The sequence below is a fragment of the Salvelinus namaycush genome, chromosome 28 (genome assembly GCF_016432855.1).
Source record: "Salvelinus namaycush isolate Seneca chromosome 28, SaNama_1.0, whole genome shotgun sequence".
In the NCBI taxonomy this organism is placed as follows: Eukaryota; Metazoa; Chordata; class Actinopteri; order Salmoniformes; family Salmonidae; genus Salvelinus; species Salvelinus namaycush.
In genome coordinates this window covers 1350440-1422528 of record NC_052334.1, presented here as the reverse complement: position 1 = coordinate 1422528, position 72089 = coordinate 1350440, and positions in this window count along the sequence as shown.

Below are 72089 nucleotides of genomic sequence, written 5' to 3'. Positions count from 1 at the left end.
CACAGGTACCAGTCTGAGTATGATAACTAGGTATATAACCAGGGCACGCAGTACTGAGTCATGATAACTAGTGTATATACACAGGGCCATACACATGATACGTTGACAGGTTCAGTAGATCAGAAACTGAGGTTATGTACACAGGGTAACCAGTACTGGTCATGATAACTAGGTTTATATTACACGAGGGTACCAGTACTGAGTAATGATAACTAGGTTATATACACGGGGTACCGTACTGAGTAATGATAAGCTAGGTTATATACACGGCGTACCATCTGTAGTACTGGTTATTACGTACCATTGATTGATAACTAGGTTATATACACATTGCCCAGGTAATCATATTCACTTACATATGAGTAATGATAACTAGTTATATACACAGGGCACAGTACTGAGTCATGATAACTAGGTTATATACACAGGGCACCATGTACTGATATGATAACTGGTTTATATACACAGGGTACCGTACTGTAATCAAACTAGATAACACTACCATGTAATATAACAGTTTATCACTGGGTACCAGTATGAGTTATATAGTTTATACACATCGGAGTAATGATACAGCTAACGCGTCCATACTGAGTAAATCACAGGTACAGTACTGGAGTCACATAGAGTATGATAACTAGTGTTATATACACCAGGGCACACAGTACTGTTACATGAAACTATGCTATATGCACAAGGGTCCAGTCTAGTAATGATCTATGTATTACAGGTACAGTATGACAATTATACTAGGGTTATATACACGAGGGTACCAGTACTGAGTCATGGATGAAACTAGGTTATGTACACAGGGTACCAGTACTGATCATGAGTAAACCTAGTTATAAGGGAGTCTGAGTTGTAACTAGCTAACCAGGTCCCAGTGAACTGGTAATAACTAGTTTGAAGGCTAACCATATGAGTCATGATATAACAGGTACACGTACAGTATCATGTCAGTATTCGAGGTACCGTGAGTCTGATAACTAGTATATCGCGATATTGAGTCTATCTATTTATATACACAGGTACCAGTACTGAGTCAGATACGTATGTAACGGGTCTACTGGTTAATATAACGGTATTCCAGGGAGTATCTGTACCCGGTATACCTACCCATTAATCTATGGTACCCCTGTGTATAATAACCTAGTTTATCATTACTCAGTACTGTACCCTGTGTAATACTAGTACTACTCAGTACTGTCATTGATAACTATCATACTAGTAACTGTCCCTGTTCATATACGCAGTTATCATGACTCGTACTGGTACCCTGTGTATTAACCTGTTCTCATGACTCAGTACTGTGCCTAACCATTACTGCTCGGTAGTACCGTAATACTATCATGATCTATTACATGGTAAAACCTGTATCTACTCGATGACTCAGTACTGTACCCTGTTTACATAACTAGTTATCATTACTCAGTACTGGTACCCTGTGTATATAGCCTAGTTATCATTACTCAGTACTTGTGCCCTGTGTATATAACCTAGTTATCATTACTCATTTGCTCAGTACTGGTACCCTGTGTACATATACCTAGTTATTATTACATTGACTCAGTACTGGTACCCCGTGTATATAACCTAGTTATCATGACTCAGTACTGGTACCCCCTGTGTTATAACCTAGTTATCATGATCAGTACTGTGCCCTGTGTATATAACCTAGTTATCATGACTCAGTACTGGTACCCTGTGTATTAACCTAGTTATCATTACTCAGTACTGGTACCCTGTGTATATACCGAGTTATCATTACTCAGTACTGGTACCCCGTGTATATAATCCTATTTATCATTACTCAGTACTGGTACCCCGTGTATATACCTATTTCGCATTACTCAGTACTGTACCCGTGTATATACCTAGTTATCCATTACTCATGTACTGGTACCCTAGTTGTATATAACCTAGTTATCATGACTCATACTGGTGCCCTGTGTATATAACCTAGTTATCATGACTCCAGTACTGGTGCCCTGTATATAACCTATTATCATTACTCAGTACTGGTACCCTGTGTATGATAACCTAGTTATCATTCGACATACTGGTGCACTGTGTATATAACCTAGTTATCCATTACTCATTACGGTACCCTGTGTATATAACGCTAGTTATCATTACTCAGTACTGGTACCCTGTGTATATAAACCGTAGTTATCTATTATCAGTACTGGTACCCTGTGTATATACCTAGTTTTATCATTACTCAGTACTGGTACCCTGTGTATATAACCTAGTTATCATGACTCAGTACTGGTACCCTGTGTATATAGACCTAGTTATCATGACTCAGTACTGGTACCCTGTGTATATAACCTAGTTATCATGACTCAGTACTGGTACCCTGTGTATATAACCTATTATCATGACTCATACTGTGCCCTGTGATAACCTGTTATCATGACTCATACTGGTACCCTGTGGTATATAACCTAGTTATCATTACTCAGTACTGGTACCCTGTGTCTATACCTAGTTATCATTACTCTTGACTCAGTACTGGTACCCTGTGTTACATAACCTAGTTATCATTACTCAGTACTGGTACCCTGTGTATATAGCCTAGTTATCATTACTCAGTACTGTGCCCTGTGTATATAACCTAGTTAATTACTCATTGACTCAGTACTGTACCCTGTGTACATACACTATTTATCATTACTCAGGACTCGTACTGTACCCTGTGTAGTAACCTAGTTATCATTACTCAGTACTGGTACCCTGTGTATATAACCTAGTTATATCATTACTCAGTACTGGTACCGCCGTGTATATAGCCTATTATCATCTACTCAGTACTGTTGCCCTGTGTATATAGCCTAGTATCATTACTCAGTACTGGTACCCTGTGTAATACCAGTTATCATTACTCAGTACTGGTGCCCTGTGTATATAACCTAGTTATCATTACTCAGTACTGGTACCCTCGTGTATATAGCCTAGTTATCATTACTGTCTGTGACCTGTGTATACCTAGTTTATCATTACTCAGTATTGGTGGCCCTGTGTATATAACCTAGTTATCATTGACTCAGTACTGGTACCTATGTATATAGCCAAGTATCATTACTCATTGACTCAGTACTGGTACCCTGTGTATATAGCCTATATCATTACTCAGTACTTGTGCCCTGTTATATAACCTAGTTATCATTACTCATTGCTCTACTGGTACCCTGTGACATAGACCTATTTCATTACTCATTGCCTCAGTACTGGTACCGCTGTGTAATATACCTAGTTATCATGAACTCAGTACTGGTACCCTGTGTATATAACCTAGTTTCATGACTCAGTACTGGTACCCTGTGTATAAACCTAGTTATCATGACTCAGTACTGGTACCACTGTGTATATAACCTAGTTATCATGACTCAGTACTGTACCCTGTGTATATAGCCTATTATCATGACCTCAGTACTGTAGCCCTGTGTATTATACCTAGTTTACATGATACTCAGTACTGGTGCCCTGTGTATATAACCTAGTTATCATGTCACTCCAGTACTGGTGCCCCGTGTATATAACCTAGTTATCATTACTCAGTACTGTACCACCTGTGTATATACCTAGTTATCATTACTCAGTACTGGTACCCCGTGTATATAACCTAGTTATGCATTACTCATACTGTACCCCGTGTATATAACCTATTTTATCATTACTCAGTACTGGTACCCCGTGTATATAGCCTAGTTATCATGACTCAGTACTGGTACCCTGTGTATATACCTAGTTATTCATGAACGCAGTACTGGTACCCTGTGTATATAACCTAGTTATCATGACTAGTACTGGTACCCTGTGTAATATACCTAGTTATCATTACTCAGTACTGGTACCCTGTGTAATATACCTAGTTATCATTACTCAGTACTGGTACCCTGTGTATATAACCTAGTTATCATTACTCAGATACTGTGCCATGTGTATAACCTAGTTATCATTACTCAGTACTGTACCCTGTGTATATAACTAGTTATCATTACTCAGTACTGGTACCCTGTGTAATATAACCTATTATCATTACTCAGTACTGGTACCCTGTGTATATAACCTAGTTATCATGACTCGTACTGGTACCCTGTGTATATAACCTAGTTATCATGACTCATACTGGTACCCTGTGTTATAACCTAGTTTATCATGACTCAGTACTGGTACCCTGTGTATATAACCTAGTTATCAGACTCAGTACTGGTACCTGTGTATATACCTAGTTATCATGACTCTACTGTACCCTTGTATATACCTATTTTATCATGACTCATTACTGGTACCCTGTGTATATAACCTAGTTATCATTACTCAGTACTGTACCCTGTGTATAACCTAGTTATCATTTACTCGTACTGGTGCCTGTGTATATAACCTAGTTATCATTACTCAGTAACTGTACCCTGTGTATATACCCTAGTTATCATGACTCAGTACTGGTACCCTGTGTATATAACCTAGTTTATCATTACTCTTGACTCAGTACTGGTACCCTGTGTACATAACCTATTATCATTACTCAGTACTGGTACCCTGTGTATATAGCCAGTTATCATACTCAGTACTTGCCCTGTGGTATTATAACCTAGTTTATCATTACTCATTGCTCAGTACTGTACCCTGTGTACATACCTATTATCATTACTCATTGACTCAGTACTGGTACCCTTTGTATATAACCTAGTTCTCATTACTCAGTACTGTGCCCTGTGTATATAACCTAGTTATCATTACTCAGTACTGGTACCCTGTGTATATAACCTAGTTATCATTACCAGTACTGGTACCCTGTGTATATAACCTATTATCATTACTCAGTACTGGTAACCCTGTGTATATAACCTAGTTATCATTACTCAGTTACTGGTACCCTGTGTATATAACCTAGTTATCATGACTCAGTACTGGTACCCTGTGTATTACCTAGTTTATCATGACTCAGTACTGGTACCCTGTGTATCAACCTAGTTATCATGATCATTACTGGTACCACTGTGTATATACCCTAGTTATCATGACTCAGTACTGGTACCCTGTTGTATATAACCTAGTTATCATTACTCTACTGGTACCCTGTGTAATAACCTAGTTATCATTACTCAGTACTGGTACCCCGTGTATATAGCCTAGTTATCATTACTCAGTATCTGGTGCCCTGTGTATATGCCTAGTTATCATTAACTCAGTACTGGTACCCTTGTATATAGCCAAGTATCATTACTCAGTATGGTGCCCTGTGATTATATAACCTAGTATCATTACTCAGTACTGGTACCACCGTTGTATATACCTAGTTTATCATTACTCAGTAGGTGCCCTGTGATATATACCTAGTTATCATTACTCAGTATTGGCCCTGTGTATATAACCTAGTTATCATTGACTCAGTACTGGTACCCTATGTATATAGCCCAGTATCATTACTCATGGCTCAGTACTGGTACCCTTGTGTATATGCCTAGTTATCATTACTCGTACTTGTGCCCTGTGTATATAACCTAGTTATCTTACCATGTACTCAGTACTGGTACCCTGTGTACATAACCTAGTTATCATCTATGACTCAGTACTGTACCCTGTGTATATAACCTAGTTATCATGACTCATACTGTACCCTGTGATATAACCTATTACATACTCAGTACTGGTACCCTTATGTCTATAACCTAGTTTATCATGACTCAGTACTGTACCCTGTGTATATAACTAGTTATCATGACTCAGTACTGTACCCTGTGTATATAACCTAGTTAATCATGACTCAGTACTGTACCCTGTGTATATACCTAGTTATCATGACTCAGACTGTACCCTTTGTATATAACCTAGTTATCATGACTCAGTACTGTGCCCTGTGTAATAACCTAGTTATCATGACTCAGTACTGGTGCCCTGTGTATATAACCTAGTTATCATTACTCAGTACTGGTACCTAATAAATAAAAAATATAAAAAACAGAGCCCGTGTATATACCTAGTATCATTACGTCAGTACTGGTCCCGTTACTATATACCTAGTTATCACTCTCTACGGTACCCCGTGTATTAACCTAGTTATCATTACTCATGTACTGGTACCCGTGGTATATAACCTAGTTATCATGTACTCAGTACTGGTACCCTGTGTATATAACCTAGTTATCATGACTCAGTACGGTACCCTGTGTATAACCTATTATCATTACTCAGTACTGGTACCCTGTATATAACCTAGTTATCATTTACTCAGTACTGGTACCCTGTGTATATAACCTAGTATCATTACTCAGTAACTGGTACCCTGTGTATATAACCTAGTTATCATTACTCAGTACTGGTCCTCTGTGTATATACCTAGTTATCATTACTCAGTACTGGTACCCTGTGTATATAACCTGTTATCATTCTCGTACTGGTACCCTTGTATATAACCTAGTTATCATGACTCAGTACTGGTACCCTGTGTATATAACCTAGTTATCATGACTCAGTACTGGTACCCTGTGTATATAACCTAGTTATCATGACTCAGTACTGGTACCCTGTGTATATAACCTAGTTCTCATGACTCAGTACTGGTACCTGGTAATTAACCTAGTTATCATACTCAGTACTGTACCCTGTGTATATACCCTAGTTATCATTATCAGTACTGACCCTGTGATATAACCTAGTATCATTACTCAGTACTGGTGCCCTGGGTATATAACCTAGTTATCATTACTCAGTACTGGTGCCCTGTGTATATACCTAGTTATCATTCTCAGTACTGGTACCCTTGTATATAACCTAGTTATCATGACTCAGTAACTGTACCCTGTGTATATAAACCTAGTTATCATTATCATTGACTCAGTACTGGTACCCTGTGTACATAACCTAGTTATCATTACTCAGTACTGGTACCCTGTGTATATAGCCTATTTATCATTACTCAGTACTGTGTGCCCTTGTATATAACCTAGTTATATTACTCATTGACTCAGTACTGGTACCCTGTGTACATAACCTAGTTTATCATTACTCTCATTGACTCATACTGGTACACTGTGTAATATACCTAGTTTATCATTACTCAGTACTGGTGCCCTGTGTAATAACCTAGTTATCATTAACTCAGTACTGGTACCCTTGGTATATAACCTAGTTTATCATTACTCAGTACTGGTACCCTGTGATATAACCTAGTTATCATACTCGTATACTGGTCCCTGTGTATATAACCTAGTTATCATGACTCAGTACTGGTACCCTGTGTTATTAACCTACGTTTTATCATGAACTCAGTTACTGGTACCCTGTGTATATAACCTAGTTATCATGACTCAGTACTGGTACCTGTGTATATACCTAGTTATCATGACTCAGTACTGGTAACACTGTGTATATAACCTAGTTACATGACTCAGTACTGGTACCCTGTGTATATAACCTAGTTTATCATTACTCAGTACTGGTAACCCCGTGTATATATCCTAGTTATCATTACTCAGTACTGGTGCCCTGTGTATATAGCCTAGTGTATCATTACTCGAGTATTGGTGCCTGTGTAATAACCTAGTTATCATTACTCAGTACTGGTACCCCGTGTATATAGCCTAGTTATCATTACTCAGTACTGGTGCCCTGTGTATATAGCGCTAGTTATCATTACTCATTGACCAGTACTGGTACCCTGTGTACATAACCTAGTTATCATTGACTCAGTACCTGGTACCCTATGTTTAAAGCCAAGTTATCATTACTCATTGACTCAGTACTGGTACCCTTGTATAAGCCTAGTTATCATTACTCAGTACTTGTGCCCTGTGTATATACCTAGTTATCATTACTCATTGACTCAGTACTGGTACCCGTGTATTATAACCTAGTTATCATTACTCAGTACTGGTACCCTGTGTATATAACCTAGTTTATTAATGACTCATACTGGTACCCTGTGTATATAACCTAGTTATCTGACTCAGTACTGTACCCTGTGTATATAGCTAGTTTATCATTACTCAGTACTGTGTACCCTGTGTACATAACCTAGTTATCATTACTCATTGACGACTCATTACTGGTACCCTGTTATATAACCTAGTTATCATTACTCAGTTACTGGTACCCGTGTATTAACCTAGTTATCATTACTCAGTAACTGGTACCCCGTGTACATCTAGTTATCATGACTCAGTACTGTACCCTTGTAATAACTAGTATCATTACTCAGTACTGGTACCCTGTGTATAACCTAGTTATCATTACTCATGACTCAGTACTGGTACCCTGTGTAATATCCCCCCTAGTTATCATTACTCAGTACGGGTACCCTGGTGTATAGCCTAGTTATCATTACTCTACTGGTACCCTGTGTATATAACCTAGTATCATTACTCAGTACTGGTACCCTGTGTATATAGCCTAGTTATCATTACTCAGTACTGGTACCCTGTGTATATAACCTAGTTATCATTACTCAGTACTGGTACCCTGTGTATATAACCTAGTTATCATTACTCAGTACTGGTGCCCTTGTATATAGCCCTAGTTATCATTACTCAGTACTGGTGGCCCTGTGTATATAGCCTAGTTATCATTACTCAGTACTGGTACCCTGTGTAATAGCCAAGTTTATCATTACTCAGTACTGGTGCCCTGTGTAATAACCTAGTTATCATTACTCAGTACTGTTACCCCGTGTATATAACCTAGTTATCATATACTCAGTACTGTACCCGCGTGTATATAGCCTAGTTTCATTACTCATACTGGTGCCACTGTGTATATAGCCTAGTTTATCATTTACTCAGTAGTGGTGCCCTGTGTATATAACCTAGTTATCATTACTCAGTACTGGTACCCCGTGTATTATACCTAGTTAATCATTACTCAGTACTGGTACCGCTGTGATATAGCCTAGTTCATTTACTCATTGACTCAGTACTGGTACCCTGTGTACATAACCTAGTTATCATTGACTCAGTACTGGTACCCCTGTGTATATAACCTAGTTATCATTACTCAGTACTGGTACCGGCTGTTATAAACCTAGTTTATCATTACTCATGACCTCAGTACTGTACCTATTTATATAGCCAAGTATCATACCATTGACTCAGTACTGGTACCACTGTGTCTATAGCCTAGTTATCATTGACTCAGTACTGGTACCCTGCGTACATAACCTAGTTTATCATTACTCAGTACTGGTACCCTGTGTATATAACCTAGTTTTCATTACTCATTGACTCAGTACTGGTACCCTGTGGACATAACCTAGTTTATCATTACTCAGTACTGGTACCGCTGTGTTATAGCCTAGTATCATTACTCGTACTGGTACACCTGTGTATATAACCTAGTTATCATTACTCATACTGGTACCCTGTGTATATAGCCTAGTTATCATTATTCAGTACTGGTACCCTGTGTATATAACCTAGTTATCATCATACTCAGTACTGGTACACCTGTGTAGATAACCTAGTTATCATTACTCAGTACTGTACCCCGTGTATATAGCCTAGTTATCATTACTCAGTACTGGTCCCTGTGTATATAGCCTAGTTATCATTACTCAGTACTGGTACCCTGTGTAATACCAAGTTATCATTACTCAGTCTGGTCCCTGGGTATATCCTATTATCTTCTCAGTATGCTGTACCCGTGATATAGCCTAGTTATCATTACTCATAACTGTACGTGAGCCACCGTGTATAATGCCTAGTTATCATTACTCAGTACTTGGTGCCCTGTGTATCTAGCCTAGATTTTCATTACTCAGTAGTGGTGCCCTGTGTATATAACCTAGTTATCATTACTCAGTACTGGTACCGCCTGTGTTATAGCCTAGTTATCATTACTCAGTACTGGTACCCTGTCGTATATAGCTAGTTATCATTACTCAGTTGACTCAGTACTGTACCCTGTGTACATAACCTATTATCATTGACTCAGTACTGGTACCCTGTGTATATAACCTAGTTATCATTACTCAGTACTGGTAACCCGTGGATATAACCTAGTTTCCTCATTACTCATTGACTCAGTACTGGTACCTATGTATTTAGCAAGTTATCATTACTCATTGACTCAGTACTGGTACCCTGTGTATATAGCCAAGTTTCATTACTCATTGCTCAGTTACTGGTACCCTGTGTATATAGCCAGTTATAATACTCATTGACTCAGTACTGGTACCTGTGTATATAGCCTAGTTATCTTACTCATTTGACTCAGTACTGGTACCCTGTGTATATAGCCAAGTAATCATTCTCGTACGTGCTACCTGTTCCAGACCTGGTGTTTTCACTCTCTAGAGACAGCAGGACGGTAGAGATACTCTCAATGATTGGCTATGAAAAGCCAACTGACATTTACTCCTGAGGTGCTGACTTGCTGCACCCTTCGCAACTACTGTGATATTTATTATTTGACATGCTGGTCATTTATGAACATTTGAAGATCTTGGCCATGTCTGTTATAATCTCCACCCGCACAGCCAGAAGCAGGACTGGCCAACCCTCATAGCCTGGTTCCTCTCTAGGTTTCTTCTCCAGTTTTGGCCTTTCTAGGGGTTTTTCCTAGCCACATGTGCTTCCACTCCTGCATTGCTTGCTGTTTGGGGTTTAGGCTGGGTTTTCCGTACAGCACTTTGAGATACAGCTGATCTAAGCAGGGCTATATAAATACATTTGATTTGATTATTACTCATTGACTCAGTACTGGTACCCTGAGTATATAGCCAGTTATCATTACTCATTGTGTCAACAAATCAATCATATTTGTCACATACACATGGTTAGCAGATGTTAATGCGAGTGTAGCGAAATGCTTGTGCTTCTATTTCAACCAATGCAGTAATATCTAACAATTAATCTAAACCTAACAAAATATATGAATGAGCGATGGCCGAACGGCATAGGCAAGATGCATTAGATGGTATAGAATACCAGTATATACATATGAGTATGTAGTAAGTGGGTGGTAAATATTATATAAAGTAGCATGTTTAAAGTGGCTAGTGATACATGTATTACATAAAGATGCGAAGTGCAGTAGATGTATAGAATACAATTATACATATGAGATGAGTAATGTAGGGTATGTAAACAATTATATAGAGTGGCATTGTTTAAAGTGCTAGTGATACATTTATTACATACATTTTTTCATTATTAAGTGGCTCAGATGAGTCAGTATGTTGGCAGCAGTCACTCGATGTTATGTGGTGCTGTTTAACAGTGTGATGGCTTTGAGATAGAGACTGAAAACAGCTTCTCGACCCCTGCTTTGATGCACCTGTACTGACCTCGCCTCCTGGATGATACTGGGGTGTAACAGGCAGTGGCTCGAGTGTTTTTGTCCTTGATGATCTTTTTGGCCTTCCTGTGACATCGGTGGTGTGAGGTGTCCTGGAGGGCAGGTAGTTTGCCCCAGTGATGCGTTGTGCAGACCTCACTACCCTCGGGAGAGCCTTACAGTTATGGCCGGAGCAGTTGCCGTACCAGGCGGTGATACAGCCCGACCAGGATGCTCTCGATTTGCAGTCTGTAAAGTTTGAGTGTTTTTTGGTGACAAGCCAAATTTCCTCAGCCTCCTAAGATTGAAGAGGCTCTGTTGGCCTTCTTCACCAAGCTGTCCTGTGTGGGTGACCAATTCAGTTTGTCCGTGATGTGTACGCCGAGGAACTTAAACTTTCCACCTTCTCCACTACTGTCCCGTCGATGTGGAATAGGGGGGTGCTCCCTCTGCTGTTTCTTGAAGTCCACGATCATCTCCTTTTTTTGTGACGTGGATTGCGAGGATATTTTTCCTGACACCAACTCCGAGGCCCTCACCTCCTCCTGTAGGCCGCCTCGTCACTGTTTGGTAATCAAGCCTACTACTGTAGTGTCATCTGCAAACTTGATGATTGAGTTGAGGCGTGCATGGCCACGCAGTCATGGGTGAACAGGAGTACCGGAGGAGGGCTAGAACGCACCCTTGTGGGGTCCCCAGTGTGAGGATCAGCGGGGTGGAGATGTTGTTACTACCCTCACCCACCTGGAGGCAGCCCATCTGGAGTCCAGACCCAGTTGCAACAGGGCGGTGTCGAGACCCAGGGTCTCGAAGTTAATGAGTGAGTTTGGAGGTACATGGTGTTAAATGCGGAGCTGTAGTCGATGAACAGCATTCTTCACTAGGTTTCCTCTGTCCAGATGGGTTAGGCTGTGGCAGTGTGATTACGATTGCGTCGTCCTGTGGACCTGTTGGGCAGTAAGCAGAGTGGAGTGGGTCTAGGTGTCAGGTAGGGTGGAGGTGAAATGGTCCTTGACTAGTCTCTCAAAGCACTTCATGACGATGGAAGTGGAAGTGATGATATGATAGTCATATAGCTCAGTTTACCTTCGCTTTCTTGGAACAGGAACAATGGTGCCCTCTTGAAGCATGTGGGAACAGCAGACTGGATAAGGATTGATTGAATTGTCGTAAACCAACCAGTCAGCTGTCTGCGCACTGTGTTTTACTCACGTTGGCTGCTTGAAGGAGAACCCGCAGGTTTTGGTAGGCGGGCCGTGTCAAGTGGCACTACTGTATTGTCCTCAAGCGAGCAAAGAAGTGTTTATTTTGTCTGGGAGCAGGACATCGTGGTCCGCGACGGCTGGTTTTCTTTTTGTAATCCGTGATTGACTGAAGACCCTGCCAATCATACCTTCTCGTGTCTGAGCTGTTGAATTGCGACATCCACTTGGTCTCTCTACTGACCTTAGCTTGTTTGATTGCCTTGCGGCGGAGGGAATAGCTACACTATTTGTATTTGGTCATGTGTCCGGTCACCTTGCCCTATAAAAGCAGTGGTTCGCACTCTCAGTTTGCGCGGCGAATGCTGCCATCATCCTCGGTTTCTGGTTGGGGAAGGTTTTAATAGACGCTCGTGGGTACCATCACGATGCCCTTGCTAATAAACTCGCTCACGAATCAGGAATATTCATCAATGTTATGTCCGCCGCTATGCGGAACATCCCTATCCACGTGATCGAAGTCATCTTGAAGCGTGGAATCCGATTGGTCGGACCAGCGTTGAACAGACCTGAGCGACTGGGCGCTTCCTGGGAGCAAGAAAATGGAGTCGTGTCCAGATTTTCCAAAGGAGGCGGGGGAGGGCTTTATATGTCGCGGAAGTTAGAATAACATGATGATCCGGTTTTGCCAGCCCAGGATTGCGCAATCGATATGCTGATAAAATTTAGGGAGCCTTGTTATCAGATTAGCCTTGTTAAAAATCCCCAGCTACAATAAATGCATCCTCAGGATATGGTGGTTTCCAGTTTCATAGAGTCAATTAAGTTCTTTCAGGGCCTTCGATGGTCTGGTTTGGGGGGGATATACAGACTTGATTATATCGAAGAGATTCTCTTGGTAGATAATGCGTCAGCATTTGATTGTAAGGAATTCTAGGTCAGGTGAACAAAAGACTTAGTTCCTGTATATTGTTATGATCACACCACGACTCGTTAATCATAAGGGCTACACCCCTGCCCTTCTTCTACAGAGAGATGTTTGTTTCTGTCGGCGCGATGCGTGAAGAAGCCAGGTGGCTGTACCGACTCTGATAACGTATCCCGAGTGAGCCCACGTTTCCGTGGACAACGAACGTTACAATCTCTGATGTCTCTCTGGAAGGCAACCCTTGCTCGATTTCGTCTACCTTTGTTGTCAAGAGACTGGACATATGGCGAGTAGTATCTCTCGGGAGCGGTGGGCGATGTGTCCGTTACGGCCTGATCAGAAAGACCGCTCCGTCTGCCCCTTCTGTGCGTCGCTGTTTTTGGATCGCGCCGGCGGAATCCGTCATTTGTCTTGGGTGGTGGGCAAAACAGAGGATCCGCTTCGGGAAAGTTGTATTCCTGTCCGTAATGTTGTGAAGTTGACGTTGCTCTATACCAGTAGTTCCTCCCGACCTTCCGGCTGTATGTAATTAACCTAATATTACCTCGGGGTAACAATGTAAGAAATAACACATAAAAGACTAAATACTGCATAGTTTTCCTAGGAACGCGAAGCGAGCGGCCATCTTTGTCTGCGCCGGAAGTACTATACAATTTATTATTAAGTTTATTATTCCTCTATTTTCTGATTGGTTAAGGGTCCCAGCATTTAACTGTTAGTGACGAAGCATGTGAGGAATCAATTTGATCTTGGTTCCATGAAATGTGGAGACACCCACTGACTACAATCCAAAAAGAGGTTTAACCCCCTGCATTTAATATACCAGAAATAATGTTTTCTGTTGTGTGGGGGTCTGTAGTTCTCTGAGGTTTGTGGTCTTCAATGAGTAGGCTGCTACCTATGACATTGAGTCCATGAAATGAGTCAAGGCTGGTACTTGAATTACACTACATACAAAAGTATGTGGAACACCTGCTCATCAAACATCTCATTCTAAAATCATGGGTTATTAATATGGATCGTTGTCGCCCCTTTGCTGATATAATGCCTCCACTCTTCTGGTAAGGCTTTCCACTACATGTTGGAACATTGTTTGCAGGGACTTGCTTCCATTCAACCACAAAGCATTAGTGAGGTCGGCACTGATGTTGGGCAATTAGACCTGGCTCGTAGTCTGCGTTCCAATTTAACCCAAGGTGTTCGATGGGATAAGGTCAGGGCTCTGTGGCAGGCCAGTAAAATTCTTCCAACATCGCTCTCGCAAACCATTTTCTTATGGACCACTCACTTTGTGCACGTGGTATGTACCTGCTGAACCAGGAAAGGACGTTCCCAAACTGTTGCCACAAAGCACAGAATACCACGAATGTCATTGTATGGCTGTAGCGTTAAGATTCCCTTCACATCGACCATGGTCCAAATCATAAAACAGCACAGGTAGCTTTCTCCTGGAATCCGCCAAACCCAGATTCGTCTGTCAGACTACCAGATGGTGAAGCGTGATTCATCACTACAGAGAACGCATTCCACTGCTCCAGATTCCAATGGGTGGCGAGCTGCACACCACTCCAGCGACGCTTGCATTGCACATGGTGATCTTAGGCTTGTGTTGCGGCTTCCGGCCTGGATGCCCATTTCATGAAGCTCCAGCGAACAGCTCGGCTGACGTTGCTTCCAAGTAGGCATACACTATAATGTGCCCAGTGACACATGCCACCAGACTCGTAGAGTAATCACTTCTATGCTCGAGTTCGAGGCAAGCAACACTGAGGCATGCATTGAAGCATCAGCTGTTCCGGACGACTGTGTGATCACGCTCTCCGTAGACCGACGTGAGTAGACCTTATAAACAGGTCAACATACACACTGTCCAGACGATTACCAGACGTGTGCTCCAGGCATGTGCTGACCAACTGGCAGGTGTCTTCACTGAACATTTCAACATGTCCCTGATTGAGTCTGTAATACCAACATGTTTCAAGCAGACCACATAGTCCCTGTGCCCAAGAACACAAAGGCAACCTGCCTAAATGACTACAGACCTGTTCACTCACGTCCGTAGCCATGAGTGCTTTGAAAGGCTGGTAATGGCTCACATTCAACACCATTATCCCAGAAACCCTAGACCACTCCAATTTGCATACCGCCTAAACAGATCCACAGATATGCCATCTCTATTGCACTCACACTCCCTTTCCCACCTGGACAAAGGAAACACCTATGTGAGAATGCTATTCATTGACTACAGGTCAGCGTTCAACCCCATAGCGCCCTCAAAGCTCATCACTAAACTAAAGATCCTGGGACTAACACCTCCCTCTACAACTGATCCTGGACTTCCTGACGGCCGCCCCCAGTGGTGAGGGTAGGTAGCAACACATCTCCACGCTGATCCTCTCCTGTACTCCCCTGTTCACCCACGACTGCATGGCCAGGCACGCACTCCAACACCATCATTAAGATTGCAGACGACACAACAGTGGTAGGCCTGATCACCGACAACGACGAGACAGCCTATAGGGAGGGAGGGTAGAGTCTAGTTAACATTGTAATGTAGAAGTCTAGTTAACATTGTATGTAGAGTCTAGTTAACATTGTAATGTAGAGTCTAGTTAACATTGTAATGTAGAGTCTAGTTAACATTGTAATGTAGAGTCTAGTTAACATTGTAATGTAGAGTCTAGTTAACATTGTAATGTAGAGTCTAGTTAACATTGTAATGTAGAGTCTAGTTAACATTGTAATGTAGAGTTAACATTGTAATGTAGAGTCTGTTAACATTGTAATGTAGAGTCTAGTCAACATTGTAATGTAGAGTCTAGTTAACATTGTAATGTAGAGTCTAGTTAACATTGTAATGTAGAGTCTAGTTAACATTGTAATGTAGAGTCTAGTTAACATTGTAATGTAGAGTCTAGTTAACATTGTAATGTAGAGTCTAGTTAACATTGTAATGTAGAGTCTAGAACATTGTAATGTAGAGTCTAGTTAACATTGTAATGTAGAGTCTAGTTAACATTGTAATGTAGAGTCTAGTCAACATTGTAATGTAGAGTCTAGTTAACATTGTAATGTAGAGTCTAGTTAACATTGTAATGTAGAGTCTAGTTAACATTGTAATGTAGGGTCTAGTTAACATTGTAATGTAGAGTCTAGTTAACATTGTAATGTAGAGTCTAGTTCAACATTGTAATGTAGAGTCTAGTTAACATTGTAATGTAGAGTCTAGTTAACATTGTAATGTAGAGTCTAGTTAACATTGTAATGTAGAGTCTAGTTAACATTGTAATGTAGAGTCTAGTTAACATTGTAATGTAGAGTCTAGTTAACATTGTAATGTAGAGTCTAGTTAACATTGTAATGTAGAGTCTAGTTAACATTGTAATGTAGAGTCTAGTTAACATTGTAATGTAGAGTCTAGTTAACATTGTAATGTAGAGTCTAGTCAACATTGTAATGTTAGAGTCTAGTTAACATTGTAATGTAGAGTCTAGTTAACATTGTAATGTAGAGTCTAGTTAACATTGTAATGTAGAGTCTAGTTAACATTGTAATGTAGAGTCTAGTTAACATTGTAGAGTAGGAGTCTAGTCAACATTGTAATGTAGAGTCTAGTTAACATTGTAATGTAGAGTCTAGTTAACATTGTAAAGTAGAGTCTAGTTAACATTGTAAGGTAGAGTCTAGTTAACATTGTAAGTAGAGTCTAGTTAACATCTGTGTAATGTAGAGTCTAGTTAACATTGTAATGTAAGTTAGTTAACATTGTAAAGTAGAGTCTAGTTAACATTGTAAATGTAGAGTCTAGTTAACATTGTAATGTAGAGTCTGTTAACATTGTAATGTAGAGTCTAGTTAACATTGTAAGTAGAGTCTAGTTAACATTGTAATGTAGGGTCTAGTTAACATTGTAATGTAGAGTCTAGTTAACATTGTAATGTAGAGTCTCGTTAACATTGTAATGTAGAGTCTAGTTAACATTGTAATGTAGAGTCTAGTTAACATTGTAATGTAGAGATCTAGTTAAATTGTTAATGTAGAGGTCTAGTTAACATTGTACTGTAGAGTCTAGTTAACATTGTAATGTAGAGTCTAGTAAACATTGTAATGTAGAGTCTAGTTAACATTGTAATGTAGAGTCTAGTTAACATTGTAATGTAGAGTCTAGTTAACATTGTAATGTAGAGTTCTAGTTAACATTGTAATGTAGAGTCTAGTTAACAATTGTAATGTAGAGTCTAGTAACATTGTAAAGTAGAGTCTAGTTAACATTGTAATGTAGAGTCTAGTTAACATTGTAATGTAGAGTCTAGTTAACATTGTAATGTAGAGTCTAGTTAACATTGTAGAGTCTAGTTAACATTGTAATGTAGAGTCTAGTTAACATTGTAATGTAGAGTCTAGTTAACATTGTAATGTAGAGTCTAGTTAACATTGTAATGTAGAGTCTAGTTAACATTGTAAAGTAGAGTCTAGTCAACATTGTAATGTAGAGTCTAGTCAACATTGTAAAGTAGAGTCTAGTTAACATTGTAATGTAGAGTCTAGTTAACATTGTAATGTAGAGTCTAGTTAACATTGTAATGTAGAGTCTAGTTAACATTGTAAAGTAGAGTCTAGTTAACATTGTAATGTAGAGTCTAGTTAACATTGTAATGTAGAGTCTAGTTAACATTGTAATGTAGAGTCTAGTTAACATTGTAAAGTAGAGTCTAGTTAACATTGTAATGTAGAGTCTAGTTAACATTGTAAAGTAGAGTCTAGTTAACATTGTAATGTAGAGTCTAGTTAACATTGTAATGTAGAGTCTAGTTAACATTGTAATGTAGAGTCTAGTTAACATTGTAATGTAGAGTCTAGTTAACATTGTAAAGTAGAGTCTAGTTAACATTGTAATGTAGAGTCTAGTTAACATTGTAATGTAGAGTCTAGTTAACATTGTAAAGTAGAGTCTAGTCAACATTGTAATGTAGAGTCTAGTCAACATTGTAATGTAGAGTCTAGTTAACATTGTAATGTAGAGTCTAGTCAACATTGTAATGTAGAGTCTAGTCAACATTGTAATGTAGAGTTAACATTGTAAAGTAGAGTCTAGTTAACATTGTAATGTAGAGTCTAGTTAACATTGTAAAGTAGAGTCTAGTTAACATTGTAATGTAGAGTCTAGTTAACATTGTAATGTAGAGTCTAGTTAACATTGTAATGTAGAGTCTAGTCAACATTGTAATGTAGAGTTAACATTGTAATGTAGAGTCTAGTCAACATTGTAATGTAGAGTCTAGTTAACATTGTAATGTAGAGTCTAGTCAACATTGTAATGTAGAGTCTAGTTAACATTGTAAAGTAGAGTCTAGTTAACATTGTAATGTAGAGTCTAGTTAACATTGTAATGTAGAGTCTAGTTAACATTGTAATGTAGAGTCTAGTTAACATTGTAAAGTAGAGTCTAGTCAACATTGTAATGTAGAGTCTAGTTAACATTGTAATGTAGAGTCTAGTCAACATTGTAATGTAGAGTCTAGTTAACATTGTAATGTAGAGTCTAGTTAACATTGTAATGTAGAGTCTAGTTAACATTGTAATGTAGAGTCTAGTTAACATTGTAATGTAGAGTCTAGTTAACATTGTAAAGTAGAGTCTAGTTAACATTGTAATGTAGAGTCTAGTCAACATTGTAATGTAGAGTCTAGTCAACATTGTAATGTAGAGTCTAGTTAACATTGTAATGTAGAGTCTAGTTAACATTGTAATGTAGAGTCTAGTTAACATTGTAAAGTAGAGTCTAGTTAACATTGTAATGTAGAGTCTAGTTAACATTGTAATGTAGAGTCTAGTTAACATTGTAATGTAGAGTCTAGTTAACATTGTAATGTAGAGTCTAGTTAACATTGTAATGTAGAGTCTAGTCAACATTGTAAAGTAGAGTCTAGTTAACATTGTAATGTAGAGTCTAGTTAACATTGTAATGTAGAGTCTAGTTAACATTGTAATGTAGAGTCTAGTTAACATTGTAATGTAGAGTCTAGTTAACATTGTAATGTAGAGTCTAGTTAACATTGTAATGTAGAGTCTAGTTAACATTGTAATGTAGAGTCTAGTTAACATTGTAATGTAGAGTCTAGTCAACATTGTAATGTAGAGTCTAGTCAACATTGTAATGTAGAGTCTAGTTAACATTGTAATGTAGAGTCTAGTTAACATTGTAATGTAGAGTCTAGTTAACATTGTAATGTAGAGTCTAGTTAACATTGTAATGTAGAGTCTAGTCAACATTGTAATGTAGAGTCTAGTTAACATTGTAAAGTAGAGTCTAGTTAACATTGTAATGTAGAGTTAACATTGTAATGTAGAGTCTAGTTAACATTGTAATGTAGAGTTAACATTGTAATGTAGAGTCTAGTTAACATTGTAATGTAGAGTCTAGTTAACATTGTAATGTAGAGTCTAGTTAACATTGTAATGTAGAGTTAACATTGTAATGTAGAGTCTAGTCAACATTGTAATGTAGAGTCTAGTTAACATTGTAATGTAGGGTCTAGTCAAATCAGTGTACGGTACTGTCTTTCCAAGCTAGTCAGTTTGGTGTGGCGCCATTTGCATTCCAATTTTCTGGAAGCTTTCTTCAGAGCTCGGATTTTTTCTGTATACCAGGGAGCTAGTTTCTTATGACCAATTGTTTTTGTTTTTAGGAGTGCGACTGCATCTAGGGTTTTACGCAAGGTTAAATTTAGTTCCTCAGTTAGGTGGTTAACTGATTTTTGTCCTCTGACGTCCTTGGGTAGGCAGAGGGAGTCTGGAAGGGCATCTAGGAATCTTTGTGTTGTCTGAGAATTTATAGCACGGCTTTTGATGCTCCTTGGTTGAGGTCTGAGCAGATTATTTGTTTGCGATTGCAAACGTAATAAAATGGTGGTCCGATTACATTTTTGCTATTTCAGATTCTCCTTGGCCGTCAATTTCTTTTATTTGGTGATTGTTAGTTCTCAAAGATGATCTTATTTATAATTATAAAATATAATAAATACAATAAAATATAATAAATATATAAAATATATATAAACATATAGCTCCGTCTTCGACTTCATATCTGGTTTGAGTCGATAAAGTTGACGCTGAAAACATTTTACCATCCCACTTTTTTTTCAACAAAAACATTTCATATTATCATATTTGTGGGTAAATGAATGAATGAACACGTTTTCCTTTTCAATTCCCAGACTAAATGTTCAAATCAGCGTCTCAATGGGTCCAACTGCACTACACAACTGGTCAAATCCGTTACAAAATGCTCCTTTGCCTCCACTGTACTGATGGAGCTAGGGAATAACTGGCAATTTGATGTCTGTTTGTGGTGAAGCATACTGGGTGTGTGTGTGTGTGTGTGTGTGTGTGTGTGTGTGTGTGTGTGTGTGTGTGTGTGTGTGTGTGTGTGTGTGTGTGTGTGTGTGTACAAATTAAGATCACACACACACACACACACACACACACACACACACACACACACACACACACACACACACACACACACACACACACACACACACACACACACACACACACACACACACACACACACACACACACACACACACACACACACACACACACACACACACACCCTGGAGACCCCTTCCATCTTATTGGATAATTAGGATGTTGGAAGGTTCCGGTAGGTTCTTAAATCCCTAACAATGGCCCGCTCTCCTTATCAATGTCAGCTAATACACTGGCCAATTAACACACGGTATTATCAACACGGGTAAAGCCTGGCTCAGTCTTACAACTAAAATAACTATTGTATTTCTCCTCCTTTCCCTTGTTCTCTCACCCTCTGTTTCTCTTCCTTCTAATCAACGTCAGGTAGTACATTAATCACCTGTAAAGATAGACCTCCCTATACAGACCCTATCAGAGAAACCTTTCACTTCACTATACACCAGGGAAACTAGAGAGATTAACCTTCACTATGGACCAGGGAGTCCAAGGGAATGAGGGGGGAGGGATAGAGAGGAGTGAAAGGTAGAGATGAGAGAGAGAGAAAGAGAGAGAAGGGAAAGGGAGAGAGGAGTGAGAGAGGAGAGGACGAGAGAGAGAAGAGAGAGGGAGAGAAGGTAGAGAGAAGAGATAGAGGATGAGAAGAGAGAGGGAGAGATTAGAGAGAGGAGAGAAGGGAAAGGGAGAGAGAAGAGAGAGAGGAGAGGACGAGAGAGAGGAGAGAGAAGGAGAGAAGGTAGAGAGAAGAGATAGAGAAGGGAAAGAGAGAGAGGAGAGGACGAGAGAGAGAGAGGAGAGAGAGGGGGAGAAGGTAGAGAGAAGAGATAGAGGATGAGAAGGGAAAGGGAGAGAGGAGAGAGAGAGGAGAGGAAGAGAGAGAGGAGAGAAGGTAGAGAGAATGGAAAGGGAGAGAGGAGAGAGAAGGAGAGAAGGTAGAGAGAAGAGATAGAGAAGGGAGAGAGAGAGGAGATGACGAGAGAGAGGAGAGAGAAGGTAAAGAGAAGAGATTGTCACGTTCGTCATAATGATGAGACCAAGGCGCAGCGTGAGTAGAGTTCCACATAATTTTAATCAACTGAAACTCACCAAACAAGACAACAAACAACCAAACGAAACGTGAAGCTACTGATGTGCACTAAGGCAACTATACATAGACAAGATCCCACAACACAAATGAGGAAAATGGCTACCTAAATATGATCCCCAATCAGAGACAACGATAAACAGCTGTCTCTGATTGGGAACCATATCAGGCCAACATAGACATACAAAAACCCCTAGACCTACAAAAACTAGAGTACCCACCCTATTCACACCCTGACCTCACCAAAATATATAGAAAAACAGAGATATCTAAGGTCAGGGCGTGACAGAGATAGAGAAGGGAAAGGGAGAGATGAGAGAGAAAAGGTAGGGAGAAGAGATAGAGGATGAGAGAGAGAAGTGAAAAGGGAGGAGCGACCCGGTGATGGAGAAAGGATCAAGTAGAGAAGGGAAAGGGAGAGAGAGGAGAGAGATCCCTTTTCTCTTTATTTTTACACTTGTCCTCTTCTGCAGTGTCTTTCACTGGCTTGTTCAGGATGCCACTATTGGGAGGACTGTCACTCCATCTCAATCAACTTAAAACTTCTTGTCAATAGGGGGGTGCTGTTTTCACTTTGGAAAAAATCGTGCCCAATTTAAACGGCCTCGTACTCTATTCTAGATCATACAATATGCATATTATTATTACTATTGGATAGAAAACACTCTCAAGTTTCTAAAACTGTTTGAATTATATATGTGAGTAAAACAGAACTCATTTTGCAGCAAACTTCCTGACAGGAAGTGAAAAATCTGAAAACGAGGCTCTGTTTCAGGGCCTGCCTATTCAATTGCCTTATATTTATCGATATGCATGCACTTCATACGCCTTCCACTAGATGTCAACAGGCAGTGGAAGGTGGAATGGGGTGTCTAGCTTGATCTGAGGTCGAACAAGAGCTTTTGGAGTGACAGGTCAGTCATTTTGTCAGTTTTCCAAGGCGCACGAAGGAGCTCCACATTGTCTTCTGAAAAGCGGTCGGTATACACGGCGAATATCTCCGGCTCTGATTTTATTTGATACATTTGATAATAACATCATAAAGTAGGTTTTTTCAACCGAGTTTTATCAGTTTATTCAACGTTTATTGGGACTTTGAGTTTTCCGTTCTTTGCGCCAAGAGAGGATGGGAATGTTAGTAACCTTGGCTAGCATTGTGGCGCGAATTCGACAGAAGAAATGGACATTCTAAAACCAAACAACGATTTATTCTGGACCAAGGACTCCTTGTACAAGATTCTGATGTAAGCTCAGCAAAAGTAAGAAAACATTTATGATGTTATTTCGTATTTCTGTGTAAAATGTTGAGTCCTATTCTCCGCCGTGTTGGTGAGTGCTGTCTCACAATAACGCAAGCTGTTTGTTATGGTAAAGTTATTTTTAAAAATCTAACACAGCGGTTTCATTAAGAACCAGTGTATCTTTCATTTGCCATACCACAAGTATTTTTATGTAAAGTTTATGATGAGTTCTTTGGTCAGATTAGGTGAGTGTCCAAAATATCTCCGGACATTCTGGGAAAATGTTGCTACATATTCACAATGTATAACCACGATTGCAGCGCTAAATATGCACATTTTCGAACAAAACATAAGTGTATCGTATAACATGATGTTATAAGACTGTCATCTGATGAAGTTGTCCAAAGGTTAGTGATTAATTTTATATCTTTTGCTGGTTTTTGCGAAAGCTACCTTTGCGGTGAATAAATGCGTTTGTGTCGGAAATATTGGCTGGATTCACAAGATGTTTATCTTTCATTTGCTGTATTGGACTTGTGATTTCATGAAAATTATATTATATGATATCCCTGTCGCGCTAGGCTATGCTAGTCAGCTTTTTTGATGAGGAGGATCCCGGATCCGGGATGGGTATATTCAATTCAGTTCAATTCGATGGGTTTTATTGGCATGGGAAACATATGTTAACATTGCCAAAGCAAGTGAAATAATTAATTGTAAATATTGCACTCCCAAAAGTTTCAAAATAATAATTTCTCAATCTCTCTCTCACTCTAAAGCTTTATCTCTCTCTGTTTACTATCTTCACCCTATTTCTCATCTCTCCATCTATTTACCATCTTCACCCTTTCTCTCATCTCTCATCTCTCCATCTATTTACCATCTTCACCCCATCTCTCCATCTCTCCATCTATTTACCATCTTCACCCTTTCTCTCCATCTCTCCTTCTATTTACCATCTTCACCCTTTCTCTCATCTCTCCATCTCTCCATCTATTTACCATCTTCACCCTTTCTCTCATCTCTCCATCTCTCCATCTATTTACCATCTTCACCCTTTCTCTCCATCTCTCCATCTCTCCATCTATTTACCATCTTCACCCCATCTCTCCATCTCTCCATCTATTTACCATCTTCACCCTTTCTCTCATCTCTCCATCTCTCCATCTCTCCATCTCTCCATCTCTCCCATCTATTTACCATCTATTTACCATCTTCACCCTTTCTCTCATCTCTCCATCTCTCCATCTATTTACCATCTTCACCCTTTCTCTCATCTCTCCATCTCTCCATCTATTTACCATTTTCACCCTTTCTCTCCATCTCTCCATCTCTCCCATATATTTACCATCTTCACCCTTTCTCTCATCTCTCCATCTCTCTCCCTCTATTTACCATCTTCACCCTTTCTCTCATCTCTCCATCTCTCCATCTATTTACCATCTTCACCCTTTCTCTCATCTCTCCATCTATTTACCATCTTCACCCTTTCTCTCATCTCTCCATCTATTTACCATCTTCACCCTTTCTCTCATCTCTCCATCTCTCCATCAATTTACCATCTTCACCCCATCTCTCCATCTCTCCATCTATTTACCATCTTCACCCCATCTCTCCATCTCTCTCCCTCTATTTACCATCTTCACCCTTTCTCTCATCTCTCCATCTCTCCATCTATTTACCATCTTCACCCTTTCTCTCCATCTCTCCTTCTATTTACCATCTTCACCCCATCTCTCCATCTCTCCATCTATTTACCATCTTCACCCCATCTCTCCATCTGTCACGATCGTCTTGATATGAGAGATTGGACCAAGGCGCAGCATGATATGAATACATCTTCTTTTTTTATTATACGAAGACGTAACACGAAACACTTATACAAACTAACAAAAACAACAAACGACCGTGAAGCTACAAACGCAAGTGTACACACAAACTACTTACGTTCAACATAGACTAGACATAGACAATTACCCACAAAACAGCTAAAGCCTATGGCTGCCTTAAATATGGCTCCCAATCAGAGACAACAATAACCAGCTGTCTCTAATTGAGACCCAATTCAGGCAACCATAGACTTTCCTAGACACCTACACTGAACACTAAACCATCTACTCTACTAAACCCCCTAAACCATACAACACCCTAGACAATACAAAAACACACAAACTTCCCCATGTCACACCCTGACCTAACTAAAATAATAATGAAAACAAAGATAACTAAGGCCAGGGTGTGACACCATCTCTCTCCCTCTATTTACCATCTTCACCCTTTCTCTCATCTCTCCATCTCTCCATCTATTTACCATCTTCACCCTTTCTCTCCATCTCTCCTTCTATTTACCATCTTCACCCCATCTCTCCATCTCTCCATCTATTTACCATCTTCACCCTTTCTCTCCATCTCTCCTTCTATTTACCATCTTCACCCCATCTCTCCATCTCTCCATCTATTTACCATCTTCACCCCATCTCTCCATCTATTTACCATCTTCACCCCATCTCTCCATCTCACTACAGTAGTGAGTCATTTAACAGACTCTCTGATCCAGAGCCACTATAGTAGGGAGTCATTTAACAGACTCTCTGATCCAGAGCCACTACAGTAGGGAGTCATTTAACAGACTCTCTTATCCAGAGCCACTACAGTAGGGAGTCATTTAACAGACTCTCTGATCCAGAGCCACTACAGTAGTGAGTCATTTAACAGACTCTCTGATACAGAGCCACTACAGTAGTGAGTGCATCACATGTTCATACTGGTGCCTTGTGGGAATCGATTCCACCACCCTTCAGTTGAAAGAGCCATGCTCTACCAACTAGGACCAAGTGGTACTGCACAGGGTTTCATCTATCTGTTTCTATGTTTTGTCCTGTTGTATTTTAATAGTCTCTTAATAATGTCCACCAGAGGTCATATAACATACATTTTGAAAGTCTCTGAAAAAGCTCTTTGTTTCGGCCACCCCATCTTCTCTCTCCTCATCTCCCCTCTCCCCATCTCCCATCTCCTTCCATTCCTCCCCTCCCAATCTCCCTCCATCCGATTCCTCCCCATCTCCCTCTTCCGCTCCCCTCCCAATCTTCCTCCACTCCTCCCCTCCCCATCTCCCCCTTCCCATCTTCCTCCACTCCCCATTCCCTCCAGTCCCTCCATCCCTCCCCTTCTCCCTTCCCTCCAAATCAAATCAAATGTTATTAGTCACATGCGCCGAATACAACAGGATGTAGAACTTACAGTGAAATGCTTACTGACGAGCCCCTAACCAACAATGAAGTTTAAAAATATATAAGAACAAGAAATAAAAGTAACAAGTAATTATAGAGCAGCAGTAAAATAACAATAGTGAGACTATATACAGGGGGTACCGGTACAAAGTCAATGTGCGGGGGCACCAGTTAGTCGAGGTAATTGTGGTAATATGTACATATAGGTAAGTTATTAAAGTGAGTATGCATAGATAACAGAGAGTAGCAGCGGCGTAAAAGAGGGGGGGGGGGGGGCAATGCAAATAGTCTGGGTAGCCATTTGATTAGCTGTTCAGGAGTCTTATGGCTTGGGGGTAGAAGCTGTTTAGAAGCCTCTTGGACCTAGACTTGGCGCTCCGGTACCGCTTGCCGTGCGGTAGCAGAAAGAACAGTCCATGACTAGGGTGGCTGGAGTCTGACAATTTTCAGGGCCATCCTCTGACACCGCCTGGTATAGAGGTCCTGGATGGCAGGAAGCTTGGCCCCAGTGATGTACTGGGCTGTACGCATTACCCTCTGTAGTGCCTTGCGGTCAGAGGCAGAGCAGTTGCCATACCAGGCAGTGATGCAACCAGTCAGGATGCTCTCGATGGTGCAGCTGTAGAACCTTTTGAGGATCTGAGGACCCATGCCAAATCTTTTCAGTCTCCTGAGGGGGAATAGGTTTTGTCGTGCCCTCTTCACGACTGTCTTGGTGTGTTTGGACCATTCTAGTTTGTTGGTGATGTGGACGCCAAGGAACTTGAAGCTCTCAACCTGCTCCACTACAGCCCAGTCGATGAGAATGGGGGCGTGCTCGGTCCTCCTTTTCCTGTAGTCCACGATCAGCTACTTTGTCTTGCTTACATTGAGGGAGAGGTTGTTGTCCTGGCACCACCCGGCCAGGTCTCTGACCTCCTCCCTATAGGCTGTCTCGTCATTGTCGGTGATCAGGCCTACCACTGTTGTCGTCAGCAAACTTAATGATGTTGGAGTCTTGCTTGGCCATGCAGTCGTGGGTGAACAGGGAGTACAGGAGGGGACTGAGCACGCACCCCTGAGGGGCCCCTGTGTTGAGGATCAGAGTGGCGGATGTGTTGCTACCTACCCTTACCACCCGGGGCCGGCCCGTCAGGAAGTCCAGGCTCCAGTTGCAGAGGGAGGTGTTTAGTCCCATGGTCCTTAGCTTATTAATGAGGTTTGCAGGTTTTTCTACTTACAAAGCATGTAGAGGTCTGTAATTTTTATCATAGGTACACTTCAACTGTGAGAGACGGAATCTAAAACAAAAATCCAGAAAATCACATTGTATGATTTTTAAGTAATTAATTAGCATTTTATGCATTTATTGCATGACATAAGTATTTGATCACCTACCAACCAGTAAGAATTCCGGCTCTCACAGACCTGTTAGTTTTTCTTTAAGAAGCCCTCCTGTTCTCCACTCATTACCTGTATTAACTGCACCTGGAGGTTAGGAGGTTAGGAAGTGCAACTCAGTTTCCACCTCATTTAGTCGGCAGTGGGCACATAGCCTACTTCACTTGCTTTGGCAATTTTAACATATTTTTTCCCCATGCCAATAAAGCTCTTAAATTAAATTGAATTGAATTGAATTGAATTGAATTGAGAGAGAGAGAGAGAGAGAGAGAGAGAGAGAGAGAGAGAGAGAGAGAGAGAGAGAGAGAGAGAGAGAGAGAGAGAGAGAGAGAGAGAGAGAGAGAGAGAGAGAGAGAGAGAGAGAGAGAGAGAGAGAGAGAGAGAGAGAGAGAGAGAGAGAGAGAGAGAGCACGTGTGGCTGCAACAGAGGGAGGGAGGGGGAGTTATGGAGTCTGTTTATGTGTGTGCACATGAAAGAGGGAAATAAAATGTTTTTACAAAAACTAGGATTTTTACAGGACGTATACAGAATACCACCCCTCACATCATAACCTTCACTTCAAATGAAAACTCCAAACCTACATCCTGATTCTGGACAAAATCACCTGGAAGGATTCCTACTACCAACGATGGTTATTTTCCAAGCTATACAGCAAATGCTCTGGCAGATAAAAAAAGAGAAACCGGAAAACCTGATACTGAGTGAGTTTAGTCTGAAGCTAATTTTAAAGCCAAGAAGAAAAATACATTACAATTGATATATTTTACTTTATAAGGAGTGAATGCTATATTCAGGCTACCAAGCTTGACAAGACAGATCTGACTGCAACTTCAATTAGCACTGAGGTGTGAGGTGTCCAACCTGTCTCTCTAACTTTAGCCCCACAATGGCAGGAGAGTCGCACAGCCTCCTCCACCATAATGCAGAGGCCTTTGAAGCCCCCTCCCGCTGTTCAGAGGTCATTACAATACAGTACCTTCTGGATGTAAAAGATGACAAGGCACGAAGAGTACAAAGAGAAGCTCCTTATGGAAAATCAAGACACTTTTTTTTTATAAGCAACTTATATAAGCAACTTAATCTTCCACACAGACCATCCCCTGGCATGGCACAGTGCTATATTAACACACTACCTATCTGTTAAGAGAGGAGGTATTAGCGATGGTTGGAAACTCTGGATATTAGACAACAAGGACAATGGTCAGATAATGTTAACAAAATCTGGAAGAGTAATGGCAACTCCAAACAGTTTCAGCTGGACGTTCACATTATCAAAGAGCTAGCTCAGCAGGATAAGCTCTCTCTTGAGAAACCCCCACCCCGAGTGTGTCTGACCAGAACTCTTCATTATACAACCCCACAGACGAGCAACCCCGGAACGCGGAACGTCAACCTCCCAGCACAGAGCACTACTCCCTTATTGAAATGAAGGATACATTTACCCAGCTGAAGGTAAGGCAGGTGGAGCTGGATCAGCAGGTGAACACACTCCAGTCAGCACAAAAAATAGTCCAGCTCAACAACACCCCTTCAACCAGACCCCGGAGAGCTGGAGGTGGAGAGAGACATATCTGCACTCTGGACTGTGGTGAGACAACATCAACAGGAGAAAGAGCAGGAGAAGAACAGAGCACTAGAGGAGACGATCAGAGTGCTGGAGGAGAGGGTGAGGGGGATGGAGGAGAGGGTGATGGGGATGGAGGAGAGGATCAGACTGCCGGAGGAGAGGGTGAGGGGGATGGAGGAGAGGGTGAGGGGGATGGAGGAGAGGGTGAGAGGGATGGAGGAGAGGATCAGACTGCTGGAGGAGAGGGTGAGGGGGATGGAGGAGAGAGTGAGGGGGATGGAGGAGAGGATCAGACTGCTGGAGGAGAGGGTGAGGGGGATGGAGGAGAGGGTGAGGGGGATGGAGGAGAGAGTGAGGGGGATGGAGGAGAGGGTGAGGGGGATGGAGGAGAGAGTGAGGGGGATGGAGGAGAGGGTGAGGGGGATGGCATGTGACAGAGAACAACCCATTAGAGAGCTGGCCACCCCGGTAGAGAAGCCAGTAGAACAGTCCACCCCAGACCCTGACCATAGCCTCAACATCACAGCAGAACAGTCCACTCCAGACCCTGACCATAGCCTCCACATCACAGCAGAACAGTCCACTCCAGACCCTGACCATAGCCTCAACATCACAGCAGAACAGTCCACTCCAGACCCTGACCATAGCCTCCACATCACAGCAGAACAGTCCACTCCAGACCCTGACCATAGCCTCCACATCACAGCAGAACAGTCCACTCCAGACCCTGACCATAGCCTCAACATCACAGCAGAACAGTCCACTCCAGACCCTGACCATAGCCTCAACATCACAGCAGAACAGTCCACTCCAGACCCTGACCATAGCCTCAACATCACAGCAGAACAGTCCACTCCAGACCCTGACCATAGCCTCAACATCACAGCAGAACAGTCCACTCCAGACCCTGACCATAGCCTCAACATCACAGCAGTACAGACAAATGAAGAACCCCAAGCCCAAAGGATCCCACCCCCTCTGAGCACCCCCCCCCCCCCCTGTCAGCCACCCTGATAGCCCTCCTGACAACCCCCCCACACCTACTGAGGACATACATAAGACACAGATCGTACTCCTTATGGACTATACAAGAAAATAAACACACAGTGTTTAAACTCTGGTGTCCAAACACCCAGCGTGCCCTAGACCTTCTGTCTGAGGACCAACTAGGGTCACCCAGCCACATAATAATACACACAGGCACAAATGACCTGAGAACCCAGCACTCAAGGGAGTAATTTATCTCCACCCTGCTATCATGAAAATACTTCCACCCTGATACCATACAGCGAGTAAACGCTCCCTATAGGCTATCTCATCGTTGTACAGAGGTTCCTCCTTTTAAAGTTGCGTCACACTGCGGTACACCCTGCGTGCTGCTGCAGCATTCTGTGGCACGTCATTTAATTGTCAGCCATTTTTTATGCTACTGCAAGTTATTTCTAGTTTGACCACCAGGGGGCATCTTTGAGAAGCATTTGATAGTTTTACGTATTGGCATTACCAGAGAATTTAAAACCTTTTTTGTAATAACATAGTACATGGGATTGATTTTAAGAAATTTGGCTTAATTAATTAATTAATTAATTTGATTAATATTATATTGTTTCTACTCAGAAACCCCCGTTAGGATGGAATGGAAAATATGGATCTGTACAACGTGACGGTCGGGAGCAGGCAACAGTATTGGAGGATTCTATATGGTTTGCCTTCATTAGACAACTTTCAATATTTCTGTAAATCAGTGATATTTATTAGTAATTCGTTATGGATCCATAACTAAACTAACATCTGAATTTTGAAAGAGTATTTTTTATAATTATTTTATTAACAAAATGTGTTTGTTTATTAGGCTACAGTGCAGTCTACAATACATGCTGTAGTAAAAATGGGAAAGTGCCTAATTCCTTACATAAGGGAGAGCAGGCCATGTCTGTACTACAGAATGCGGGGCACGCGGAAGACCGGGGTTCAAATCCCCATTAAGGAGGAAGGAGTAGGCTGTCCTTATAAATAAGAATGTGTTCTTAACTGATTCCATATGTGTTATTTCATAGTTGTGATGTCTTCACAATTATTCTACAATGTAGAAAATAGTAAAAATATAGAAAAAATCCTGGAATGAGTAGGTGTGTCCAAACTTTTGACTGGTACTTGATGGAACGTAAAATATGGCGCTGTACAGCGTGACAGTCAGCAGTACAGTACTGGGCTATTTAGCTAAAGAATCTCCGCAGGGCACGAGGAAGGAGTAGGCTGTCCTTGTAAATGAGAGTTTGTTCTTAACTGACTTGCCTAGTTAAATAAAGGTTACACTAAGAGCATAACATTTCTGCACCCTCATTTTCTAATTCTAGTCTAACCAATACCCAAATGGAGATTAATAAGTGAAAATAAAAATCTCATTGATTTATCAAGACCAGTCCCCATGCTTGTCTCAAAGCAGCACAAAAATGTGCTAAAATAGTTGTAGGCTTTTGCTTCTAACTTTTCTATGCTCTTTAAATAAATAAGGCCCACACCATTTTTAACAGGACATTACTCAACACTAGTGAGACTCATGTCGCCTAGGGAACAGTAGAGTATATCTAAACATCTTATTTTCAATGACGTGACACTCCACCAATAATTAGATTTAGATAATTGGAGGATTCTAAATTAACATCCGTTAGATGTTCGCAGATATTCTCACAGATCCTAAGGGGCTTTTATATAACTCTAAATTAATTATTAATAATAAATATAATAATCGCTTTGTTTAAAAAGTAACAATATTTTGTAGATTTCGTTTTCATTTAACCTAGAGTGAGCGAGAAAAAGGCCATTCTTGAACATGGAGTGAGACATTCTCACTAATGTGTAAATAAAGCCAGTTTGTTATTTAGAATGATTTATTTCTGGAGAAAGCTAACCTGATTATTTAGCAGACATCACTTGCTTATATTCAGTCAACACATAAGAATATCATGGAATATTTGAATAAACATCTGCATTTTGAAAGAGTATTTTTATCATTATTTTGTTAACAAAAGCATAAAGATGCTGATGAAGAAATACAGTACTGTACAGCTTTTACATTTGGATAATAAAGCTTTTAAAGCATTTTGAAGTTATAAGTGTTTATTAGGCTACTGTGCAGTCTGACAAGTAAACATAGCCTACAGTACATTCTGTAGTAGACATGGGAAAGTTCATAATTCCTTACATAAGTGAGAGCAGCCCATGACCAGATATTCTCGGTTACTCATTAACTTTGTCTTTAATGCTTTTTCGGGTTGCATCAGTCATGGATGGAAACTTCTGAGACACAGTATTAATGATGAATACCCGGAGGTTTACTGGTAAGCCACATGTGCCATGCCAGGGGATGGTCTGGTTAATATAGCACTCTGCCAGGGGATAGTCTGGTTAATATTGCACTGTGTCATGCCAGGGGATGGTCTGGTTAATATAGCACTGTGTCATGCCAGGGGATGGTCTGGTTAATATTGCACTGTGTCATGCCAGGGGATGGTCTGGTTAATATTGCACTGTGTCATGCCAGGGGATGGTCTGGTTAATATAGCACTCTGCCAGGGGATGGTCTGGTTAATATAGCACTCTGCCAGGGGATGGTCTGGTTAATATAGCACTCTGCCAGGGGATGGTCTGGTTAATATAGCACTGTGTCATGTCAGGGGATGGTCTGGTTAATATTGCACTGTGTCATGCCAGGGGATGGTCTGGTTAATATTGCACTGTGTCATGCCAGGGGATGGTCTGGTTAATATAGCACTCTGCCAGGGGATGGTCTGGTTAATATAGCACTGTGCCATGCCAGGGGATGGTCTGGTTAATATAGCACTGTGCCAGGGGATGGTCTGGTTAATATAGCACTGTGCCAGGGGATGGTCTGGTTAATATAGCACTGTGCCATGCCAGGGGATGGTCTGGTTAATATAGCACTGTGTCACCTGCTACATTACTACAGTACTACACCTGCTACAGTACTACACCTGCTACAGTACTACAGTACTACACCTGCTACAGTACTACAGTACTACACCTGCTACATTACTACAGTACTACACCTGCTACAGTACTACAGTACTACACCTGCTACAGTACTACAGTACTACACCTGCTACATTACTACAGTACTACACCTGCTACATTACTACAGTACTACACCTGCTACAGTACTACAGTACTACACCTGCTACAGTACTACAGTACTACACCTGCTACAGTACTACAGTACTACACCTGCTACAGTACTACAGTACTACACCTGCTACAGTACTACACCTGCTACATTACTACAGTACTACACCTGCTACAGTACTACACCTGCTACAGTACTACAGTACTACACCTGCTACATTACTACAGTACTACACCTGCTACAGTACTACAGTACTACACCTGCTACAGTACTACAGTACTATACCTGCTACATTACTACAGTACTACACCTGCTACAGTACTACAGTACTACACCTGCTACAGTACTACAGTACTACACCTGCTACAGTACTACACCTGCTACATTACTACATTACTACACCTGCTACAGTACTACAGTACTACACCTGCTACAGTACTACAGTACTACACCTGCTACAGTACTACACCTGCTACAGTACTACACCTGCTACAGTACTACACCTGCTACAGTACTACACCTGCTACAGTACTACAGTACTACACCTGCTACAGTACTACAGTACTACACCTGCTACATTACTACAGTACTACACCTGCTACAGTACTACAGTACTACACCTGCTACAGTACTACAGTACTACACCTGCTACAGTACTACACCTGCTACATTACTACAGTACTACAGTACTACACCTGCTACAGTACTACAGTACTACACCTGCTACATTACTACATTACTACAGTACTACACCTGCTACAGTACTACAGTACTACACCTGCTACATTACTACATTACTACACCTGCTACATTACTACATTACTACAGTACTACACCTGCTACAGTACTACAGTACTACACCTGCTACATTACTACATTACTACAGTACTACACCTGCTACAGTACTACAGTACTACACCTGCTACAGTACTACAGTACTACACCTGCTACATTACTACAGTACTACACCTGCTACAGTACTACAGTACTACACCTGCTACATTACTACAGTACTACACCTGCTACAGTACTACAGTACTACACCTGCTACAGTACTACAGTACTACACCTGCTACATTACTACAGTACTACACCTGCTACAGTACTACAGTACTACACCTGCTACAGTACTACAGTACTACACCTGCTACAGTACTACACCTGCTACATTACTACAGTACTACACCTGCTACAGTACTACAGTACTACACCTGCTACATTACTACAGTGCTACACCTGCTACATTACTACAGTACTACACCTGCTACGGTACTACAGTACTACACCTGCTACAGTACTACAGTACTACACCTGCTACATTACTACAGTACTACACCTGCTACAGTACTACAGTACTACACCTGCTACAGTACTACAGTACTACACCTGCTACAGTACTACAGTGCTACACCTGCTACAGTACTACAGTACTACACCTGCTACAGTACTACACTTGCTACAGTACTACAGCACTACACCTGCTACAGTACTATGGTACTACACCTGCTACAGTACTACAGTACTACACCTGCTACAGTACTACACCTGCTACAGTACTGCAGTACTACACCTGCTACAGTACTACACCTGTCACAGTACTGCAGTACTACACCTGCTACAGTACTGCAGTACTACACCTGCTACAGTACTACAGTACTACACCTGCTACAGTACTACACCTGCTACAGTACTACAGTACTACACCTGCTACAGTACTACACCTGTCACAGTACTGCAGTACTACACCTGCTACAGTACTGCAGTACTACACCTGCTACAGTACTACAGTACTACACCTGCTACAGTACTACAGTACTACACATGCTACAGTACTACACCTGTTACAGTACTGCAGTACTACACCTGCTACAGTACAACACATGTTACAGTACTACAGTACTACACCTGCTACAGTACTACAGTACTACACCTGCTACAGTACTACACATGTTACAGTACTGCAGTACTACACCTGCTACAGTACTACAGTACTACACATGCTACAGTACTACACCTGTTACAGTACTGCAGTACTACACCTGCTACAGTACTACAGTACTACACCTGCTACAGTACCAAATTACTACAGTACTACACCTGCTACAGTACTACAGTAATACACATGCTACAGTAATATACCTGCTACGGTACTACAGTACTACAGTACTACACCTGCTGCAGTAATACAGTACTACACCTGCTACAGTACTACAGTACTACACTTGCTGCAGTACTACAGTACTACACCTGCTACAGTACTACAGTACTACACCTGCTACAGTACTACAGTACTACAGTACTGGACCTGCTGCAGTAATACAGTACTACAGTACTACAGTAATACACCTGCTACAGTACTACAATACTACAATACTACACCTGCTGCAGTACTACACCTGCTACAGTACTACACCTGCTACAGTACTACAGTAATACAGTACTACACCTGCTACAGTACTGCAGTACTACACCTGCTACAGTACTACAGTACTACACCTGCTACAGTACTACACATGTTACAGTACTGCAGTACTACACCTGCTACAGTACTACAGTACTACACATGCTACAGTACTACACCTGTTACAGTACTGCAGTACTACACCTGCTACAGTACTACAGTACTACACCTGCTACAGTACTACACATGTTACAGTACTGCAGTACTACACCTGCTACAGTACTACAGTACTACACCTGCTACAGTAATATACCTGCTACAGTACTACAGTAATATACCTGCTACAGTACTACAGTAATATACCTGCTACAGTACTACAGTAATATACCTGCTACAGTACTACAGTAATATACCTGCTACAGTACTACAGTAATATACCTGCTACAGTACTACAGTACTACAGTACTACACCTGCTGCAGTAATACAGTACTACACCTGCTACAGTACTACAGTACTACACTTGCTGCAGTACTACAGTACTACACCTGCTACAGTACTACAGTACTACACCTGCTACATTACTACAGTACTACACCTGCTACAGTACTACAGTACTACACCTGCTACAGTACTACAGTACTACAGTACTGGACCTGCTGCAGTAATACAGTACTACAGTACTACAGTAATACACCTGCTACAGTACTACAATACTACAATACTACACTTGCTGCAGTAATACAGTACTACACCTGCTACAGTACTACAGTAATACAGTACTACACCTGCTACAGTACTACACCTGCTACAGTACTACAGTAATACAGTACTACACCTGCTGCAGTAATTCAGTACTACACCTGCTACAGTACTACAGTAATACAGTACTACACCTGCTGCAGTACTACAGTACTACACCTGTTACAGTGCTGCAGTACTACACCTGCTACAGTACTACAGTACTCACCTGCTACAGTACTACACCTGCTACAGTACTACAGTACTACAGCTGCTACGGTACTACAGTACCACAGTACTACAGTACTACAGTAATACAGTACTACACCTGCTACAGTACTACACCTGCTACAGTACAGTTGTGAAAAACAAGTGTTTGAAAACCTGTTTTCAAAATGCCTTTTTGTCCATCACTACTGTAAATCAAAACACAGCATCTGGTTTACATTCTTTATTGTGTCACACATCATTTGCATCTACCTTTCCAATTACTTTTATAGTTTGGGATTTAGAAATGTGCCCTTTTAATTATTAGTTACATTGTTTTAGTTTGAACGTGGAGACTTTTTTCTATAAATGATTGTTTTATGTAGGATGCTACATTTTTGACCAGTTGCAATCGTAAGTAGACCTCATAAAAACAATCCTACTTCTACTAGGCTGTTAAGCATCAGAGCCTACCTCAACCAAGTTATTTCAAATAGGTCTAGGCTCCGAAGAAATAGACTCCAATTAAGCCCTCTTGTTGTTTGTAAAGTCAAAATAAAATGAAGATTATTGTTGAAATGAATTGATCGACTGGTGTATGTTGTCTCCATCTGTTGCTGTGCAACACTTGCATAACTAGCCACTGTTCACCTCCTATTGTTGCGGTTGCTGACTAGGCAAGTCAGGTCTGAACAAATTCTTATTTACAATGACGGCCTACCCCGGGCCAATCCCGGATGACGCTGGGCCAATTGTGCGCTGCCCTATGGGACTCCCAATGTGATACAGCCTGGATTCAAACCGGGGACTGTAGTTGCAAAAGGTGCCTCTGCAAAGTATTGACTTTGTGGGGGTGAATAGTTATGAACGCTCAAGTTTTCTGTTTTTTGTTTTATTTCTTGTTTGTTTCACAAGAAACAAACAAGAAGACTGGACCCTAACCCATCTATTTAGGAGACTGGATCCTAACCCATCTATTTAAGAGACTGGACCCTAACCCATCTATTTAGGAGACTGGACCCTAACCCATCTATTTAGAAGACTGGACCCTAACCCATCTATTTAGGAGACTGGATCCTAACCCATCTATTTAGGAGACTGGATCCTAACCCATCTATTTAGGAGACTGGACCCTAACCCATCTATTTAGGAGACTGGACCCTAACCCATCTATTTAGGAGACTGGACCCTAACCCATCTATTTAGAAGACTGGACCCTAACCCATCTATTTAGGAGACTGGACCCTAACCCATCTATTTAGGAGACTGGACCCTAACCCATCTATTTAGGAGACTGGATCCTAACCCATCTATTTAGGAGACTGGATCCTAACCCATCTATTTAGGAGACTGGACCCTAACCCATCTATTTAGGAGACTGGACCCTAACCCATCTATTTAGGAGACTGGACCCTAACCCATCTATTTAGGAGACTGGACCCTAACCCATCTATTTAGAAGACTGGACCCTAACCCATCTATTTAGGAGACTGGACCCTAACCCATCTATTTAGGAGACTGGACCCTAACCCATCTATTTAGAAGACTGGATCCTAACCCATCTATTTAGGAGACTGGACCCTAACCCATCTATTTAGGAGACTGGACCCTAACCCATCTATTTAGGAGACTGGACCCTAACCCATCTATTTAGGAGACTGGATCCTAACCCATCTATTTAGGAGACTGGACCCTAACCCATCTATTTAGGAGACTGGACCCTAACCCATCTATTTAGGAGACTGGACCCTAACCCATCTATTTAGGAGACTGGATCCTAACCCATCTATTTAGGAGACTGGACCCTAACCCATCTATTTAGGAGACTGGACCCTAACCCATCTATTTAGGAGACTGGACCCTAACCCATCTATTTAGGAGACTGGACCCTAACCCATCTATTTAGGAGACTGGACCCTAACCCATCTATTTAGGAGACTGGACCCTAACCCATCTATTTAGGAGACTGGACCCTAACCCATCTATTTAGAAGACTGGACCCTAACCCATCTATTTAGGAGACTGGACCCTAACCCATCTATTTAGGAGACTGGACCCTAACCCATCTATTTAGGAGACTGGACCCTAACCCATCTATTTAAGAGACTGGATTCTAACCCATCTATTTAGGAGACTGGACCCTAACCCATCTATTTAGGAGACTGGACCCTAACCCATCTATTTAGAAGACTAGACCCTAACCCATCTATTTAGGAGACTGGACCCTAACCCATCTATTTAGGAGACTGGACCCTAACCCATCTATTTAGGAGACTGGACCCTAACCCATCTATTTAGGAGACTGGACCCTAACCCATCTATTTAGAAGACTGGACCCTAACCCATCTATTTAGAAGACTGGACCCTAACCCATCTATTTAGGAGACTGGACCCTAACCCATCTATTTAGGAGACTGGATCCTAACCCATCTATTTAGGAGACTGGACCCTAACCCATCTATTTAGGAGACTGGACCCTAACCCATCTATTTAGGTGACTGGATCCTAACCCATCTATTTAGAAGACTGGACCCTAACCCATCTATTTAGGAGACTGGACCCTAACCCATCTATTTAGGAGACTGGACCCTAACCCATCTATTTAGGAGACTGGACCCTAACCCATCTATTTAGGAGACTGGACCCTAACCCATCTATTTAGGAGACTGGACCCTAACCCATCTATTTAGGAGACTGGACCCTAACCCATCTATTTAGGAGACTGGACCCTAACCCATCTATTTAGGAGACTGGATCCTAACCCATCTATTTAGGAGACTGGACCCTAACCCATCTATTTAGGAGACTGGACCCTAACCCATCTATTTAGGAGACTGGACCCTAACCCATCTATTTAGGAGACTGGACCCTAACCCATCTATTTAGGAGACTGGATCCTAACCCATCTATTTAGGAGACTGGACCCTAACCCATCTATTTAGGAGACTGGACCCTAACCCATCTATTTAGGAGACTGGACCCTAACCCATCTATTTAGGAGACTGGACCCTAACCCATCTATTTAGAAGACTGGACCCTAACCCATCTATTTAGAAGACTGGACCCTAACCCATCTATTTAGAAGACTGGACCCTAACCCATCTATTTAGAAGACTGGACCCTAACCCATCTATTTAGGAGACTGGACCCTAACCCATCTATTTAGGAGACTGGACCCTAACCCATCTATTTAGGAGACTGGACCCTAACCCATCTATTTAGAAGACTGGACCCTAACCCATCTATTTAGAAGACTGGACCCTAACCCATCTATTTAGGAGACTGGACCCTAACCCATCTATTTAGGAGACTGGACCCTAACCCATCTATTTAGAAGACTGGACCCTGGAGTTTATTTTCATGTCACTACATCAGAGGTCCCCAACTACACGAGTTGGATGAACCCAGCCATTACATCATAGAATATTTCCTGTCTTTGGATCATCAAACCAAAGGCTTCTGATGTCAGCCTGTACAACACTGCTATGTTACAAGATTGATGATGCAATAGGAGGTAATTTAGCTCATCTCCAGCCTATGGACAGGACCATACCAGTTACCTGATTAACTACGGTGGCCCTGCAGGGTCATCTCATCTCCCAGAATCACCTGGCCATTAAATCAACACTAATTAATCTGAATCATACAGTGTGTGTGTGTGTGTGTGTGTGTGTGTGTGTGTGTGTGTGTGTGTGTGTGTGTGTGCGTGCGTGCGTGCGTGCGTGCGTGCGTGCGTGCGTGCGTGCGTGCGTGCGTGCGTGCGTGCGTGCGTGCGTGCGTGCGTGCGTGCGTGCGTGCGTGTATTGTGGTGTATTTCAATAGGGACACATTCCAGAGAAGTGTAGTGTATTTCAATTCCAGGGAAGTGTAGCTTCTGAAGCTCTACTGTAACACACTAATATACCACTGGATATTAATGTTGCAGCATATCAGCATCAAAGAGAAAGAGAGAGAGAGAGAGAGAGAGAGACAAAGATAATGAGAGAGAGAGCTCAGCTCAAAAAGATGCTTTACCTCCACGACATAAACAGAGGGCGGCCTGCAGGATGGAACGATTGTGATTGACAAGCCAAATGATTTCCCATAATTGCTTTAGGCTGTGTTTGTTTGAACTGTCTGGACTCTGTTTAGGCCTCAGCCTTATTATCTCCCTCATCTAGAGTACTGTTAATGTCTCAGAGTAATATCAAACACATCTCCTCCCTTCTATATCTCATCTCCTCTCTTCTATATCTCCCTCATCTAGAGTACTGTTAATGTCTCAGAGTAATATCAAACACATCTCCTCCCTTCTATATCTCATCCCCTCCCTTCTATATCTCCCTCATCTAGAGTACTGTTAATGTCTCAGAGTAATATCAAACACATCACCTCTCTTCCATATCTCATCTCCTCTCTTCTATATCTCATCTCCTCCCTTCTATATCGCATCTCCTCCCTTCTATATCTCCCTCATCTAGAGTACTGTTAATGTCTCAGAGTAATATCAAACACATCTCCTCCCTTCTATATCTCATCTCCTCTCTTCTATATCTCATCTCCTCCCTTCTATATCTCCCCCATCTAGAGTACTGTTAATGTCTCAGAGTAATATCAAACACATCTCCTCCCTTCTATATCTCCCTCATCTAGAGTACTGTTAATGTCTCAGAGTAATATCAAACACATCTCCTCCCTTCTATATCTCCCTCATCTAGAGTACTGTTAATGTCTCAGAGTAATATCAAACACATCTCTGCTCTTCTATCTCCTCTCTTCTATATCTCCCCCATCTAGAGTACTGTTAATGTCTCAGAGTAATATCAAACACATCTCCTCCCTTCTATATCTCATCTCCTCCCTTCTATATCTCCCTCATCTAGAGTACTGTTAATGTCTCAGAGTAATATCAAACACATCTCCTCCCTTCTATATCTCATCTCCTCCCTTCTATATCTCCCTCATCTAGAGTACTGTTAATGTCTCAGAGTAATATCAAACACATCTCCTCCCTTCTATATCTCATCTCCTCCCTTCTATATCTCCCTCATCTAGAGTACTGTTAATGTCTCAGAGTAATATCAAACACATCTCCTCCCTTCTATATCTCATCTCCTCTCTTCTATATCTCCCTCATCTAGAGTACTGTTAATGTCTCAGAGTAATATCAATCTCATCTCCTCCCTTCTATATCTCATCTCCTCTCTTCTATATCTCATTTCCTCCCTTCTATATCTCCCCCATCTAGAGTACTGTTAATGTCTCAGAGTAATATCAAACACATCTCCTCCCTTCTATATCTCATCTCCTCTCTTCTATATCTCATCTCCTCCCTTCTATATCTCCCCCATCTAGAGTACTGTTAATGTCTCAGAGTAATATCAAACACATCTCCTCTCTTCCATATCTCATCTCCTCTCTTCTATATCTCATCTCCTCTCTTCTATATCTCATCTCCTCCCTTCTATATCTCATCTCCTCTCTTCTATATCTCCCTCATCTAGAGTACTGTTAATGTCTCAGAGTAATATCAAACACATCTCCTCCCTTCTATATCTCATCTCCTCCCTTCTATATCTCATCTCCTCTCTTCTATATCTCATCTCCTCCCTTCTATATCTCATCTCCTCTCTTCTATATCTCATCTCCTCTCTTCTATATCTCATCTCCTCTCTTCTATATCTCATATCCTCTCTTCTATATCACATCTCCTCTCTTCTATATCTCATCTCCTCTCTTCTATATCTCATCTCCTCTCTTCTATATCTCATCTCCTCTCTTCTATATCTCATCTCATCTCTTCTATATCTCATCTCCTCCCTTCTATATCTCATCTCCTCCCTTCTATATCTCATCTCCTCTCTTCTATATCTCATCTCCTCCCTTCTATATCTCCCTCATCTAGAGTACTGTTAATGTCTCAGAATAATATCAAACACATCTCCTCTCTTCTATATCTCATCTCCTCTCTTCTATATCTCATCTCCTCTCTTCTATGTCTCATCTCCTCTCTTCTATATGTCATCTCCTCTCTTCTATATCTCATCTCCTCCCTTCTATATCTCATCTCCTCTCTTCTATATCTCATCTCCTCCCTTCTATATCTCATCTCCTCTCTTCTATATCTCCCTCTTCTCTTCTATATCTCCTCTCTTCTATATCTCCTCTCCTCTCTTCCATATCTCCCTCTCCTCTCTTCTATATCTCCTCACCTCTCTTCTATATCCCCCTCTCCTCTCTATCTCCCTCTCCTCTCTTCTATATATCATCTCCTCTCTTCTATATCTCCTCTCCTCTCTTCTATATGTGCCTCTCCTCTCTTCTACATCTCCTCTCTTCTATATCCCCCTCTCCTCTCTTCTATATCTCCTCTCTTCTATATCTCCTCCCCTCTCTTCTATATCTCCTCTCTTTTATATCTCCTCTCTTCTATATCTCCTCTCCTCTCTTCTATATCTCCTCTCCTCTCTTCTATATCTCCTCCCTTCTCTTCCATATCTCCCTCTCCTCTCTTCTATATCTCCTCTCCTCTCTTCTATATCTCCTCTCCTCTCTTCTATATCTCCATCTCCTCTCTTCTATATCTCCCATCTTCTATATCTCCCCTCTTCTATATCTCCCTCCCCTCTCTTCTATATCTCCCTCCCCTCTCTTCTATATCTCCTCTCCTCTCTTTTATATCCCCTCTCTTCTATATCTCCTCTCCTCTCTTCTATATCTCCTCTCCTCTCTATATCCCTCTCCTCTCTTCTATATCTCCTCTCTTCCATATCTCCCTCTCCTCTTTTCTATATCTCCTCTCCTCTCTTCTATATCTCCTCTCCTCTCTTCTATATCTCCATCTCCTCTCTTCTATATCTCCCATCTTCTATATCTCCCCTCTTCTATATCTCCCTCTCCTCTCTTCTATATCTCCCTCCCCTCTCTTCTATATCTCCTCTCCTCTCTTTTATATCCCCTCTCTTCTATATCTCCTCTCCTCTCTTCTATATCTCCTCTCCTCTCTATATCCCTCTCCTCTCTTCTATATCTCCTCTCTTCCATATCTCCCTCTCCTCTCTTCTATATATCATCTCCTCTCTTCTATATCTCCTCTCCTCTCTTTTATATCTCCTCTCTTCTATATCTCCTCTCCTCTCTTCTATATCTCCTCTCTTCTATATCTCCCTCTCCTCTCTTCTATATATCATCTCCTCTCTTCTATATCTCCTCTCCTCTCTTTTATATCTCCACTCTTCTATATCTCCTCTCCTCTCTTCTATATCTCCTCTCTTCTATATCTCCCTCTCCTCTCTTCTATATATCATCTCCTCTCTTCTATATCTCCTCTCCTCTCTTTTATATCTCCTCTCTTCTATATCTCCTCTCTTCTATATCTCCTCTCCTTTCTTCCATATCTCCCTCTCCTCTCTTCTATATCTCCTCTCTTCTATATCTCCTCTCTTCTATATCTCCTCTCTTCTATATCTCCTCTCTTCTATATCTCCTCTCTTCTCTTCTATATCTCCTCCCCTCTCTTCTATATCTCATCTCTTCTATATCTCCCTCTCCTCTCTATCTCCCTCTCCGCTCTTCTATATCTCCTCTCTTCTATATCTCCCTCTCCTCTCTTCTATATCTCCTCTCCTCTCTTCTATATCTCCCTCTCCTCTCTTCTATATCTCCTCTCCTCTCTTCTATATCTCCCTCTCCTCTCTTCTATATCTCCCTCTCCTCTCTTCTATATCTCCTCTCTTCTATATCTCCCTCTCCTCTCTATCTCCTCTCCTCTCTTCTATATCCTCTCTTCTATATCTCCTCTCCTCTCTTCTATATCTCCCCTCTTCTATATCTCCTCTCCTCTCTTCTATATATCCTCTCTTCTATATCTCCTCTCTTCTATATCTCCTCTCCTCTCTTCTATATCCCCCTCTCCTCTCTTCTATATCTCCTCTCTTCTATATCTCCTCTCCTCTCTTCTATATCTCCTCTCCTCTCTTCTATATCTCCTCTCCTCTCTTCTATATCTCCCTCTCCTCTCTTCTATATCTCCTCTCTTCTATATCTCCTCTCTTCTATATCTCCTCTTCTCTCTTCTATATCCCCCTCTCCTCTCTTCTATATCTCCTCTATTCTATATCTCCTCTCCTCTCTTCTATATCTCCTCTCCTCTCTTCTATATCTCCTCTCCTCTCTTCTATATCTCCTCTCCCCTCTTCTATATCTCATCTCCTCTCTTCTATATCTCCTATCCTCTCTTCTATATCTCCTCTCTTCTATATCTCCTCTCTTCTATATCCCCTCTCCCCTCTTCTATATATCATGTCTTCTATATCTCCTCTCTTCTATATCTCCTCTCCCCTCTTCTATATCTCCTCTCCTCTCTTCTATATCTCCTCTCTTCTATATCTCCTCCCCTCTCTTCTATATCTCCCCTCTTCTATATCTCCTCTCCTCTCTTCTATATCTCCTCCCCTCTCTTCTATATCTCCTCTCCTCTATTCTATATCTCCTCTCTTCTATATCTCCTCTCTTCTATATCTCCTCTCCTCTCTTCTATATCTCCTCTCTTCTATATCTCCCTCTCCTCTCTTCTATATCTCCTCTCTTCTATATCTCCTCTCTTCTATATCTCCTCTCCTCTCTTCTATATCTCCTCTCTTCTATATCTCCCTCTCCTCTCTTCTATATCTCCTCTCCCCTCTTCTATATCTCCTCTCCTCTCTTCTATATCTCCTCTCCTCTCTTCTATATCTCCTCTCCTCTCTTCTATATCTCCCTCTCCTCTCTTCTATATCTCCTCTCTTCTATATCTCCTCTCTTCTATATCTCCTCTTCTCTCTTCTATATCCCCCTCTCCTCTCTTCTATATCTCCTCTATTCTATATCTCCTCTCCTCTCTTCTATATCTCCTCTCCTCTCTTCTATATCTCCTCTCCTCTCTTCTATATCTCCTCTCCCCTCTTCTATATCTCATCTCCTCTCTTCTATATCTCCTATCCTCTCTTCTATATCTCCTCTCTTCTATATCCCCTCTCCCCTCTTCTATATATCATGTCTTCTATATCTCCTCTCTTCTATATCTCCTCTCCCCTCTTCTATATCTCCTCTCCTCTCTTCTATATCTCCTCTCTTCTATATCTCCTCCCCTCTCTTCTATATCTCCCCTCTTCTATATCTCCTCTCCTCTCTTCTATATCTCCTCCCCTCTCTTCTATATCTCCTCTCCTCTATTCTATATCTCCTCTCTTCTATATCTCCTCTCTTCTATATCTCCTCTCCTCTCTTCTATATCTCCTCTCTTCTATATCTCCCTCTCCTCTCTTCTATATCTCCTCTCTTCTATATCTCCTCTCTTCTATATCTCCTCTCCTCTCTTCTATATCTCCTCTCTTCTATATCTCCCTCTCCTCTCTTCTATATCTCCTCTCCCCTCTTCTATATCTCCTCTCCTCTCTTCTATATCTCCTCTCCTCTCTTCTATATCTCCTCTCTTCTATATCCCCCTCTCCTCTCTTCTATATCTCCTCTCTTCTATATCTCCCTCTCCTCTCTTCTATATCCCCCTCTCCTCTCTTCTATATATCATCTCTTCTATATCTCCTCTCTTCTATATCTCCCTCTCCTCTCTTCTATATCTCCTCTCTTCTATATCTCATCTCCTCTCTTCTATATCTGCTCTCTTCTATTTCTCCCTCTCCTCTCTTCTATATCTCCCTCTCCTCTCTTCTAAATCTCCTCTCTCTTCTATTTCTCCCTCTCCTCTCTTTTATATCTTCTCTCCTCTCTGGATTATCCTCACTCTAATCAGATTTGTACGTTGTTGCCATGCCATAACCAGGGGGGTTTCTGGTTCCTTCAAGCGAAGGATGTGCCAAACCTCTGTTTACTGTGGGTTGTCCTTATCAGCTACCCTCTCTCTACCTCTCTGTTTGTACTCCACTGGTTGCCCCTTTTCTTGTGGCAACAGGTCTACAAATTGTGCTGCTGTGATGTCACACTGTGGTATTTCACCCAATAGATATGGTAGTTTATCAAAATTGGATTTGTTTTCAAATTCTTTGTGTATCTGTGTAATTTGAGGGAAATATGTGTCTCTAATATGGTCATACATTTGGCAGGAAGTTAGGAAGTGCAGCTCAGTTTCCACTTCATTTTGTTGGCATTGGGCAGATAGCCTGTCTTCACTTGAGAGCCAGGTCTGCCTACGGTGGCCTTTCTCAATAGCAAGGCTATGCTCACTGTCAAAACATAGTCAAAGCTTTCCGTAAGTTTGGGTCAGTCACAGTGGTCAGGTATTCTGCCACAGTGTACTCTCTGTTTAGGGCCAAATAGCATTCTAGTTTGCTCTGTTTTTTTGTTAATTCTTTCTAATGTGTCAAGTAATTATCTTTTTGCGTTCTCATGATTTGGTTGGGTCTAATTGTGTTGCTGTCCTGGGGCTCTGTGGGGTCTGTTTGTGAACAGAGCCCCAGGACCAGCTTGCTTAGGGGACTCTTCTCCAGGTTCATCTCTCTGTAGGTGATGGCTTTGTTATGGAAGGTTTGGGAATCACTTCCTTTTAGGTGGTTATAGAATTTAACAGCTCTTTTCTGGATTTTGATCATTAGTGGGTATCGACCTAATTCTGCTCTGCATGCATTATTTGGTGTTTTATGTGGTACACAGAGGATATTTTTGCAGAATTCTGCATGCAGAGTTTCAATTTGGTGTTTGTCCCATTTTGTGAATTCTTGGTTGGTGAGCGGACCCCAGACCTCACAACCATAAAGGGCAATGGGTTCTATAACTGATTCAAGTATTTTTAGCCAGATCCTAATTGGTATGTCAAATTTTATGTTCCTTTTGATGGCATAGAAGTCCCTTCTTGCCTCTCAGATCGTTCACAGCTTTGTGAAAGTTACCTGTGGCGCTGATGTTTAGGCCGAGGTATATATAGTTTTTTGTGTGCTCTGGGGCAACGGTGTCTAGAAGGAATTTGTATTTGTGGTCCTGGCAACTGGACATTTCTTGGAACACCATTATTTTACTGAGATGTACTGTCAGGGCCCAGGTCTGGCAGAATCTGTGCAGAAGATCTAGGTGCTGCTGTAGGCCCTCCTTAGTTGGGGACAGAAGCACCAGATCATCAGCAAACAGTAGACATTTGACTTCAGATTCCAGTAGGGTGAGGCCGGGTGCTGCAGACTGTTCTAGTGCCATTGCCAATTAGTTGATATATATGTTGAAGAAGGTGGGGCTCTAGCTGCATCCCTGTCTCGCCCTACGACCTTGTGGAAAGAAATGTGAGTTTTTTGCCAATTTTAACTGCACTCTTGTTTGTGTATTTTAATAAATAAAAGCAACAATGAACACGAAACACAAGCAACGCACCGACATGAAACAGAGTCAATAACACCTGAGGAAAGAACCAATGGGAGGGACAGATACAGGGAAGATAATCAAGGAGGTGATGGAGTCCAGGGGAGGGACAGATACAGGGAAGATAATCAAGGAGGTGATGGAGTCCAGGGGAGGGACAGATACAGGGAAGATAATCAAGGAGGTGATGGAGTCCAGGTGAGGGACAGATACAGGGAAGATAATCAAGGAGGTGATGGAGTCCAGGGGAGGGACAGATACAGGGAAGATAATCAAGGAGGTGATGGAGTCCAGGTGAGGGACAGATACAGGGAAGATAATCAAGGAGGTGATGGAGTCCAGGTGAGGGACAGATACAGGGAAGATAATCAAGGAGGTGATGGAGACCAGGTGAGGGACAGATACAGGGAAGATAATCAAGGAGGTGATGGAGTCCAGGTGAGAGACAGATACAGGGAAGATAATCAAGGAGGTGATGGAGTCCAGGTGAGGGACAGATATAGGGAAGATAATCAAGGAGGTGATGGAGTCCAGGTGAGGGACAGATACAGGGAAGATAATCAAGGAGGTGATGGAGTCCAGGTGAGGGACAGATACAGGGAAGATAATCAAGGAGGTGATGGAGTCCAGGTGAGAGACAGATACAGGGAAGATAATCAAGGAGGTGATGGAGTCCAGGTGAGGGACAGATACAGGGAAGATAATCAAGGAGGTGATGGAGTCCAGGTGAGGGACAGATACAGGGAAGATAATCAAGGAGGTGATGGAGTCCAGGTGAGGGACAGATACAGGAAAGATAATCAAGGAGGTGATGGAGTCCAGGTGAGGGACAGATACAGGGAAGATAATCAAGGAGGTGATGGAGTCCAGGTGAGGGACAGATACAGGGAAGATAATCAAGGAGGTGATGGAGTCCAGGTGAGGGACAGATACAGGGAAGATAATCAAGGAGGTGATGGAGTCCAGGTGAGAGACAGATACAGGGAAGATAATCAAGGAGGTGATGGAGTCCAGGTGAGGGACAGATACAGGGAAGATAATCAAGGAGGTGATGGAGTCCAGGTGAGGGACAGATACAGGGAAGATAATCAAGGAGGTGATGGAGTCCAGGTGAGTGACAGATACAGGGAAGATAATCAAGGAGGTGATGGAGTCCAGGTGAGGGACAGATACAGGGAAGATAATCAAGGAGGTGATGGAGTCCAGGTGAGGGACAGATACAGGGAAGATAATCAAGGAGGTGATGGAGTCCAGGTGAGGGACAGATACAGGGAAGATAATCAAGGAGGTGATGGAGTCCAGGTGAGGGACAGATACAGGGAAGATAATCAAGGAGGTGATGGAGTCCAGGTGATTGTCATGAGGCTCAGGTGATGGAGTCCAGGTGAGGCTCAGGTGATGGTGACAGGTGCGAGATAATCAGCAGCAGAGAGGGAGGATACGTGACAGAAGTCTTTGCCTTTGTTTTGGTTTGTTTGTTTGTCAATTAGGCTGTTCAGGGTGAATACGTGGTCTGTCGTACGGTAATTTGGTAAAAAGCCAATTTGACATTTGCTCAGTACATTGTTTTCACTGAGGAAATGTACGAGTCTGCTGTTAATGATAATGCAGAGGATTTTACCAAGGTTACTGTTGACTCATATCCCACGGTAGTTATTGGGGTCAAATCTGTCTCCACTTCTGTGGATTGGGGTGATCAGTCCTTGGTTGCAAATATTGGGGAAGATGCCAGAGCTGAGGATGATGTTAAAGAGTTTTAGTATAGCCAATTGGAATTTGTGGTCTGTATATTTTATCATTTCATTTTGTGTACCATCAACACCACAGGCCTTTTTGGGTTGGAGGGTTTGTATTTTGTCCTGTAACTCATTCAATGTAACTGGAGAATCCAGTGGGTTCTGGTAGTCTTTAATAGTTGATTATAAGATGTGTAATATATATTTTTAGCTGTTTGTTCTTTGTTATAGGGCCAAAAAGATTGGAGAAGTGGTTTATCCACACATCTCCGTTTTAGATAGATAACTCTTTGTGTTGTTGTTTGTTTGGTGTTTTCCAATTTTCCCAGAAGTGGTTGGAGTCTATGGATTCTTCAATCACATTGAGGATGATTTCTGACGTGCTGTTCCTTCTTTTTCCATAGTGTATTTCTGTATTGTTTTAGGTGTTCTGGGTCTCTATGTTTATGGTTGGGCAGGTCTCTCAATTTCTTTCTTAGGTTTTTGCATTCTTCATCAAATCATTTGTAATTGTTATTAATTTTCTTCGGTTTTCTGTTTGATATTTTTTTATTTTATAGGGAAGCTGAGAGGTCAAATATACTGTTACTGACTGTGAACGGTCTGAGAGACTCTGGGTTGAGGTCAGTGATAAAGTAGTCTACAGTATTACTGCCAAGAGATGAGCTGTAGGTGTACCTACCATAGGAGTCTCCTCGAAGTCTACCATTGACTATGTACAGACCCAGCGTGCGACAGAGCTGCAGGAGTTGTGACCTGTTTTTGTTGGTTGTTTTGTCATAGTTGTGTCTAATAAAACAAACAATTATATTAACAGTGGATAGGTAAGTGTCCAGTGGGGTGGGAACAGGTGTGTGTGTGTGTGTGTGTGTGTGTGTGTGTGTGTGTGTGTGTGTGTGTGTGTGTGTGTGTGTGTGTGTGTGTGTGTGTGTGTGTGTGTGTGTGTGTGTGTGTGTGTGTGTGTGTGTGTGTGTGTGTGTGTGTGTGGCATTGTATGAAGAGACGGAGAAACCCAACAATGCACTTGATTTAGAAAACAAAATAATAATTACAGGATAAGCTATTTCTCATATACAAATACAAATTACAAATACACCATGATAGCGCAATACAGGTTTTTATCAAACCTGTTGTTGTTTTTTTGTCATGGAAAAACATCTATTCTTGTACCTCAACAGTTCTTTTTGTTTTTTGTTTTATATGGGGGAGGGAATGCTGTCACCTCCAGGTGGGTGTTTGTCCCCCTGTGTGCTGAGGGTGTCAGGTTCTTGTCCAGTTCTGGTATTTAGGTCTCCACAGACTAATACATGTCCCTGGGCCTGGAAATGATTGATCTCCCCTCCAGGATGGAGGAGCTGTCTTCATTAAAGTATGGGGATTCTAGTGGGGGGGGATATAGGTAGAACACAGGAGGACATTTTTCTCTGTTGAGATCATTTCCTTTTGAATTTCTATCCAAATGTAAAATGTTCCTGTTGTGATTCATTTAATAGAGTGAGTTAGGTCTGCTCTAATCCAAATGGGCATAACCCCTGAGTCCCTTCCTTGTTTCACACCTGGTAGTGTGGTGGATGGGACTACCAGCTCTCTGTAACCTAGAGGGAAACCAGTGGGTCCGTCTCCTCTATACCCCACACCTGGTAGTGTGGTGGATGGGACTACCAGCTCTCTGTAACCTAGAGGGAAACCAGTGGGTCCGTCTCCTCTATACCCCACACCTGGTAGTGTGGTGGATGGGACTACCAGCTCTCTGTAACCTAGAGGGAAACCAGTGGGTCCGTCTCCTCTATACCACCCACCTGGTAGTGTGGTGGATGGGACTATCAGCTCTCTGTAACCTAGAGGGCAACCAGTGGGTCCGTCTCCTCTATACCACCCACCTGGTAGTGTGGTGGATGGGACTATCAGCTCTCTGTAACCTAGAGGACAACCAGTGGGTCCATCTCCTCTATACCCCACACCTGGTAGTGTGGTGGATGGGACTATCAGCTCTCTGTAACCTAGAGGGAAACCAGTGGGTCCATCTCCTCTATACCCCACACCTGGTAGTGTGGTGGATGGGACTACCAGCTCTCTGTAACCTAGAGGGAAACCAGTGGGTCTGTCTCCTCTATACCCCACACCTGGTAGTGTGGTGGATGGGACTACCAGCTCTCTGTAACCTAGAGGGAAACCAGTGGGTCCATCTCCTCTATACCCCACACCTGGTAGTGTGGTGGATGGGACTACCAGCTCTCTGTAACCTAGAGGGAAACCAGTGGGTCTGTCTCCTCTATACCCCACACCTGGTAGTGTGGTGGATGGGACTACCAGCTCTCTGTAACCTAGAGGGCAACCAGTGGGTCCGTCTCCTCTATACCACCCACCTGGTAGTGTGGTGGATGGGACTACCAGCTCTCTGTAACCTAGAGGACAACCAGTGTGTCCGTCTCCTCTATACCACCCACCTGGTAGTGTGGTGGATGGGACTACCAGCTCTCTGTAACCTAGAGGACAACCAGTGGGTCCGTCTCCTCTATACCACCCACCTGGTAGTGTGGTGGATGGGACTATCAGCTCTCTGTAACCTAGGGGACAACCAGTGGGTCCATCTCCTCTATACCCCACACCTGGTAGTGTGGTGGATGGGACTACCAGCTCTCTGTAACATAGAGGGAAACCAGTGGGTCTGTCTCCTCTATACCCCACACCTGGTAGTGTGGTGGATGGGACTACCAGCTCTCTGTAACCTAGAGGGAAACCAGTGGGTCTGTCTCCTCTATACCCCACACCTGGTAGTGTGGTGGATGGGACTATCAGCTCTCTGTAACCTAGAGGGAAACCAGTGGGTCTGTCTCCTCTATACCACCCACCTGGTAGTGTGGTGGATGGGACTACCAGCTCTCTGTAACCTAGAGGTCAACCAGTGGGTCTGTCTCCTCTATACCACCCACCTGGTAGTGTGGTGGATGGGACTACCAGCTCTCTGTAACCTAGAGGGCAACCAGTGGGTCCGTCTCCTCTATACCACCCACCTGGTAGTGTGGTGGATGGGACTACCAGCTCTCTGTAACCTAGAGGACAACCAGTGGGTCTGTCTCCTCTATACCACCCACCTGGTAGTGTGGTGGATGGGACTACCAGCTCTCTGTAACCTAGAGGACAACCAGTGGGTCCATCTCCTCTATACCACCCACCTGGTAGTGTGGTGGATGGGACTACCAGCTCTCTGTAACCTAGAGGGAAACCAGTGGGTCTGTCTCCTCTATACCCCACACCTGGTAGTGTGGTGGATGGGACTATCAGCTCTCTGTAACCTAGAGGGAAACCAGTGGGTCTGTCTCCTCTATACCCCACACCTGGTAGTGTGGTGGATGGGACTACCAGCTCTCTGTAACCTAGAGGGCAACCAGTGGGTCCGTCTCCTCTATACCACCCACCTGGTAGTGTGGTGGATGGGACTACCAGCTCTCTGTAACCTAGAGGTCAACCAGTGGGTCTGTCTCCTCTATACCACCCACCTGGTAGTGTGGTGGATGGGACTACCAGCTCTCTGTAACCTAGAGGGCAACCAGTGGGTCCATCTCCTCTATACCACCCACCTGGTAGTGTGGTGGATGGGACTACCAGCTCTCTGTAACCTAGAGGACAACCAGTGGGTCCGTCTCCTCTATACCACCCACCTGGTAGTGTGGTGGATGGGACTACCAGCTCTCTGTAACCTAGAGGTCAACCAGTGGGTCTGTCTCCTCTATACCACCCACCTGGTAGTGTGGTGGATGGGACTACCAGCTCTCTGTAACCTAGAGGGCAACCAGTGGGTCCGTCTCCTCTATACCACCCACCTGGTAGTGTGGTGGATGGGACTACCAGCTCTCTGTAACCTAGAGGGCAACCAGTGGGTCTGTCTCCTCTATACCACCCACCTGGTAGTGTGGTGGATGGGACTACCAGCTCTCTGTAACCTAGAGGGCAACCAGTGGGTCTGTCTCCTCTATACCCCCCACCTGGTAGTGTGGTGGATGGGACTACCAGCTCTCTGTAACCTAGAGGGCAACCAGTGGGTCTGTCTCCTCTATACCCCCCACCTGGTAGTGTGGTGGATGGGACTACCAGCTCTCTGTAACCTAGAGGGCAACCAGTGGGTCTGTCTCCTCTATACCACCCACCTGGTAGTGTGGTGGATGGGACTACCAGCTCTCTGTAACCTAGAGGGCAACCAGTGGGTCCATCTCCTCTATACCCCCCACCTGGTAGTGTGGTGGATGGGACTACCAGCTCTCTGTAACCTAGAGGGCAACCAGTGGGTCTGTCTCTTCTATACCATGTTTCTTGTAGGATGACAATGTCTGTATCTCCGATTCCTTTGGTGAAGTCCGGGTTCCTGCTCTTTAGGCCAAAGGCAGATGACCTCAGGCCTTGGATATTCCAGGATGAGATAGTGAAGGCTTTTTGTTCCATAAAGTGTCCAATGTTGTTGGTCGTGGTTTGGCCTCAGGCCAGTAAGTGTGAGCAGAGCCTGCTGAGCATCTGGTACATGTCATTGGCTTGGGCTAGTGTAAGAGTGGGGGTTGGGCCTGTTTGCCCGCTCACGGCCTGGGCGTATGTGTGACTTTCAAGTTGAGACCCTCTTTGTGGGAGTCGGGGGCATGGGGTGGGCAGGAGGGGCATAGGTCTGATCTGAGGGGGCATAAAATGGTTGACTTGGGGGGGGGGGGGGGGGGGGGGGTGTTGATTGGTTGGGGTGAAGGTGTGGTCTGGATGTAGATCCAGGGGAGAATGTCTGCTGGTCTGGGAGAGTGTCTCGCTGGTCTGGGAGAGTGTCATGCTGGTCTGGGAGAGTGTCTGCTGGTCTGTGAGAGTGTCTGCTGGTCTGGGAGAGTGTCTGCTGGTCTGGGAGAGTGTCTGCTGGTCTGGGAGAGTGTCTCTCTGGTCTGAGAGAGTGTCTCGCTGGTCTGGGAGAGTGTCTGCTGGTCTGGGAGAGTGTCTCGCTGGTCTGTGAGTGTCTGCTGGTCTGAGAGAGTGTCTGCTGGTCTGGGAGAGTGTCTCGCTGGTCTGGGAGAGTGTCTCGCTGGTCTGGGAGAGTGTCTGCTGGTCTGGGAGAGTGTCTCACTGGTCTGGGAGAGTGTCTCGCTGGTCTGGGAGAGTGTCTGCTGGTCTGGGAGAGTGTCTCACTGGTCTGGGAGAGTGTCTCTCTGGTCTGGGAGAGTGTCTGCTGGTCTGGGAGAGTGTCATGCTGGTCTGGGAGAGTGTCTGCTGGTCTGGGAGAGTGTCTCGCTGGTCTGGGAGAGTGTCTCGCTGGTCTGGAAGAGTGTCTCGCTGGTCTGGAAGAGTGTCTCGCTGGTCTGGGAGAGTGTCTCGCTGGTCTGGGAGAGTGTCTGCTGGACTGGGAGAGTGTCTCGCTGGTCTGGGAGAGTGTCTCGCTGGTCTGGGAGAGTGTCTCGCTGGTCTGGGAGAGTGTCAAGCTGGTCTGGGAGAGTGTCTGCTGGACTGGGAGAGTGTCTCGCTGGTCTGGGAGAGTGTCATGCTGGTCTGGGAGAGTGTCACGCTGGTCTGGGAGAGTGTCTGCTGGACTGGGAGAGTGTCTCGCTGGTCTGGGAGAGTGTCTCGCTGGTCCTGGAGAGTATCTGCTGGTCTGGGAGAGTGTCTCTCTGGTCTGGGAGAGTGTCATGCTGGTCTGGGAGAGTGTCTCGCTGGTCTGGGAGAGTGTCTGCTGGTCTGGGAGAGTATCTGCTGGTCTGGGAGAGTGTCTCGCTGGTCTGGGAGAGTGTCTCGCTGGTCTGGGAGAGTGTCTGCTGGTCTGGGAGAGTGTCTCGCTGGTCTGGGAGAGTGTCTGCTGGTCTGGGAGAGTGTCTCGCTGGTCTGGGAGAGTGTCTGCTGCTCTGGGAGAGTGTCTCGCTGGTCTGGGAGAGTGTCTCGCTGGTCTGGGAGAGTGTCTGCTGGTCTGTGAGAGTGTCTGCTGGTCTGGGAGAGTGTCTCGCTGGTCTGAGAGTGTCTTGCTGGTCTGGGAGAGTGTCTTCTGGTCTGGGAGAGTGTCTGGTTAATATAGCACTGTGCCAGGGGATGGTCTGTGTTAATATAGCACTGTGTCATGCCAGGGGATGGTCTGTGTTAATATAGCACTGTGCCATGCCAGGGGATGGTCTGGTTAATATAGCACTGTGCCATGCCAGGGGATGGTCTAGTTAATATAGCACTGGGTCATGCCAGGGGATGGTCTGGTTAATATAGCACTGTGCCATGCCAGGGGATGATCTGTGTTAATATAGCACTGTGCCATGCCAGGGGATGGTCTGGTTAATATAGCACTGTGTCATGCCAGGGGATGGTCTGGTTAATATAGCACTGTGCCAGGGGATGGTCTGGTTAATATAGCACTGTGCCATGCCAGGGGATGGTCTGGTTAATATAGCACTGTGACATGCCAGGGGATGGTCTGGTTAATATAGCACTGTGTCATGCCAGGGGATGGTCTGGTTAATATAGCACTGTGCCAGGGGATGGTCTGTGTTAATATAGCACTGTGTCATGCCAGGGGATGGTCTGGTTAATATAGCACTGTGCCATGCCAGGGGATGTTCTGGTTAATATAGCACTGTGTCATGCCAGGGGATGGTCTGTGTTAATATAGCACTGTGTCATGCCAGGGGATGGTCTGGTTAATATAGCACTGTGCCATGCCAGGGGATGTTCTGGTTAATATAGCACTGTGTCATGCCAGGGGATGGTCTGGTTAATATAGCACTGTGCCATGCCAGGGGATGGTCTGTGTTAATATAGCACTGTGTCATGCCAGGGGATGGTCTGGTTAATATAGCTCTGTGCCAGGGGATGGTCTGTGTTAATATAGCACTGTGTCATGCCAGGGGATGGTCTGGTTAATATAGCACTGTGTCATGCCAGGGGATGGTCTGGTTAATATAGCACTGTGCCATGCCAGGGGATGTTCTGGTTAATATAGCACTGTGCCATGCCAGGGGATGGTCTGGTTAATATAGCACTGTGTCATGCCAGGGGATGGTCTGGTTAATATAGCACTGTGCCAGGGGATGGTCTGGTTAATATAGCACTGTGCCATGCCAGGGGATGGTCTGGTTAATATAGCACTGTGCCATGCCAGGGGATGTTCTGGTTAATATAGCACTGTGCCATGCCAGGGGATGGTCTGGTTAATATAGCACCATGCCATGCCAGGGGATGGTCTTGTTAATATAGCACTGTGCCAGTGGATGGTCTGGTTAATATAGCACTGTGCCATGCCAGGGGATGGTCTGGTTAATATAGCACCATGCCATGCCAGGGGATGGTCTGGTTAATATAGCACTGTGTCATGCCAGGGGATGGTCTGGTTAATATAGCACTGTGCCATGCCAGGGGATGGTCTGTGTTAATATAGCACTGTGCCATGCCAGGGGATGGTCTGTGTTAATATAGCACTGTGCCAGGGGATGGTCTGGTTAATATAGCACTGTGTCAGGGGATGTTCTGGTTAATATAGCACTGTGTCATGCCAGGGGATGGTCTGGTTAATATAGCACTGTGTCATGCCAGGGGATGGTCTGGTTAATATAGCACTGTGCCATGCCAGGGGATGATCTGGTTATTATAGCACTGTGCCAGGCCAGGGGATGGTCTGGTTAATATAGCACTGTGCCAGGGGATGGTCTGGTTAATATAGCACTGTGTCATGCCAGGGGATGGTCTGGTTAATATAGCACTGTGCCAGGGGATGGTCTGGTTAATATAGCACTGTGTCATGTCAGGGGATGGTCTGGTTAATATAGCACTGTGTCATGCCAGGGGATGGTCTGGTTAATATAGCACTGTGTCATACAAGGGAATGGTCTGGTTAATATATCACTGTGTCAGGGGATGTTCTGGTTAATATAGCACTGTGTCAGGGGATGTTCTGGTTAATATAGCACTGTGTCATGCCAGGGGATGGTCTGGTTAATATAGCACTGTGTCATGCCAGGGGATGGTCTGGTTAATATAGCACTGTGTCATGCCAGGGGATGGTCTGGTTAATATTGCACTGTGTCATGCCAGGGGATGGTCTGGTTAATATAGCACTGTGCCATGGGATGGTCTGGTTAATATAGCACTGTGTCATGCCAGGGGATGGTCTGGTTAATATAGCACTGTGTCAGGGGATGTTCTGGTTAATATAGCACTGTGTCATGCCAGGGTATGGTCTGGTTAATATAGCACTGTGCCAGGGGATGGTCTGGTTAATATAGCACTGTGCCATGCCAGGAGATGGTCTGGTTAATATAGAACTGTGCCAGGGGATGGTCTGGTTAATATAGCACTGTGCCATGCCAGGGGATGGTCTGGTTAATATAGCACTGTGTCATGCCAGGGGATGGTCTGGTTAATATAGCACTGTGTCAGGGGATGGTCTGGTTAATATAGCACTGTGCCAGGGGATGGTCTGGTTAATATAGCACTGTGCCATGCCAGGGGATGGTCTGGTTAATATAGCACTGTGTCATGCCAGGGGATGGTCTGGTTAATATAGCACTGTGTCATGCCAGGGGATGGTCTGGTTAATATAGCACTGTGTCATGCCAGGGGATGGTCTGGTTAATATAGCACTGTGCCATGCCAGGGGATGGTCTGGTTAATATAGCACTGTGCCATGCCAGGGGATGGTCTGGTTAATATAGCACTGTGCCAGGGGATGGTCTGGTTAATATAGCACTGTGCCATGCCAGGGGATGGTCTGGTTAATATAGCACTGTGCCATGCCAGGGGATGGTCTGGTTAATATAGCACTGTGCCAGGGGATGGTCTGGTTAATATAGCACTGTGCCATGCCAGGGGATGGTCTGGTTAATATAGCACTGTGCCATGCCAGGGGATGGTCTGGTTAATATAGCACTGTGTCAGGGGATGGTCTGGTTAATATAGCACTGTGCCATGCCAGGGGATGGTCTGGTTAATATAGCACTGTGCCATGCCAGGGGATGGTCTGGTTAATATAGCACTGTGCCATGCCAGGGGATGGTCTGGTTAATATAGCACTGTGCCATGCCAGGGGATGGTCTGGTTAATATAGCACTGTGCCAGGGGATGGTCTGGTTAATATAGAACTGTGCAATGCCAGGGGATGGTCTGGTTAATATAGCACTGTGTCATGTCAGGGGATGGTCTGGTTAATATAGCACTGTGCCATGGGATGGTCTGGTTAATATAGCACTGTGCCAGGGGATGGTCTGGTTAATATAGCACTGTGCCATGCCAGGGGATGGTCTGTGTTAATATAGCACTGTGTCATGCCAGGGGATGGTCTGGTTAATATAGCACTGTGCCATGCCAGGGGATGGTCTGGTTAATATAGCACTGTGCCATGCCAGGGGATGGTCTGGTTAATATAGCACTGTGCCATGCCAGGGGATGGTCTGTGTTAATATAGCACTGTGCCATGCCAGGGGATGGTCTGTGTTAATATAGCACTGTGCCAGGGGATGGTCTGTGTTAATATAGCACTGTGTCATGCCAGGGGATGGTCTGGTTAATATAGCACTGTGCCATGCCAGGGGATGGTCTGGTTAATATAGCACTGTGCCATGCCAGGGGATGGTCTGGTTAATATAGCACTGTGTCATGTCGGGGGATGGTCTGGTTAATATAGCACTGTGCCAGGGGATGGTCTGGTTAATATAGCACTGTGCCAGGGGATGGTCTGTGTTAATATAGCACTGTGCCAGGGGATGGTCTGTGTTAATATAGCACTGTGTCATGTCAGGGGATGGTCTGTGTTAATATAGCACTGTGTCATGCCAGGGGATGGTCTGGTTAATATTGCACTGTGCCATGCCAGGGGATGGTCTGGTTAATATAGCACTGTGCCAGGGGATGGTCTGGTTGAATATGGCACTGTGCCATGCCAGGGGATGGTCTGGTTAATATAGCACTGTGCCAGGGGATGGTCTGGTTAATATAGCACTGTGCCATGCCAGGGGATGGTCTGGTTAATATAGCACTGTGCCATGCCAGGGGATGGTCTGGTTAATATAGCACTGTGCCATGCCAGGGGATGGTCTGGTTAATATAGCACTGTGTCATGCCAGGGGATGGTCTGGTTAATATAGCACTGTGCCAGGGGATGGTCTGTGTTAATATAGCACTGTGTCATGCCAGGGGATGGTCTGTGTTAATATAGCACTGTGCCATGCCAGGGGATGGTCTGGTTAATATAGCACTGTGCCAGGGGATGGTCTGGTTAATATAGCACTGTGTCATGCCAGGGGATGGTCTGGTTAATATAGCACTGTGTCATGCCAGGGGATGGTCTGGTTAATATAGCACTGTGTCATGCCAGGGGATGGTCTGGTTAATATAGCACTGTGCCATGCCAGGGGATGGTCTGTGTTAATATAGCACTGTGTCATGTCAGGGGATGGTCTGGTTAATATAGCACTGTGCCATGCCAGGGGATGGTCTGGTTAATATAGCACTGTGCCATGCCAGGGGATGTTCTGGTTAATATAGCACTGTGCCATGCCAGGGGATGGTCTGGTTAATATAGCACCATGCCATGCCAGGGGATGGTCTTGTTAATATAGCACTGTGCCAGTGGATGGTCTGGTTAATATAGCACTGTGCCATGCCAGGGGATGGTCTGGTTAATATAGCACCATGCCATGCCAGGGGATGGTCTGGTTAATATAGCACCATGCCATGCCAGGGGATGGTCTTGTTAATATAGCACTGTGCCAGTGGATGGTCTGGTTAATATAGCACTGTGCCATGCCAGGGGATGGTCTGGTTAATATAGCACCATGCCATGCCAGGGGATGGTCTGGTTAATATAGCACTGTGTCATGCCAGGGGATGGTCTGGTTAATATAGCACTGTGCCATGCCAGGGGATGGTCTGTGTTAATATAGCACTGTGCCATGCCAGGGGATGGTCTGTGTTAATATAGCACTGTGCCAGGGGATGGTCTGGTTAATATAGCACTGTGTCAGGGGATGTTCTGGTTAATATAGCACTGTGTCATGCCAGGGGATGGTCTGGTTAATATAGCACTGTGTCATGCCAGGGGATGGTCTGGTTAATATAGCACTGTGCCATGCCAGGGGATGATCTGGTTATTATAGCACTGTGCCAGGCCAGGGGATGGTCTGGTTAATATAGCACTGTGCCAGGGGATGGTCTGGTTAATATAGCACTGTGTCATGCCAGGGGATGGTCTGGTTAATATAGCACTGTGCCAGGGGATGGTCTGGTTAATATAGCACTGTGTCATGTCAGGGGATGGTCTGGTTAATATAGCACTGTGTCATGCCAGGGGATGGTCTGGTTAATATAGCACTGTGTCATACAAGGGAATGGTCTGGTTAATATATCACTGTGTCAGGGGATGTTCTGGTTAATATAGCACTGTGTCAGGGGATGTTCTGGTTAATATAGCACTGTGTCATGCCAGGGGATGGTCTGGTTAATATAGCACTGTGCCATGGGATGGTCTGGTTAATATAGCACTGTGTCATGCCAGGGGATGGTCTGGTTAATATAGCACTGTGTCAGGGGATGTTCTGGTTAATATAGCACTGTGTCATGCCAGGGTATGGTCTGGTTAATATAGCACTGTGCCAGGGGATGGTCTGGTTAATATAGCACTGTGCCATGCCAGGAGATGGTCTGGTTAATATAGAACTGTGCCAGGGGATGGTCTGGTTAATATAGCACTGTGCCATGCCAGGGGATGGTCTGGTTAATATAGCACTGTGTCATGCCAGGGGATGGTCTGGTTAATATAGCACTGTGCCATGCCAGGAGATGGTCTGGTTAATATAGCACTGTGCCATGCCAGGGGATGGTCTGTGTTAATATAGCACTGTGTCATGCCAGGGGATGGTCTGGTTAATATAGTACTGTGTCATGCCAGGGGATGGTCTGGTTAATATAGCACTGTGCCATGCCAGGAGATGGTCTGGTTAATATAGAACTGTGCCAGGGGATGGTCTGGTTAATATAGCACTGTGTCATGGGATGGTCTGGTTAATATAGCACTGTGTCATGCCAGGGGATGGTCTGGTTAATATAGCACTGTGCCATGCCAGGGAATGGTCTGGTTAATATAGCACTGTGTCATGCCAGGGGATGGTCTGGTTAATATAGCACTGTGCCATGCCAGGGGATGGTCTGGTTAATATAGCACTGTGCCATGCCAGGGGATGGTCTGGTTAATATAGCACTGTGTCATGCCAGTGGATGGTCTGGTTAATATAGCACTGTGTCAGGGGATCGTCTGTTTAATATAGCACTGTGCCAGGGGATGGTCTGGTTAATATAGCACTGTGCCATGCCAGGGGATGGTCTGGTTAATATAGCACTGTGTCATGCCAGGGGATGGTCTGGTTAATATAGCACTGTGTCATGCCAGGGGATGGTCTGGTTAATATAGCACTGTGTCATGCCAGGGGATGGTCTGGTTAATATAGCACTGTGCCATGCCAGGGGATGGTCTGGTTAATATAGCACTGTGCCATGCCAGGGGATGGTCTGGTTAATATAGCACTGTGCCAGGGGATGGTCTGGTTAATATAGCACTGTGCCATGCCAGGGGATGGTCTGGTTAATATAGCACTGTGCCATGCCAGGGGATGGTCTGGTTAATATAGCACTGTGCCAGGGGATGGTCTGGTTAATATAGCACTGTGCCATGCCAGGGGATGGTCTGGTTAATATAGCACTGTGCCATGCCAGGGGATGGTCTGGTTAATATAGCACTGTGTCAGGGGATGGTCTGGTTAATATAGCACTGTGCCATGCCAGGGGATGGTCTGGTTAATATAGCACTGTGCCATGCCAGGGGATGGTCTGGTTAATATAGCACTGTGCCATGCCAGGGGATGGTCTGGTTAATATAGCACTGTGCCATGCCAGGGGATGGTCTGGTTAATATAGCACTGTGCCATGCCAGGGGATGGTCTGGTTAATATAGCACTGTGCCAGGGGATGGTCTGGTTAATATAGAACTGTGCAATGCCAGGGGATGGTCTGGTTAATATAGCACTGTGTCATGTCAGGGGATGGTCTGGTTAATATAGCACTGTGCCATGGGATGGTCTGGTTAATATAGCACTGTGCCAGGGGATGGTCTGGTTAATATAGCACTGTGCCATGCCAGGGGATGGTCTGTGTTAATATAGCACTGTGTCATGCCAGGGGATGGTCTGGTTAATATAGCACTGTGCCATGCCAGGGGATGGTCTGGTTAATATAGCACTGTGCCATGCCAGGGGATGGTCTGGTTAATATAGCACTGTGCCATGCCAGGGGATGGTCTGTGTTAATATAGCACTGTGCCATGCCAGGGGATGGTCTGTGTTAATATAGCACTGTGCCAGGGGATGGTCTGTGTTAATATAGCACTGTGTCATGCCAGGGGATGGTCTGGTTAATATAGCACTGTGCCATGCCAGGGGATGGTCTGGTTAATATAGCACTGTGCCATGCCAGGGGATGGTCTGGTTAATATAGCACTGTGTCATGTCGGGGGATGGTCTGGTTAATATAGCACTGTGCCAGGGGATGGTCTGGTTAATATAGCACTGTGCCAGGGGATGGTCTGTGTTAATATAGCACTGTGCCAGGGGATGGTCTGTGTTAATATAGCACTGTGTCATGTCAGGGGATGGTCTGTGTTAATATAGCACTGTGTCATGCCAGGGGATGGTCTGGTTAATATTGCACTGTGCCATGCCAGGGGATGGTCTGGTTAATATAGCACTGTGCCAGGGGATGGTCTGGTTGAATATGGCACTGTGCCATGCCAGGGGATGGTCTGGTTAATATAGCACTGTGCCAGGGGATGGTCTGGTTAATATAGCACTGTGCCATGCCAGGGGATGGTCTGGTTAATATAGCACTGTGTCATGTCAGGGGATGGTCTTGTTAATATAGCACTGTGTCATGCCAGGGGATGGTCTGTGTTAATATAGCACTGTGCCATGCCAGGGGATGGTCTGTGTTAATATAGCACTGTGCCAGGGGATGGTCTGGTTAATATAGCACTGTGCCAGGGGATGGTCTGGTTAATATAGCACTGTGCCATGCCAGGGGATGGTCTGTGTTAATATAGCACTGTGCCAGGGGATGGTCTGGTTAATATAGCACTGTGCCAGGGGATGGTCTGGTTAATATAGCACTGTGTCATGTCAGGGGATGGTCTGGTTAATATAGCACTGTGCCAGGGGATGGTCTGGTTTATATAGCACTGTGCCAGGGGATGGTCTGGTTAATATAGCACTGTGCCATGCCAGGGGATGGTCTGGTTAATATAGCACTGTGCCATGCCAGGGGATGGTCTGGTTAATATAGCACTGCGCCATGCCAGGGGATGGTCTGGTTAATATAGCACTGCGCCAGGGGATGGTCTGGTTAATATAGCACTGTGCCAGGGGATGGTCTGGTTAATATAGCACTGTGCCAGGGGATGGTCTGGTTAATATAGCACTGTGCCAGGGGATGGTCTGGTTAATATAGCACTGTGCCAGGGGATGGTCTGGTTAATATAGCACTGTGTCATGTCAGGGGATGGTCTGGTTAATATAGCACTGTGTCATGCCAGGGGATGGTCTGGTTAATATAGCACTGTGTCATGCCAGGGGATGGTCTGGTTAATATAGCACTGTGCCATGCCAGGGGATGGTCTGGTTAATATAGCGCTGTGCCATGCCAGGGGATGGTCTGGTTAATATAGCACCATGCCAGGGGAAGGTCTGGTTAATATAGCACTGCGTCATGCCAGGGGATGGTCTGGTTAATATAGCACTGTGCCATGCCAGGGGATGGTCTGGTTAATATAGCACCATGCCAGGGGATGGTCTGGTTAATATAGCACTGTGCCAGGGGATGGTCTGGTTAATATAGCACTGTGTCATGCCAGGGGATGGTCTGGTTAATATAGCACTGTGCCAGGGGATGGTCTGGTTAATATAGCACTGTGCCATGCCAGGGGATGGTCTGGTTAATATAGCACTGTGCCAGGGGATTGTCTGGTTAATATAGCACTGTGCCATGCCAGGGGATGGTCTGGTTAATATAGCACCATGCCAGGGGAAGGTCTGGTTAATATAGCACTGCATCATGCCAGGGGATGGTCTGGTTAATATAGCACTGTGCCATGCCAGGGGATGGTCTGGTTAATATAGCACCATGCCAGGGGATGGTCTGGTTAATATAGCACTGTGCCATGCCAGGGGATGGTCTGGTTAATATAGCACTGTACCAGGGGATGGTCTGGTTAATATAGCACTGTGTCATGCCAGGGGATGGTCTGGTTAATATAGCACTGTGTCATGCCAGGGGATGGTCTGGTTAATATAGCACTGTGTCATGCCAGGGGATGGTCTGGTTAATATAGCACTGTGCCATGCCAGGGGATGGTCTGGTTAATATAGCACTGTGCCATGCCAGGGGATGGTCTGGTTAATATAGCACTGTGCCATGCCAGGGGATGGTCTGGTTAATATAGCACTGTGTCATGCCAGGGGATGGTCTGGTTAATATAGCACTGTGTCATGCCAGGGGATGTTCTGGTTAATATAGCACTGTGCCATGCCAGGGGATGGTCTGGTTAATATAGCACTGTGTCATGCCAGGGGATGTTCTGGTTAATATAGCACTGTGCCATGCCAGGGGATGGTCTGGTTAATATAGCACTGTGCCATGCCAGGGGATGGTCTGGTTAATATAGTACTGTGCCATGCCAGGGGATGGTCTGGTTAATATAGCACTGTGCCAGGGGATGGTCTGGTTAATATAGCACTGTGCCAGGGGATGGTCTGGTTAATATAGCACTGTGCCAGGGGATGGTCTGGTTAATATAGCACTGTGTCATGCCAGGGGATGGTCTGTGTTAATATAGCACTGTGCCATGCCAGGGGATGGTCTGGTTAATATAGCACTGTGTCATGCCAGGGGATGGTCTGGTTCAAATTCAAATCAAATGTATTTATAAAGCCCTTCTTACATCAGCTGATATCTCAAAGTGCTGTACAGAAACCCAGCCTAAAACCCCAAACAGCAAGCAATGCAGGTGTAGAAGCACGGTGGCTAGGAAAACCTCCCTAGAAAGGCCAAAACCTAGGAAGAAACCTAGAGAGGAAGATGAGGTTGCTGATGTTCCCATTTTTGTAATAGTCAGCAGAAAGTGTCTCTTGATTTTCCATAAGGAGCTTCATTTTGTGATCTTGTCTTATCATTTTTTACACACACTTGGTACTGTATTATAATTACCTCTGAACAGCGGGAGGCAGCTTCTAACGCCTCTCTCCATTTGGTTGGAGGAGACTGTTCGGCTCTCCTGCCATTGTGGGGCTAAAGTTATAGAGACAGGTTGGACACCTCACACGTCAGTGCTAATTGAAGTTGTATCAATCTCGGCAGCCTTAATTTAGCATTCAGTCCTTATAAAGTAATGTCATGTATTTTTCAGGCTTTAGGAAATAAACTATACCTTCAGACTAAACGTGACTCACTCAGCTCCAGGTTGGACGGTGTCTTCAGGTTTCTGTGGTTTTCCAGAGCTTTTGCTGTATAGCTTTGGAATAATAATCTTTGGTAGTTGTAAAGCTTCCAGGTGATTCCGTAATTCCGTCCAAAATCTGTATCACTCTGACTGGAGACAATAGAGACTGTAGTACTCTGACTGGAGACAATAGAGACTGTAGTACTCTGACTGGAGACAATAGAGACTGTAGTACTCTGACTGGAGACAATAGAGACTGTAGTACTCTGACTGGAGACAATAGAGACTGTAGTCCTCTGACTGGAGACAATAGAGACTGTAGTACTCTGACTGGAGACAATAGAGACTGTAGTACTCTGACTGTAGACAATAGAGACTGTAGTACTCTGACTGTAGACAATAGAGACTGTAGTACTTTGACTGGAGACAATAGAGACTGTATCACTCTGACTGGAGACAATAGAGACTGTAGTACTCTGACTGGAGACAATAGAGACTGTAGTACTCTGACTGGAGACAATAGAGACTGTAGTACTCTGACTGTAGACAATAGAGACTGTAGTACTCTGACTGGAGACAATAGAGACTGTAGTACTCTGACTGGAGACAATAGAGACTGTAGTACTCTGACTGGAGACAATAGAGACTGTAGTACTCTGACTGTAGACAATAGAGACTGTATCACTCTGACTGGAGACAATAGAGACTGTAGTACTCTGACTGGAGACAATAGAGACTGTAGTACTCTGACTGGAGACAATAGAGACTGTAGTACTCTGACTGTAGACAATAGAGACTGTAGTCCTCTGACTGGAGACAATAGAGACTGTAGTACTCTGACTGGAGACAATAGAGACTGTAGTACTCTGACTGGAGACAATAGAGACTGTAGTACTCTGACTATAGACAATAGAGACTGTAGTACTCTGACTGTAGACAACAAAAGTGAGACTATAATGTGTTAATCCATTTCCCTTTAGCTCAGTACTCTAAAGAGCTCTGTATTCTGAAGCTGTCTGCCTGTTAGTCCGGAACAAACACAATGTAATGACATTTCTTTATGTCATTAAACGCAGGTACCTCTGTCTCTCTCTCTCTTTCTCTCTTTCTCTCTCTCTCTCTCCTTCTCTCTCTCTCTCTCTCTCTCTCTCTTTTCTCTCTTTCTCTCTCTCTCTCTCTCTCTCTCTCTCTCTCTCCCCTTCTCTCTCTATCTCTCTCTCTCTGTCTCTCTCTCTCTCTCTCCTTCTCTCTCTCTTTCTCTCTCTCTCTCTCTCTCTCTCTCTCTCTCTCTCTCTCTCTCTCTCTCTCTCTCTCTCTCTCTCTCTCCTTCTCTCTCTCCATCTCTCTCTACTGACTCTCCTCTCTCTCTCTCTCTCTCTCCTTCTCTCTCTCCATCTCTCTACTGACTCTCCTCTCTCTCTCTCTCTCTCGCTCTCTCTCTCTCTCTCTACTGACTCACCTCTCCTCTCTCTCCTTCTCTCTCTCCATCTCTCTACTGACTCTCCCCTTCTCTCTCTCTCTCTCTCTCTCTCTCTCTCTCTCTCTCTCTCTCTCTCTCTCTCTCTCTCTCTCTCTCTCTCTCTCTCTCTCTCTCCGTCTCTGAGTTGACGACTCATGGTGCAATCATAACAACATACAGGAACTCAAGTCCTTTTGTTCACCTGACCAATAATTGCTTACAATCAAATACTGCATTATCTTCCAAGAGATTATAGTCACAGCCGTGTATATCTCCCCCAAGCAGATCCCTCGTCGGCCCTGAAAGAACTTCACTGGACACTATGTAAACTGGAAACCATATATCATAAGGTTGCATTTATTGTAGCTGGGGATTTTAACAAAGCTAATTTGAGAACAAGGTTACCTAAATTCTACCAGCACATTGATTGACGTACCCGCAGCAAAACATTGTACCACTGCTAACTTCCGAAATGCATACAAGGCCCTCCCCCGCCCTCCCTTCGGCAAATCTGACCATGACTCCATCTTGTTGCTCCCTTCCTATAGGCAGAAACTAAAACAGAAAACGCCCGTACGCTTAGGTCTATCTAATGTTGGTCTGACCAATCGGATTCCACGCTTCAAGATTGCTTCGATCACGTGGGATATGTTCCGGATAGCCTCAGACAACAACATTGACGTATACGCTGACTCAGTGAGCGAGTTTATTAGCAAGTGCATCGGAGATGTCGTTCCCTCTGTGACCATTAAAACCTTCCCTAACCAGAAACCGTAGATTGATGGCAGCATCCGCGCAAAACTGAAAACGCGAACCACATGCAAGGTGACCGGAAACATGACCGAATACAAACAGTGCAGCTATTCCCTCCGCAAGGCAATCAAACAAGCTAAGTGCCAGTATAGAGATAAAGTAGAGTCGCAATTCAACGGCTCAGACACGAGAGGTATGTGGCAGGGTCTACAGTCAATCACGGACTACAAAAAGAAAACCAGCCCCGTCGCGGACATCAACATCTCGCTCACAGATAAATTAAGCAACTTCTTTATGTGCTTTGAATACAATACAGTGCCACCGACACGGCCTGCTACCAAAGACTGTGGGCTCTCCTTCAACGTGGCAGACTTGAGTAAAACATTTAAACGTGTTAACCCTCGCAAGGCTGTCGGCCCATTCCCAGCCGCGTCCTCCAGAGCATGCGCAGACCAGCTGGCTGATGTGTTTACGGATTATTATCCTATCCCAGTCTGCTGTTCCCACATGTCCACCACTGTTCCTGTTCCCAAGAAAGATAAGGTAACTGAGCTAAACGACTATCGCCCCGTAGCACTCACTTCCGTCAACATGAAGTGCTTTGAGAGACTAGTCAAGGATCATATCACCTCCACCCTACCAGCCACCCTAGACCCACTTCAATTTGCTTACTGCCCCAATAGGTCCACAGACGATACAATCACCATCACACTGCACACTGCCCTAACCCATCTGGACAAGAGGAATACCTATGTAAGAATGTTGTTCATTGACAACAGTTCAACATTTAACACCATAGTACCCTCCAAGCTCGTCATTAAGCTCAAGAACCTGGGTCTCGACCCCGCCCTGTGCACTTGGGTCCTGGACTTCCTGACGGGCCGCCCCCAGGTGGTGAGGGTAGGTAACAACATCTCCACCCCGCTGGTCCTCAACACTGTGGCCCCACAAGGGTGTGTTCTGAGCCCTCTCCTGTACTCCCTGTTCACCCATGACTGCGTGGCCATGCACGCCTCCAACTCAATCATCAAGTTTGCAGACGGCACTACAGTGGTAGGCTTGATTACCAACAACGACGAGACGGCCTACAGGGAGGAGGTGAGGGCCCTCGGAGTGTGGTGTCAGGAAAACAACCTCACACTCAACGTCAACAAAACAAAGGAGATGATTGTGGACTTCAGGAAACAGCAGAGGGAGCACCCCCCTATCCACATCGACGGGACAGCAGTGGAGAGGGTGGAAAGTTTTAAGTTCCTCGGCGTACACATCACGGACACACTGAAATGGTCCACCCACACAGACAGCATTGTGAAGAAGGCGCAACAGCGCCTCTTCAACCTCAGGAGGCTGAAGAAATTTGACTTGTTACTTAAAACACTCACAAACTTTTACAGATGCACAATCGATAGCATCCTGTCGGGCTGTATCACCGCCTGGTACGGCAACTGCTCCGCCCACAACCGTAAGGCTCTCCAGAGGGTAGTGAGGTCTGCACAATGCATCACCGGGGGCAAACTACCTGCCCTCCAGGACACCTACACCACCCGATGTCACAGGAAGGCCATAAAGATCATCAAGGACAACAACCACCCGAGCCACAGCCTGTTCACCCCGCTATCATCCAGAAGGCGAGGTCAGTACAGGTGCATCAAAGCAGGAACCGAGAGACTGAAAAACAGCTTCTATCTCAAGGCCATCAGACTGTTAAACAGCCATCACTAACATTTAGTGGCCGCTGCCAACATACTGACTCAAATCATTGTCCACTTTAATAAATGTATTTAATAATAGTATCACAAGTCACTTTAAATAATGTTTACATACCCTATATCACTCATCTCATATGTATATACTGTACTCTATACCATCTACTGCATCTTGCCTATGCCGTTTGGCCATCGCTCATCCATATGTACATATTATTTTTCCATCACCTTATATTGTGTGTAAAAGGTAGTTGTTGTAAATTTGTTAGATTACCTGTTAGATATTACTGAACTGTCGGAACTAGAAGCACAAGCATTTCACTACACTCGCATTAACATCTGCTAAACATGAGTATGTGACCAATAAAATTTAATTTAATTTAATTTGACTCTCTCTACCTCTCCTTCTTTCAGTTCAATTCAAGGCTTTATTGGCATGGGAAACATATGTTAACATTGCCAAAGCAAATGAAATAATGAATAAACAAAAGTGAAATAAACAATAGCAATTAACAGTAAACATTACAATCACAAAAGTTCCAAAATATTAAAGAAATTTCTGTCATATTACGTGCAAATAAAAATAAATAAACATAAATATGGGTTGTTTTTATAATGGTGTTTGTTCTTCACTGGTTGCCCTTTTCTTGTGACAACAGGTCACATCTTGCTGCTGTGATGCACACTGTGGTATTTCACCCAGTAGATATGGGAGTTTATCAAAATGGGGTTTGTTTTCTAATTATTTGTAGATCTGTGTAATCTGAGGGAAATATGTGTCTCTGATATGGTCATACATTGGGCAGGAGGTTAGGAAGTGCAGCTCAGTTGGGTCTAATTGTGTTGCTGTCCTGGGGCTCTGTGGGGTGTGTTTGTGTTTGTGAACACAAACACAAAGGTGATGGCTTTGTTATCTCTCTGTAGGTGATGGCTTTGTTATGGAAGGTTTGGGAATCGCTTCCTTTTAGGTGGTTGTAGAATTTAACGGCTCTTTTCTGGATTTTGATCATTAGCGGGTATCGGCATAATTCTGCTCTGCATTACTTGGTGTTTTACGTTGTACACGGAGGATATTTTGGGAGAATTCTGCATGAAAAGTCTCAATTTGGTGTTTGTCCCATTTTGTGAATTCTTGGTTGGTGAGCGGACCCCAGACCTCACAACCATAAAGGGCAATGGGTCCTATAACTGATTCAAGTATTTTTAGCCAGATCCTAATTGGTCTGTCAAATGTTATGTTCCTTTTGATGGCATAGAAGGCCCTTCTTGCCTTGCCTCTCAGCTCGTTCACAGCTTTGTGGAAGTTACCTGTGACGCTGATGTTTAGGCCGAGGTATATATCGTTTTTTGTGTGCTCTCGGGCAACGGTGTCTAGATTTGTATCTCTCTCTCTCTCTTTCTGCCTCTCTTCTCCCTATTTCTCCCTCATCCATTCCCTCTCTCTCTCTGCCTCAGTCTCTCTCTCTCTGTCTCTGTCTCTCCCTCATCTCTGCTTCTCTCTCTCTCTCTCTGCCTCTCCCTCTGTCTGTCTCTCCACCCCTTCAGTCTCTCTCTCTGCCTCTGTCTCTGACTCTCGCTACCGCTCTCTGCCTCTGTCTCTCTCTCTCTCTCTCCTTCTTGCTCTCCCTCATCTCTCTCTCTCTCTCTCTCTCTCTGCCTCTGTCACTGACTCTCTCTCTTCCCCTCCCTCTCTCTCTACTAATTTGCAGTAGCTATAAAAAGAGCCTTTTGGTTTGTGTTGGCCTGGGAT